At 34.8% G+C, this 72,089-nt stretch overlaps 1 protein-coding gene across 2 annotated transcripts; it reads right to left on the bottom strand.

Moving 5' to 3' along the window:
- Nucleotides 1-21,294: 21,294 nt before the first annotated feature.
- LOC100366761 (transcription factor Dp-1-like) lies at nt 21,295-70,725 on the bottom strand. Of its 2 annotated transcripts, none has more exons than XM_085502530.1 (10): nt 70,309-70,725; nt 52,068-52,192; nt 44,768-44,840; nt 41,701-41,819; nt 41,105-41,271; nt 34,998-35,163; nt 32,511-32,723; nt 32,200-32,351; nt 30,208-30,374; nt 21,295-22,982 (listed from the first exon to the last, which is right to left on the bottom strand). In XM_085502530.1, exons 1-10 carry the CDS (start codon nt 70,349-70,351, stop codon nt 22,648-22,650), a joined length of 1,560 nt encoding a protein of 519 aa, XP_085358656.1. In that variant the 5' UTR covers nt 70,352-70,725; the 3' UTR covers nt 21,295-22,647. The 2 variants fall into 2 exon arrangements, with proteins under 2 accessions (XP_085358656.1, XP_085358664.1); XM_085502538.1 differs by having other exon boundaries at nt 41,701-41,816.
- Nucleotides 70,726-72,089: the final 1,364 nt, after the last annotated feature.

The raw sequence follows: 72,089 nt of genomic DNA, 5'->3' as shown, positions 1-72,089 counted from the left end.
TTACAAAGAGTAGTGATAAATATATTGCCGGCACTTACCATAAATACTATTTTTTACAAAGAATAGTGATAAATATATTGCCGACACTTACCATAAATACTATTTTTACAAAGAGTAGTGATAAATATATTGCCGACACTGACCATAAACACTCTTTTTACAAAGAGTAGTGATAAATATATCGCCGACACTTACCATAAATAACATTTTTACAAAGAGTAGTGATAAATATATTGCCGACACTGACCATAAATACTCTTTTTACAAAGAGTAGTGATAAATATATCGCCGACACTTACCATAAATACTATTTTTACAAAGAGTAGTGATAAATATATTGCCGACACTTACCATAAATACCATTTTTACTAAGAGCAGTGATAAATATATCGCCGACACTTACCATAAATACTATTTTTTACAAAGAGTAGTGATAAATATATTGCCGACACTGACCATAAACACTCTTTTTACAAAGAGTAGTGATAAATATATTGCCGACACTTACCATAAATACTATTTTTACAAAGAGTAGTGATAAATATATTGCCGACACTTACCATAAATACTATTTTTTACAAAGAGTAGTGATAAATATATCGCCGACACTGACCATAAATACTATTTTTACTAAGAGCAGTGATAAATATATCGCCGACACTTACCATAAATATTATTTTTTACAAAGAGTAGTGATAAATATATTGCCGACACTTACCATAAATACTATTTTTACAAAGAGTAGTGATAAATATATCGCCGACACTTACCATAAATACTATTTTTTACAAAGAGTAGTGATAAATATATCGCCGACACTGACCATAAATACTATTTTTACAAAGAGTAGTGATAAATATATTGCCGGCACTTACCATAAATACTATTTTTTACTAAGAGTAGTGATAAATATATCGCCGACACTGACCATAAATACTATTTTTACAAAGAGTAATGATAAATATATTGCCGACACTTACCATAAATACTATTTTTACAAAGAGCAGTGATAAATATATCGCCGACACTGACCATAAATACTATTTTTACAAAGAGTAGTGATAAATATATCGCCGACACTTACCATAAATACTGTTTTTACGAAGAGTAGTGATAAATATATTGCCGACACTTACCATAAATACTATTTTTACAAGGAGTAGTGATAAATATATCGCCGACACTGACCATAAATACTATTTTTACAAAGAGTAGTGATAAATATATCGCCGACACTGACCATAAATACTATTTTTACAAAGAGTAGTGATAAATATATTGCCGACACTGACCATAAATACTCTTTTTACAAAGAGTAGTGATAAATATATTGCCGACACTGACCATAAATACCATTTTTACAAAGAGCAGTGATAAATATATTGCCGACACTTACCATAAATACTATTTTTACAAAGAGTAGTGATAAATATATCGCCGACACTTACCATAAATACTATTTTTACAAAGAGTAGTGATAAATATATTGCCGACACTGACCATAAATACTATTTTTACAAAGAGTAGTGATAAATATATCGCCGACACTTACCATAAATACTATTTTTACAAAGAGTAGTGATAAATATATTGCCGACACTGACCATAAATACTATTTTTACAAAGAGTGGTGATAAATATATTGCCGACACTTACCATAAATACTATTTTTACAAAGAGTAGTGATAAATATATCGCCGACACTGACCATAAATACTATTTTTACAAAGAGTAGTGATAAATATATCGCCGACACTGACCATAAATACTATTTTTACAAAGAGTAGTGATAAATATATTGCCGACACTGACCATAAATACTATTTTTACAAAGAGTAGTGATAAATATATCGCCGACACTTACCATAAATACCATTTTTACAAAGAGTAGTGATAAATATATCGCCGACACTTACCATAAATACCATTTTTACAAAGAGTAGTGATAAATATATCGCCGACACTTACCATAAATACCATTTTTACAAAGAGTAGTGATAAATATATCGCCGACACTTATCATAAATACTACTTTTACAAAGAGTAGTGATAAATATATCGCCGACACTTACCATAAATACTATTTTTACAAAGAGTAGTGATAAATATATTGCCGATACTTACCATAAATACTATTTTTACTAAGAGCAGTGATAAATATATCGCCGACACTTACCATAAATACTATTTTTTACAAAGAGTAGTGATAAATATATTGCCGACACTGACCATAAACACTCTTTTTACAAAGAGTAGTGATAAATATATTGCCGACACTTACCATAAATACTATTTTTACAAAGAGTAGTGATAAATATATTGCCAACACTTACCATAAATACTATTTTTTACAAAGAGTAGTGATAAATATATTGCCGACACTGACCATAAACACTCTTTTTACAAAGAGTAGTGATAAATATATTGCCGACACTTACCATAAATACTATTTTTACAAAGAGTAGTGATAAATATATTGCCAACACTTACCATAAATACTATTTTTTACAAAGAGTAGTGATAAATATATTGCCGACACTTACCATAAATACTATTTTTACAAAGAGTAGTGATAAATATATCGCCGACACTTACCATAAATACTATTTTTTACAAAGAGTAGTGATAAATATATCGCCGACACTTACCATAAATACTATTTTTACAAAGAGTAGTGATAAATATATCGCCGACACTAACCATAAATACTATTTTTACTAAGAGCAGTGATAAATATATCGCCGACACTGACCATAAATACTATTTTTACAAAGAGTAGTGATAAATATATTGCCGACACTTACCATAAATACTGTTTTTACGAAGAGTAGTGATAAATATATTGCCGACACTGACCATCAATACTATTTTTACAAAGAGTAGTGATAAATATATCGCCGACACTTACCATAAATACTATTTTTTACAAAGAGTAGTGATAAATATATTGCCGACACTTACCATAAATACTATTTTTTACTAAGAGTAGTGATAAATATATCGTCGACACTTACCATAAATACTATTTTTACAAAGAGTAGTGATAAATATATTGCCGGCACTTACCATAAATACTATTTTTTACAAAGAATAGTGATAAATATATTGCCGACACTTACCATAAATACTATTTTTACAAAGAGTAGTGATAAATATATTGCCGACACTGACCATAAACACTCTTTTTACAAAGAGTAGTGATAAATATATCGCCGACACTTACCATAAATAACATTTTTACAAAGAGTAGTGATAAATATATTGCCGACACTGACCATAAATACTCTTTTTACAAAGAGTAGTGATAAATATATCGCCGACACTTACCATAAATACTATTTTTACAAAGAGTAGTGATAAATATATTGCCGACACTTACCATAAATATCATTTTTACTAAGAGCAGTGATAAATATATCGCCGACACTTACCATAAATACTATTTTTTACAAAGAGTAGTGATAAATATATTGCCGACACTGACCATAAACACTCTTTTTACAAAGAGTAGTGATAAATATATTGCCGACACTTACCATAAATACTATTTTTACAAAGAGTAGTGATAAATATATTGCCAACACTTACCATAAATACTATTTTTTACAAAGAGTAGTGATAAATATATTGCCGACACTGACCATAAACACTCTTTTTACAAAGAGTAGTGATAAATATATTGCCGACACTTACCATAAATACTATTTTTACAAAGAGTAGTGATAAATATATTGCCAACACTTACCATAAATACTATTTTTTACAAAGAGTAGTGATAAATATATTGCCGACACTTACCATAAATACTATTTTTACAAAGAGTAGTGATAAATATATCGCCGACACTTACCATAAATACTATTTTTTACAAAGAGTAGTGATAAATATATCGCCGACACTGACCATAAATACTATTTTTACAAAGAGTAGTGATAAATATATTGCCGACACTTACCATAAATACTATTTTTACTAAGAGCAGTGATAAATATATCGCCGACACTTACCATAAATACCATTTTTTACAAAGAGTAGTGATAAATATATTGCCGACACTGACCATAAATACTATTTTTACAAAGAGTAGTGATAAATATATTGCCGACACTGACCATAAATACTATTTTTACAAAGAGTAGTGATAAATATATCGCCGACACTGACCATAAATACTATTTTTTTTACAAAGAGTAGTGATAAATATATCGCCGATACTTACCATAAATACTATTTTTACAGAGTAGTGATTAATATATTGCCGACACTTACCATAAATACTATTTTTACAAAGAGCAGTGATAAATATATCGCCGACACTTACCATAAATACTATTTTTACAAAGAGTAGTGATAAATATATCGCCGACACTAACCATAAATACCATTTTTACAAAGAGCAGTGATAAATATATCGCCGACACTGACCATAAATACTATTTTTACAAAGAGTAGTGATAAATATATTGCCGACACTTACCATAAATACTGTTTTTACGAAGAGTAGTGATAAATATATTGCCGACACTGACCATCAATACTATTTTTACAAAGAGTAGTGATAAATATATCGCCGACACTTACCATAAATACTATTTTTTACAAAGAGTAGTGATAAATATATTGCCGACACTTACCATAAATACTATTTTTTACTAAGAGTAGTGATAAATATATCGTCGACACTTACCATAAATACTATTTTTACAAAGAGTAGTGATAAATATATTGCCGGCACTTACCATAAATACTATTTTTTACAAAGAATAGTGATAAATATATTGCCGACACTTACCATAAATACTATTTTTACAAAGAGTAGTGATAAATATATTGCCGACACTGACCATAAACACTCTTTTTACAAAGAGTAGTGATAAATATATCGCCGACACTTACCATAAATAACATTTTTACAAAGAGTAGTGATAAATATATTGCCGACACTGACCATAAATACTCTTTTTACAAAGAGTAGTGATAAATATATCGCCGACACTTACCATAAATACTATTTTTACAAAGAGTAGTGATAAATATATTGCCGACACTTACCATAAATACCATTTTTACTAAGAGCAGTGATAAATATATCGCCGACACTTACCATAAATACTATTTTTTACAAAGAGTAGTGATAAATATATTGCCGACACTGACCATAAACACTCTTTTTACAAAGAGTAGTGATAAATATATTGCCGACACTTACCATAAATACTATTTTTACAAAGAGTAGTGATAAATATATTGCCGACACTTACCATAAATACTATTTTTTACAAAGAGTAGTGATAAATATATCGCCGACACTGACCATAAATACTATTTTTACTAAGAGCAGTGATAAATATATCGCCGACACTTACCATAAATATTATTTTTTACAAAGAGTAGTGATAAATATATTGCCGACACTTACCATAAATACTATTTTTACAAAGAGTAGTGATAAATATATCGCCGACACTTACCATAAATACTATTTTTTACAAAGAGTAGTGATAAATATATCGCCGACACTGACCATAAATACTATTTTTACAAAGAGTAGTGATAAATATATTGCCGGCACTTACCATAAATACTATTTTTTACTAAGAGTAGTGATAAATATATCGCCGACACTGACCATAAATACTATTTTTACAAAGAGTAATGATAAATATATTGCCGACACTTACCATAAATACTATTTTTACAAAGAGCAGTGATAAATATATCGCCGACACTGACCATAAATACTATTTTTACAAAGAGTAGTGATAAATATATCGCCGACACTTACCATAAATACTGTTTTTACGAAGAGTAGTGATAAATATATTGCCGACACTTACCATAAATACTATTTTTACAAGGAGTAGTGATAAATATATCGCCGACACTGACCATAAATACTATTTTTACAAAGAGTAGTGATAAATATATCGCCGACACTGACCATAAATACTATTTTTACAAAGAGTAGTGATAAATATATTGCCGACACTGACCATAAATACTCTTTTTACAAAGAGTAGTGATAAATATATTGCCGACACTGACCATAAATACCATTTTTACAAAGAGCAGTGATAAATATATTGCCGACACTTACCATAAATACTATTTTTACAAAGAGTAGTGATAAATATATCGCCGACACTTACCATAAATACTATTTTTACAAAGAGTAGTGATAAATATATTGCCGACACTGACCATAAATACTATTTTTACAAAGAGTAGTGATAAATATATCGCCGACACTTACCATAAATACTATTTTTACAAAGAGTAGTGATAAATATATTGCCGACACTGACCATAAATACTATTTTTACAAAGAGTGGTGATAAATATATTGCCGACACTTACCATAAATACTATTTTTACAAAGAGTAGTGATAAATATATCGCCGACACTGACCATAAATACTATTTTTACAAAGAGTAGTGATAAATATATCGCCGACACTGACCATAAATACTATTTTTACAAAGAGTAGTGATAAATATATTGCCGACACTGACCATAAATACTATTTTTACAAAGAGTAGTGATAAATATATCGCCGACACTTACCATAAATACCATTTTTACAAAGAGTAGTGATAAATATATCGCCGACACTTACCATAAATACCATTTTTACAAAGAGTAGTGATAAATATATCGCCGACACTTACCATAAATACCATTTTTACAAAGAGTAGTGATAAATATATCGCCGACACTTATCATAAATACTACTTTTACAAAGAGTAGTGATAAATATATCGCCGACACTTACCATAAATACTATTTTTACAAAGAGTAGTGATAAATATATCGCCGACACTTACCATAAATACTATTTTTTACAAAGAGTAGTGATAAATATATTGCCGACACTTACCATAAATACTATTTTTACAAAGAGTAGTGACAAATATATTGCCGACACTTACCATAAATACTATTTTTACAAAGAGTAGTGATAAATATATTGCCGACACTGACCATAAATACTATTTTTACAAAGAGTAGTGATAAATATATTGCCGACACTGACCATAAATACTATTTTTACAAAGAGTAGTGATAAATATATCGCCGACACTGACCATAAATACTATTTTTTTTACAAAGAGTAGTGATAAATATATCGCCGATACTTACCATAAATACTATTTTTACAGAGTAGTGATTAATATATTGCCGACACTTACCATAAATACTATTTTTACAAAGAGCAGTGATAAATATATCGCCGACACTTACCATAAATACTATTTTTACAAAGAGTAGTGATAAATATATCGCCGACACTAACCATAAATACCATTTTTACAAAGAGCAGTGATAAATATATCGCCGACACTGACCATAAATACTATTTTTACAAAGAGTAGTGATAAATATATTGCCGACACTTACCATAAATACTGTTTTTACGAAGAGTAGTGATAAATATATTGCCGACACTGACCATCAATACTATTTTTACAAAGAGTAGTGATAAATATATCGCCGACACTTACCATAAATACTATTTTTTACAAAGAGTAGTGATAAATATATTGCCGACACTTACCATAAATACTATTTTTTACTAAGAGTAGTGATAAATATATCGTCGACACTTACCATAAATACTATTTTTACAAAGAGTAGTGATAAATATATTGCCGGCACTTACCATAAATACTATTTTTTACAAAGAATAGTGATAAATATATTGCCGACACTTACCATAAATACTATTTTTACCAAGAGTAGTGATAAATATATTGCCGACACTGACCATAAACACTCTTTTTACAAAGAGTAGTGATAAATATATCGCCGACACTTACCATAAATAACATTTTTACAAAGAGTAGTGATAAATATATTGCCGACACTGACCATAAATACTCTTTTTACAAAGAGTAGTGATAAATATATCGCCGACACTTACCATAAATACTATTTTTACAAAGAGTAGTGATAAATATATTGCCGACACTTACCATAAATATCATTTTTACTAAGAGCAGTGATAAATATATCGCCGACACTTACCATAAATACTATTTTTTACAAAGAGTAGTGATAAATATATTGCCGACACTGACCATAAACACTCTTTTTACAAAGAGTAGTGATAAATATATTGCCGACACTTACCATAAATACTATTTTTACAAAGAGTAGTGATAAATATATTGCCAACACTTACCATAAATACTATTTTTTACAAAGAGTAGTGATAAATATATTGCCGACACTGACCATAAACACTCTTTTTACAAAGAGTAGTGATAAATATATTGCCGACACTTACCATAAATACTATTTTTACAAAGAGTAGTGATAAATATATTGCCAACACTTACCATAAATACTATTTTTTACAAAGAGTAGTGATAAATATATTGCCGACACTTACCATAAATACTATTTTTACAAAGAGTAGTGATAAATATATCGCCGACACTTACCATAAATACTATTTTTTACAAAGAGTAGTGATAAATATATCGCCGACACTGACCATAAATACTATTTTTACAAAGAGTAGTGATAAATATATTGCCGACACTTACCATAAATACTATTTTTACTAAGAGCAGTGATAAATATATCGCCGACACTTACCATAAATACCATTTTTTACAAAGAGTAGTGATAAATATATTGCCGACACTGACCATAAATACTATTTTTACAAAGAGTAGTGATAAATATATTGCCGACACTTACCATAAATACTATTTTTACAAAGAGTAGTGATAAATATATTGCCAACACTTACCATAAATACTATTTTTTACAAAGAGTAGTGATAAATATATTGCCGACACTTACCATAAATACTATTTTTACAAAGAGTAGTGATAAATATATCGCCGACACTTACCATAAATACTATTTTTTACAAAGAGTAGTGATAAATATATCGCCGACACTGACCATAAATACTATTTTTACAAAGAGTAGTGATAAATATATTGCCGACACTTACCATAAATACTATTTTTACTAAGAGCAGTGATAAATATATCGCCGACACTTACCATAAATACCATTTTTTACAAAGAGTAGTGATAAATATATTGCCGACACTGACCATAAATACTATTTTTACAAAGAGTAGTGATAAATATATTGCCGACACTGACCATAAATACTATTTTTACAAAGAGTAGTGATAAATATATCGCCGACACTGACCATAAATACTATTTTTTTTACAAAGAGTAGTGATAAATATATCGCCGATACTTACCATAAATACTATTTTTACAGAGTAGTGATTAATATATTGCCGACACTTACCATAAATACTATTTTTACAAAGAGCAGTGATAAATATATCGCCGACACTTACCATAAATACTATTTTTACAAAGAGTAGTGATAAATATATCGCCGACACTAACCATAAATACCATTTTTACAAAGAGCAGTGATAAATATATCGCCGACACTGACCATAAATACTATTTTTACAAAGAGTAGTGATAAATATATTGCCGACACTTACCATAAATACTGTTTTTACGAAGAGTAGTGATAAATATATTGCCGACACTGACCATCAATACTATTTTTACAAAGAGTAGTGATAAATATATCGCCGACACTTACCATAAATACTATTTTTTACAAAGAGTAGTGATAAATATATTGCCGACACTTACCATAAATACTATTTTTTACTAAGAGTAGTGATAAATATATCGTCGACACTTACCATAAATACTATTTTTACAAAGAGTAGTGATAAATATATTGCCGGCACTTACCATAAATACTATTTTTTACAAAGAGTAGTGATAAATATATTGCCGACACTGACCATAAACACTCTTTTTACAAAGAGTAGTGATAAATATATCGCCGACACTTACCATAAATAACATTTTTACAAAGAGTAGTGATAAATATATTGCCGACACTGACCATAAATACTCTTTTTACAAAGAGTAGTGATAAATATATCGCCGACACTTACCATAAATACTATTTTTACAAAGAGTAGTGATAAATATATTGCCGACACTTACCATAAATACCATTTTTACTAAGAGCAGTGATAAATATATCGCCGACACTTACCATAAATACTATTTTTTACAAAGAGTAGTGATAAATATATTGCCGACACTGACCATAAACACTCTTTTTACAAAGAGTAGTGATAAATATATTGCCGACACTTACCATAAATACTATTTTTACAAAGAGTAGTGATAAATATATTGCCGACACTTACCATAAATACTATTTTTTACAAAGAGTAGTGATAAATATATCGCCGACACTGACCATAAATACTATTTTTACTAAGAGCAGTGATAAATATATCGCCGACACTTACCATAAATACTATTTTTTACAAAGAGTAGTGATAAATATATTGCCGACACTTACCATAAATACTATTTTTACAAAGAGTAGTGATAAATATATCGCCGACACTTACCATAAATACTATTTTTTACAAAGAGTAGTGATAAATATATCGCCAACACTGACCATAAATACTATTTTTACAAAGAGTAGTGATAAATATATTGCCGACACTTACCATAAATACTATTTTTACTAAGAGCAGTGATAAATATATCGCCGACACTTACCATAAATACCATTTTTTACAAAGAGTAGTGATAAATACATGTATATTGCCGACACTTACCATAAATACTATTTTTACAAAGAGTAGTGATAAATATATCGCCGACACTTACCATAAACACTATTTTTACAAAGAGTAGTGATAAATATATCGCCGACACTGACCATAAATACTATTTTTACAAAGAGTAGTGATAAATATATCGCCGACACTTACCATAAATACTATTTTTACTAAGAGCAGTGATAAATATATCGCCGACACTTACCATAAATACTATTATTACTAAGAGCAGTGATAAATATATCGCCGACACTTACCATAAACACTATTTCTACAAAGAGTAGTGATAAATATATCGCCGACACTGACCATAAATACTATTTTTACAAAGAGTAGTGATAAATATATCGCCGACACTGACCATAAATACTATTTTTACAAAGAGTGGTGATAAATATATCGCCGACACTGACCATAAATACTATTTTTACAAAGAGTAGTGATAAATATATCGCCGACACTGACCATAAATACTATTTTTACAAAGAGTAGTGATAAATATATTGCCGACACTTACTATAAATACTATTTTTACTAAGAGCAGTGATAAATATATCGCCGACACTTACCATAAATACTATTTTTTACAAAGAGTAGTGATAAATATATTGCCGACACTTACCATAAATACTATTTTTACAAAGAGTAGTGATAAATATATTGCCGACACTGACCATAAACACTCTTTTTACAAAGAGTAGTGATAAATATATTGCCGACACTTACCATAAATACTATTTTTACAAAGAGCAGTGATAAATATATCGCCGACACTTACCATAAATACTATTTTTTACAAAGAGTAGTGATAAATATATTGCCGACACTGACCATAAACACTCTTTTTACAAAGAGTAGTGATAAATATATTGCCGACACTTACCATAAATACTATTTTTACAAAGAGTAGTGATAAATATATTGCCGACACTTACCATAAATACCATTTTTACAAAGAGTAGTGATAAATATATTGCCGACACTGACCATAAATACTCTTTTTACAAAGAGTAGTGATAAATATATCGCCGACACTTACCATAAATACCATTTTTACTAAGAGCAGTGATAAATATATCGCCGACACTTACCATAAATACTATTTTTTACAAAGAGTAGTGATAAATATATCGCCGACACTGACCATAAATACTATTTTTACAAAGAGTAGTGATAAATATATTGCCGACACTTACCATAAACACTCTTTTTACAAAGAGTAGTGATAAATATATCGCCGACACTTACCATAAATAACATTTTTACAAAGAGTAGTGATAAATATATTGCCGACACTGACCATAAATACTCTTTTTACAAAGAGTAGTGATAAATATATCGCCGACACTTACCATAAATACTATTTTTACAAAGAGTAGTGATAAATATATTGCCGACACTTACCATAAATACCATTTTTACAAAGAGTAGTGATAAATATATTGCCGACACTGACCATAAATACTCTTTTTACAAAGAGTAGTGATAAATATATCGCCGACACTTACCATAAATACCATTTTTACTAAGAGCAGTGATAAATATATCGCCGACACTTACCATAAATACTATTTTTTACAAAGAGTAGTGATAAATATATCGCCGACACTGACCATAAATACTATTTTTACAAAGAGTAGTGATAAATATATTGCCGACACTTACCATAAACACTCTTTTTACAAAGAGTAGTGATAAATATATTGCCGGCACTTACCATAAATACCATTTTTACAAAGAGTAGTGATAAATATATCGCCGACAATGACCATAAATACTATTTTTACAAAGAGTAGTGATAAATATATTGCCGACACTTACCAAAAATACCATTTTTACAAAGAGTAGTGATAAATATATTGCCGACACTTACCATAAATACTATTTTTACAAAGAGTAGTGATAAATATATTGCCGACACTGACCATAAATACTATTTTTACAAAGAGTAGTGATAAATATATCGCCGACACTTACCAAAAATACCATTTTTACAAAGAGTAGTGATAAATATATTGCCGACACTGACCATAAATACTATTTTTACAAAGAGTAGTGATAAATATATCGCCGACACTGACCATAAATACCATTTTTACAAAGAGCAGTGATAAATATATCGCCGACACTTACCAAAAATACCATTTTTACAAAGAGTAGTGATTCTCCCGCATATTAGTTATTGTTTAGAAGCATGGGGAAACGCCTATCATACACTATTAGAGCCTATCCTTCTTTTGCAAAAGAAAGTTGTACGGCTTATCTCATTTGCTGTTTACAATGCACATACTGCCCCTCTATTTAAAAAACTGGGCATACTTGATATTCACAAGTTGTGTAAATTTAAGATATGTCTGTTCATTTATGATCTGAAAAGCAACCGCTATGCCCATACTATCAATGACTATCTCTCCCCTCTACCTCATTTATATCCAACACGACTTGCGTCAGGTAATAACTACTATGTCCCCAGGATGAATCTTTCACTTTCCCAACATACTTTAAAATATACAGCCGTAATACATTGGAATTCTCTACCTGAGCCAATCAAACAAATTACTAATAGAATAACTTTCAAAAGTTCCCTAAAACAACATATACTGAACAACGTACTTTAATATTTAAATATTAGCTTTATCATGTGTATGATACAAATATTATTTGCAGCTAAACTTTATTTGTACTTGCCCACGATTGTTCCACTAATAATATGATGTGCAGAGTAGCGCATTAACAGCTCCATTTTTTTCTTTCTTTTTTCTTCTCATTTTTTTTTTATTATTATTATTTTACTTATTTATTTCTGGAGATTTAGTTTTTTGTTTGTATGTGTATATATGTATGTGTGTGCACGTATATATACATATACATATATATATATAGCCTGCATAGAAATGTATATTGGTTAGGACTAGATTAGTTCGGATGAACTACCTCTGTGGTCCACACCAAGAAATTTCACTAGAATTGTTATTATTATTGGTGAAATAAATCATATAGAAGTGATAAATATATTGCCAACACTGACCATAAATACTATTTTTTACAAAGAGTAGTGATAAATATATCGCCGACACTTACCATAAAAACTATTTCTAAGATAAGTACAGGCAAATATATCGTCGATACTCACCACAAACGCTATTTTTTATGAAGAGTAGTGACAAATATATCATCCACACTCACCGTAAACACTATTTTTACGAAGAGTAGTGACAAGTATGTCACGGACACTCACCGTACGTAAAATAATAATAACTTACTGACGTCTTATCCCCATTGGGATCTCCAAAGAAAATACACTATAAAGCGATACAACGTGGAATACGAGGATAGTGAAAATTATGCACGAAGTCTGCGCGGAGGTCGATGCGACGGCGTACACATTTTTTCCTCCCAATAATACATCATGGGAATGCCGAAATCCAAAAAGTTTAGAAAAGATTTAGCGAACAGATTTCTTTGTGTGGGGTCTGATACGAAACCCTTCGGCCGCCATGTTTGTTTGTTTTATTTGAGGACGCTTATGCGCATAATCGTTAATGGATTAATTTATATAAATAAAATTAACATAAAAAATAGTATGCATGTACAACCTAATGTGTGTAAAATATTCTGCAAACGTTTCATGACCACTATTGAAATATCTCGCAGTGTACCTCTATTTCACTACCCACTGACAATCATTAAATCAGTTTTATAATTTACTTTAATATTAACGCATTAATTGCACGATCATAGATGCCATAGATGCTGATATAATCAGGCTTGTGAAGACATTGCGAAGACCAACCATCCTAACAGATATTGCTGGAAACTGTACAACACATACAGAAAAAGCAACAACTCATCACCAAAAACAATTGATACATGGCTACAGGGAGAAGGGGACAGACAACTCTGACAAGTTCTTCTAGCAGTTTGTGGGCATCACCAAGCTACTATATGAAGGAAAAGCATAACAACCTGCAAAAGTTCTGTGAAGATTTGGGAGATAAAGTCCTGGTAGAGATTGTTAGATGTGACCATAGCCTCCTTTCCTCAGTAACGTTCAAAAGGTCTTTGTAGCATGGCCATAAGTGCGAAGCTGTGTCAGACATCAAGCAACAACATCAGCATCAATCTGATTAAAATCCGATGTTTTTTTTTTTAATATATTTTTTTTTATATATAACCCTTTATATTACATTTATTTGTATTTTAGTTTGAAGATGTCGTTTTTTTTGGTTTTTCTTGCCGTTAATCAGTTCTTAAAAAATTGTGTCCCACTCGCCTCTAACTACCGTCAGAGTGGCACTTTTTTCGGCACACCTGAATGGTGCCCACTTAGCTTCACCTTGGACTGGCCAACCACACCTTGGACTGGCCAACCACACCTTGGACTGGCCAACCACACCTTGAACTGGCCAACCACACCTTGAACTGGCCAACCACACCTTGGACTGGCCAACCACACCTTGGACTGGCCAACCACACCTTGAACTGGCCAACCACACCTTGGACTGGTCAACCACACTTTGGACTGGCCAACCACACCTTGAACTGGCCAACCACACCTTGGACTGGTCAACCACACCTTGGACTGGCCAACCACACTTTGGACTGGCCAACCACACCTTGGACTGGCCAAGCTTACTGCTGTATTTAGCAATATCTATCTCTCAGGTTGGACCAGTTACTGCTCTAAAACTGAATAATTCTCTATTTTCAACTGCTTTGTTGACATGTGACTCATCAAGACCATTCATTTTTATAGTATTGGACTTAAATCCAAAGACAGTATACAGTTAGTGATTCATTGGCTGCATGATGAGATAATGTCTACATGTTTTCTGAAGTCATTTCTACTATTGAAGCAACCCATCTGAAGTCAATAAGGTCATACCAGAACCTTCTCTCATTGCTATTATCATGGGGTACACAATGGACTTGTGACTTGTAGACGTCCTCTTGCATTACCTGTGATGATTGTTACCAGACTTGGTTCAGTGCATGATGCAATGATTGAAAGGTTTATAAATATTCAACCATTCAGAATCTAAATCAGAATTAGATTCATCTCGATAGTAAACTGATATTTTGCACACTTATACTTCACATAATTCATTCAGATTGTTTTATGATGGCATTGCTAGACAAGACAGCATTGAAGATGCCTTAAAGACACTAGTTTATACGTCACTTCAGGAATACCAATGAGAGGTTGTTGATGTATACACTTCTGTGAGTGTTAATTGGTTCATCAAACCATCGACTGTCTGATTTCAATTTCTTGACAGGCATGTGGCCAGCTATGAACATTCTTCTACGGTTATCCAATTTTTCTATCTTCATACAATGCAAATACATTCCTGAGTGTTTGGTGATACAACAGTTGTGAAGCTTGTTTTTGTCTGTGTGCTATTCACAACAATCTTGAAAGAATGTAAATTTATGTAAGTATGCACACTCTGCCCACCAAATCCTGTGATGTCATTGAAATGCTCATTAATATCAATAGCAAGGGAACCCTTGAAAGTCTCTTGTTTATTTTGTGGTAACCTGGCTTTCGCAATTTATACACTCCAATATTTTATTTTATTAAAACAAACAAAAGATTGTATGCAAGTCTATGGACAACTGTGCTGGTGTCAAGAGTATATGACCAACTTAAGCACAAGTATAATCCAAGACAAATGCTGTAAACCTCAATAAATGTTATGAGGAAGTTTATAACTGAGTAGGTCGTTCTGACCATGATTATACTAAACTTTAATTGTGTGCAGAATTATATTGTGCACATTGGAATCTCAAGTTTAATGTTGTTGGTTTCATGAATGCTTCCTAAGTCAAATCACACTCAAAGTATTTGTTTCATTCCACCAAACAATTGTATTTTGAAAATCATCTGAATACCCATATCAAAGATTTCTCTATCGCTACTTAGGCTCACAATTGATGTAAAACTCAGGAATTTTCAATGGTAACTTTCACACAATATTTGAACAAATGTTAAATTATATTAAAATGACTCCATCAAAAGCAGTTTACTAGTCATATGCAATTATGTAGAGTGGAAATAACATACCCAACCAAAGGGGAAATTTACAAGTCCTAGAACACAAAACTAATAATTGACGACAAACAATCCACAAGTTTCTGTTTGAAACACAAGGTCTACATCAAACAAGTAACATTGATGCTATCATAGATCACGTATGAACATTGTTATTGTATTTAACCACAAGCTCATTGTACTTCTTTGAATGTTAAGGCTAGTTGTTCTCTTGGTTTAATATTTTAGATGAAAGAAGACAATTTCTTTTTTGAAAAGCCTGCATATCTCTACAGGCTTGGGCATATAATTTTAGGAGGGAGTGGTATTTCATTATAAAGGTATCATAACTAATGATCATCCTACTTGTCATATAGTCTTGTAGAAAGCCGAACTTTAGAATCAAATTCAAGACATGAAAGTATGAAGTAGAAAAGCCGACCATGTAGTCTCCTTATCTCAAGTTCAACAGGATATATCATTGGAATATAATCCCTAAATTTAGAATTGTCGATGGAAAGTTGAAAAATGTATGCTCCAAACTTTATTGACAAATATGTTAGTGTTGTCAAAAAAAAAACAATTCCAGCATTTTGATAATGTTGAGTGTAGAAAAGATATATGTCAATATGTAAGACAATTCCTAGATTGAACATTTAAATAATCCTGCAATAAATCTATGGAGCTCTATCCAATATAAGCTAGGCACGCTCATTTCTTCTACAATCATGAATGACTTATGATTAACAAGACTATTTTTGCTAAAAGTTATTAGTTTCTATCCAGGAATTACTTATTCTATCCAGTAAGCCCAAACACATAATAATGACTTACAAAGAAATACTACATTGTTGCAAGCATTGACTGCAGGGACAACAACATATTGATTATAGACGGAATATTGTCCATCACGACATTTAAATACAGTCATCTGTTGATGCACAGTGGCTTGTCAAACGATACAAATCCCCTAGTGTCACTTCTCAACCCAATGATTTCACAGCTAAACATTGTCTGACATTTAGGCAGTGATACACCGCCGAACTAAAATCACATAAACTGAATAAATTATATTGTGAACATACTTAAACCACAACCACGAGCAAATCATGCAAATATTAATATTTCTGGGTCGGGCAAGTTTGTACATTAGCGGCCATCACAATCATTAACTTGATGCTGCACTAGGGGATTTTATTATACTCAGTCAGCTGGCATGTGTACCACAGACTGCGTACCTATTTTCCTTACGCGGTCTGTGATACACACGCCAGCTGACTGATTATACTCATCAACAGGCGGGCGCAATTACAGATGAGAAATGACTGACAGACAACACTCACACACAACACTCACACACAACACTCACACACAACACTCACACACAACACTCACACACAACATTTCTAAATCTGATTATATACAGTCATTGTGTTCTTTTGCGCTGGCAGCAAACAGGATTGGGACACAGGACCGACAGTTTGTGCCCCTCAGTCCGATAGGACGCCATTCTCCCAAGTAGATTTGCCACGAGCCTGGAAAGTGGACAGGCTGAGTAAATTGCCTGGTTCAATCATGACTCAAGAGTTCCTATGCGAGTTGTTCAGATTCCAGTGGCTTTCATAAACAAATTCTCACAACAAAATAAATGTACGTCAAAAAATAATTAAAATAAATAGTTATATAAAAAAAAAAAATTAAGCCAACCTGGATCTTATTTTAATCAGATTGGTGCGACACTTTCTTCGCGGCTCTCTGTAAGATTTGCTTGAATCGTTTCTGAGGAAGTCAACTGTTAATACAACAAAAAATATTTTTTTTTTAATTTTTTTTATTGCAAGTGTAGAAAAAGACCCCCTGGGCGTATGCCCGGACGTGACCTCAATCTCTTTATTGTATCAAAATTAGGGGTGGGTGTTTGCCCAGGCATGGGCGCTTACTCGGATAAATATGGTAGTGTACTTGTTTATGTTGTTTCTTACCATCATGAGTTATGTATCACCGATATTACTTACTTAAACTAAAGTCAGTTTATCTGTTCCTGAGTTAAACACAGCAAACAAAACCCACCCATTCTATACCAAACAAGAACAGAATTTCCCTTCGCAGGATACTTCCTCTCCTTCCACCACATACTTATGCCAGGCATTTTAATTTGCCTATATCCCTATCCACCGTAGAGGGCAGTCTACAACCCTATCCACCATCGAGAGCAAACTGTATAAAAGGTTAGGCAATTGAAACCACTCAATCCTGGAAATTGCACCAAGTGCTCATGAGTATTTAAAATTCAAAAATTCCTCCCACCAAGTAAACCAACAGTTGCTATACCCCCCCCCCCCCCCCGCCAACAGTTCATGATACATTCCTAGCTGTTAGGAGCTACAGTTTAGTATAACTGGCACATTTTCCATAGCACACAGCCATGACACAACTGACTTGAGTCAGGTTAGCAGAATAATTTTGGTTGCCATTTAACCTTAATTACACCCTTGGTGCCCATTTAATGTTAATAGCCTGGTCTAGTATTAATTTGGTGATGAAACCCAGTTATTATTAAAACATTGCTCATTAGTAACCAGTCAAGTCAAGGCTAACAACAAAATACTCCCAGATGAAAGAGCTCAGCAAATGTAAGATGTAATTTACAGTTTATTTATATCACTTTTCATTCTCTAGATAATCAACTTTTCACAAGTATTATGTAGTCCACCATCTTGGTTCTTCAGCAAAGGATTGTGGGTAAAGTATGACATCACATCCACTGTTGTCAGAAATTTAGAAATGATTTTATCTATAACTTCAAAAGTTGAACTTCAAATTGACTGAAAGTTTAGAACAGGGTAGCCTGCATGTACCGATGCCAAACATGCATATAAAATAGTTGTCATGGCAATAGTACTAAAAATATATATTTTTGTGTTTTTCTACCAAATGTTCAAATTTCCTAATAATGTATACAATTTATCGATGTGAGTAGGTTATATAGGTGATATATAATCTGTTGACCACAAAAAGGGAACTAAAAAGTATAACTAAAATAATGATTATTGTTTTACCTTTGTGGCAATATCTTCACTTTATGTGTATTTGTAACATTCTAATTTTCATTACTATAATGATATACATAAATTATATGCACCGAAAATTTAAACAAATTCGCATCAGTATTTCTCATTTTATAGATAAAAGCATTTTCTCAATTTTTTACAACAGAGGATATGATGTCACTTTACCCACAATCCTTCGCTGGAGAATCAAGATGGCGGACTACATATTATTGGTGAAAAATCGATATCTAGGGAAAGAAAAGTGATATACAAAAACTGTAAATTGCATTCTCCTACATTTGTGCAGCTCTTTCCTTGGGGAGCATTTCATTGTTTGGCTTGACTTCCCCTTTAAATAATAGTGTTACAAACCACAGTTTCTCTATCTTGAACACTACCAGGTTTCACAAGTCATTGTCAATGACACGTCCCCGTTCCGTTCATATTTGAGTGACATATACATTCAAAGCAGATCATGACCGAAATTGCAGACCACTTTCCGTGGTCTGATCCGAAATGCACCTGCATATGTACAACAGATTGTACTAAATCTGAACAAAATCCATTCATGCATGACTGAGATCCGGTTCCGGAATTGTGAAAATACGTGATTTTGATGCATTTTCGGCCTTAAAATGGCCATCATTCAGCAATTGTTAAGCGGATCATGAAACAAATGCACATATCTATTTGTGACATGATGTACCATGTATGTGTGAAGTTTGAACTCGATCAATCCAGGCATGTCTCACATATGGATCAAGAACTGATTTTTTAAAAACAAAATGGCCACCAGTCGGCCATTTCGAACTTGATCCGGAAAAAAAAATGAGGTGCATCAAGGTCCTATTATGTTTAATGTATGTACCAAATTTGAACAAAATCCGTCCATGCATAACTGAGATCCAGGTCCAGAATGGTGAAAATGTGCGATTTCAATGCATTTTCGGCCTTAAAGCGGCCGCCATTTGGTTATCGTTAATGAGATCATGAAACAAATGCACATACATATTTGTGACATGATGTACCTTGTGTGTGTGAAGTTTGAACTCGATCAATCCAGGCATGTCTAAGATACGGATCCAGAACTGAATTCTTTAAAACAAAATGGCCGCCAGTCGGCCATTTCAAACCCGATCCCCCCAAAAAAATGACGTGCATCAAGGTCCTATTATGTTTAATGTATGTACCAAGTTTGAACAAAATCCGTCCATGCATAACTGAGATCCGGGTCCGGAATGGTGAAAATGTGCGATTTTGATGCATTTTCGGCCTTAAAATGGCCGCTATTCGGCTATCGTTAATCGGATCATGAAAAAAATGCATGTGCATATGTCCCATATAATGTGTGATATATGAGTGAAGTTTGAACTTAATCGGTCCATGCATGTCCGAGATACAGGTGATCACGGACGGACGGACGCACACAGGGCAAACCGTAAGTCCCCGTTTTCGGACTACGTCCGAACGGGGACTAACAAGCAGTGCTTTTTATGGTATTCTGATTTTCACATTTGGCTGTACGATAGGTAGACTGAGAGACAATACAATATGATAGTAGACTGCAAAAAATTGGTATATTTACACTTCAAGACTGAATTCTGTTTTAATACTGTACATATACATGGGGTGAGTTCAAAACAAGTCTCTTATACATTATTTGAAAAAAAAAAATGGGAAAGAAAACTATAAAGCAGTCTTTTTAAGCAAGAACAATAGAGCATTGTTCAACTTACAATGGCTAAAAGATAAGTTTCCTGTAAATGGAAACAATACAGCTATGTATAGCAACTACACATCTATCCCATTTAAAAGAGACCTATCACCGCTATGTAATAATTAAGTGGTCCTAATCTCCTGTATCACCTGCCTTGAAATAAAATTATTCCATTCTTTGGGAAAGGGGATGAAACTTAGTGATAAAGATACATTTACGACAGAATGACTTCTTTTCTGCATCATACCAAGATGATAATTACCTTATACTTAACAAGCAATGGAGAATAAATTGCTTAAAACATGAATGTTGCACTATTGTATAATAATTGTATTCAATATGCAGACAGGTAATTATATAATGTAACCAGCATACAGCATTATACTGAATCATGACATAGATCCTGCACTATTGTATAATAATTGTATTCAATATGCAGACAGGTAGTTATATAATGTAACCAGCATACAGCATTATACTGAATCATGACATAGATCCTGCACTATTTTATTTAATATGCATAAGAACTGCAGTAAATGGATAAAATATATTCAAATGCGAGCTTCTGATTAGAAACTTTGAGGGTAATTTTGTAACACTGCAAAATATCACAACATAAAAGGTAACATGCATATCTGTCATGCATGTACTCACAAATAGCAAGTACATATTTGCCAGACTTACAAAACTTTGAACAATCTATTATTAAAATACAGGTGCTACGCAGTCTTTTCATGTTTTTTTTGTACAGATATTTTTCTTTCTGAGCTAATATAATTTGTTCTACCTCTAAAAAAAGATGGAATATATTTATTTTTTCTCATAAAAAACCCAGAACATCCTTGAAACATCAAATACTGTATAAACAGTACTGTCCTTCATTACCTTCTGCCAATCAGTCCATTTCACTCGTATTTTAAACATATATCTTTCTGGTTTGCTTTTTTAAACAGCTGCAGTAAACAATGTTTTCTTATTGGTTAATTTCTGTCCATTGCATTGATTAGCCAATTTATTATTGTAATAAACTGTATTTATAACAAATGTGTTCATAGGTCTTTTGTTACCATTTACAGGGTCTTTCAAATGGCAGTCCATACCTCAAAACTAGTTACTATAACAATAGCATTCTTTTTCAATTCTCCACAAATTCATCAACATGCAAACGAAATAACAAAATAAGACAAAGGTCATTCAATCACCATTGCCAAAAGAATCATCTGAATCCATGTACTCTGAAGATGGAGTGTCTGTAGCTCCCCGTGAAGGGGCCATGTCCGAGAATGATCCTAAACTTGATGCTCGAGAAGCCTGTGAATTTCCACCTGTAACCATAGCAACCTCTTGATCTGTGCTCATGGGCTGTGAAAGAGGTGTTGCCAATGGCGATGCTGATCCCTGACTACTGGCAATTCCTGAATCATGTAAGTGTCCTTGACTTGATGAGGAGGCTGTGGCAGTCACTCCCGTCTTAATACCACTAGGTCCAGCAACAATCGATGTACTAGTTGGAGTCCTGTTTGCAAGTTCTGAAAAGAGACACAATGTTTCCAACATTAAAATATTAACATATGATGCTGGTAATAAAATAGCCTACTGGTTCCCTTCTCACTGATGAATATGCCTGCAGGTACCTATCAACCCAATAAAAATAGCCTACTGGTTCCCTTCTCACTGATGAATGTGCCTGCAGGTACCTATCAACCCAATAAAATAGCCTACTGGTTCCCTTCTCACTGATGAATGTGCCTGCAAGTACCTATCAACCCAATAAAAATAGCCTACTGGTTCCCTTCTCACTGATGAATGTGCCTGCAGGTACCTATCAACCCAATAAAAATAGCCTACTGGTTCCCTTCTCACTGATGAATGTGCCTGCAGGTACCTATCAACCCAATAAAATAGCCTACTGGTTCCCTTCTCACTGATGAATGTGCCTGCAAGTACCTATCAACCCAATAAAAATAGCCTACTGGTTCCCTTCTCACTGATGAATGTGCCTGCAGGTACCTATCAACCCAATAAAAATAGCCTACTGGTTCCCTTCTCACTGATGAATGTGCCTGCAGGTACCTATCAACCCAATAAAAATAGCCTACTGGTTCCCTTCTCACTGATGAATGTGCCTGCAGGTACCTATCAACCCAATAAAATAGCCTACTGGTTCCCTTCTCACTGATGAATGTGCCTGCAGGTACCTATCAACCCAATAAAAATAGCCTACTGGTTCCCTTCTCACTGATGAATATGCCTGCAGGTCCCATTCAACCCAATAAAAATAGCCTACTGGTTCCCTTTCTCACTGATGAATGTGCCTGCAGGTACCATTCAACCCAATAAAATAGCCTACTGATTCCCTTCTCACTGATGAATGTGCCTGCAGGTACCATTCAACCCAATAAAAATAGGCTACTGGTTCCCTTCTCACTGATGAATGTGCCTGCAAGTACCTATCAACCCAATAACATAGTTGAACTCTGGTGGCCTTGCCCTTTGTTATATAATTCCCTTTATCATAGTTTGTTTCAATATAAATATGCATTGTCATAATTAATTTTGAATACAAACAAGTTTTGGGGTTGAACCAACAGTGGGGAATCAGTCTACCGAATGTCCTTAAAAGATGTAAATATCTTACAAAAACATTGATGCCTTATTTGTTTAATTATTTTAAGGAACATAATTTCCAGCTTTATTCAAAGTAATTCAGATATTTTAGAATAAAAACAAATGTCTCATTGCAAAAAAAAAGTGCTGCATTTAGATGTGAATAGATTCATAAAACATGCAAGATAACAGAAAAATTTAGCTGGCTTTAGTCCAAGTATTTTGTACAGGTGTCTGTCAAAAATGAATGATTCACTGAGACAAATATGAACTGCCTCATTGTGTGACTACTGTATTATATGAAAAGGAAAAAAACACCATTTATGAATAGCTATCATGTTGCAAGCTCTGCTTTGTATGCAAATCAACTTAAATAGTTGGTGTCCAGTGGAGGGAGAAGTCAACAGTACTGTTGCCTCCTGAGAATCTACATCTTCAAACACTGCAATCTTTGAAGTGCGTTTTTAAACTAGTATTATAAAAACTCTATCATTCTGTTCTAATAGCTGAAACATATTCCTGCGAGTTTTCATTTGTCGAATGAACTGTTTGTCAAATACAGAATACATATATTTTAGAATAATTTTCTTTTTAAAATGTGGATGAAATGTTTTGCTTTTAATGTATTTTTTATGTATTGTTTTTGATTTGATAACTTTGAACTAAACAGATTTTCTATTAGCTTCAGATCTTGATCAAAGTTAGGCACCCAGTTCATAGGAGTGCTTATATTGATTTTCTGACATCTTGTTTTCTGTAAAGATTTTATTGGTAGGTTTGCAAATGTGTATCAGACTGTGCAATCTCTCCATGAGTTGGTTTTGAAACCCAGTATGGGATTCTGAGATACATTACCAAGGATATTATTACAAGATAAATGATTTGCTTCATTGAACACATACAACAATGCATATTTCCACTGAGATCAGTGACCTTTGATGTGTATCACCAGTGATCAAGTAGAAACAGTCAAAATATTTTATCAGATTTTCTCAATTTTTGCATGATATTTTCATACAGGACATCTGTTGTTCAAACTCAGGGAAGACTTTATACTGATGAATAAGGTGACCAAGTTTGATAAAGTTTGGAATAGAATTAGTAAAGTTATTATGCACACAATAACAATTATTAACGACGACAACAACAACGACGACGACGACAACGCCGGACAAAATTTTTCCCTTAATATACCTTTCCCTTCCATCTTTGATGGTACGGGCAAGGTAAAAATAGCCTACTGGTTCCTTTCTCACCAATGAATGTGCCTGCAGGTATCATTCAACCCAATAAAATAGCCTACTGGTTCCCTTCTCACTGTTGAATGTGCCTGCAGGTACCTATCAACCCAATAAAATAGCCTACTGGTTCCCTTCTCACTGATGAATGTGCCTGCAAGTACCTATCAACCCAATAAAAATAGCCTACTGGTTCCTTTCTCACTAATGAATATGCCTGCAGGTACCTATCAACCCAATAAAATAGCCTACTGGTTCCCTTCTCACTGATGAATGTGCCTGCAAGTACCTATCAACCCAATAAAAATAGCCTACTGGTTCCCTTCTCACTGATGAATGTGCCTGCAGGTACCTATCAACCCAATAAAAATAGCCTACTGGTTCCCTTCTCACTGATGAATGTGCCTGCAGGTACCTATCAACCCAATAAAAATAGCCTACTGGTTTCCTTCTCACTAATGAATATGCCTGCAGGTACCTACCGTATTACCCCGGGCACGCGCCCCTCCCTGGGCAAGCGCCCACCCCCTGTTTTCACAAAAGTTACATGTTGGGGACATCCTCGGTTAAATGCCCAGGGTGATTTTTAGCCAAGAACAGGGTCAACAAAAAAGTTTTATTAGTCAAAAACGAACGCGTTCAATTTATTTAAATAGTGTGTTTGTTATGGTAGTTCTCTTTTTGGAGTGTGTGGTGGCCCTGAAAAGGGCCGTTTTGTTTGTGTTTTTACGTAAAAACTCATTGGAACTTAACGACGTAAGATGAACCACACAGCATGTGGCGCACACGTTCTGCTTTCTCTTCATTCACGATGAATCCAATATTGCAACGATCCATACCTTGGTGAGTGGTTTGAACCGGGGGTTTGAAGCACTTAGCTTTGGTTTCAAAATGTAGCATTTCACTGACTGTGAATCCATAACGAGAGCTAGCACTTTTGAGACATCACGTCGTAAACTTGCTAATTTCTTTCCATCCTTCATCACAGCATGTGGATTATTTTTCTGTCGTTGAAGAAAAAACATTTTGCCGACCTCAAGTCCATTACGATAACCATAATGAGGCATGCCGACGATGGGAACTTGTTGCATCATCGTTATTTTTGTAATTTTGTCACGTGTGTGGGTGCGTGAATAAATCATGTTAATGAGGTCGACCAGAGTTTATTTTCAGTCTGTTTTTTTATGTATCGCCATTTGGATATGTTTATGTATTCACAATAGTTTGTAAATATTTCACATCAGTAATAAAAGGTTTATTTGTTTCATAACCCTGTCTGCTATTCTTCAGTAATTACGATGCGATGTATCAATACGTGCACGAACAAAATTATGCTAATGAGGTCATCGCCATCTTGGATTACAAGCAGTAGTTTCTCCCGGCCGTTTCGACTTGCACTGATCACGGTTATCGGTACTAAAAAAGTAACCGTGCATTGATTACAATACTTACCATACTTTGTAGCCAATTTCAGTGAGTAATACAACTTCATTCGCTGACATAAAACAAGTTTTATTCATGAAATTCGACCCTATGTTCCCACAGTTCTTGACTGAGTGCTCACGTTTATTGAAACCTCGCATAAATCAAGAAATAAGTTCGTGTACAAAGTGTACGAAAGCATTCCTTTATTTGACCTTATCATACGATCACAAAAACAACTTTTTAAAATCTTTTTTGGGGTGGTGTCGGGTAAGCGCCCACCCCCAATTTTTCCCGATTTTGTATGTTCAGGCCCCTGGTCGCGTGCCCGGGGTAATACGATATCAACCGAATAAAAATAGCCTACTGGTTCCCTTCTCACTGATGAATGTGCCTGCAGGTACCTATCAACCCAATAAAAATAGCCTACTGGTTCCCTTCTCACTGATGAATGTGCCTGCAGGTACCTATCAACCCAATAAAAATAGCCTACTGGTTCCTTTCTCACCAATAAATGTGCCTGCAGGTACCTATCAACCCAATAAAAATAGCCTACTGGTTCCCTTCTCACTGATGAATATGCCTGCAGTTACCATTCAACCCAATAAAATAGCCTCCCGGTTCCCTTCTCACTGATGAATGTGCCTGCAGGTACCTATCAACCCAATAAAAATAGCCTACTGGTTCCCTTCTCACTGATGAATGTGCCTGCAGGTACCTATCAACCCAATAAAAATAGCCTACTGGTTCCCTTCTCACTGATGAATGTGCCTGCAGTTACCATTCAACCCAATAAAATAGCCTCCCGGTTCCCTTCTCACTGATGAATGTGCCTGCAGGTACCTATCAACCCAATAAAATAGCCTACTGGTTCCTTTCTCACCAATGAATGTGCCTGCAGGTACCTATCAACCCAATAAAAATAGCCTACTGGTTCCCTTTCTCACTGATGAATGTGCCTGCATGTACCATTCAACCCAATAAAAATAGCCTACTGGTTCCCTTCTCACTGATGAATATGCCTGCAGTTACCATTCAACCCAATAAAATAGCCTCCCGGTTCCCTTCTCACTGATGAATGTGCCTGCAGGTACCTATCAACCCAATAAAAATAGCCTACTGGTTCCCTTCTCACTGATGAATGTGCCTGCATGTACCTATCAACCCAATAACAAGCAGCCTCTCGGCTGAGATAGCTCCGCTGTTTGCAATGCACATTTCAATTATAGAACAGAAGATATCATTAGAAAATGAACAATATGCATAGTATCAATGCAATGGGACTTGCTGTTTTCAACAAAAATTCAAAAATATCATTTTTCACCATAAATGATTGTGGTTTTTAACAAGAAGAAAATATCACTTTTTAACAAAAATGACAAAAATATTCACCAAAATTACTGTAGATAATTAAAGATATCATTACAAAATGAACAAATCTGAGAGAGGTCCACATGTAGTACCTATATATGTAATAATATCAAAGCAATTGGACTTGTCGTTTTTAACAAGAAGTCGAAAATATCACTTTTTACCAAAAATGACAAAAATATTCACCAAAATTGGAGAATTAAAGATATCATTACAAAATGAACAAATCAGAGAGAGGTCCACATGTAGTACCTATATATGTAATATCAAAGCAATTGGACTTGCAGTTTTTAACAAGAAGTCGAAAATATAACTCTTTACCAAAAGTGACAAAAATATTCACCAAAATTAGAGAACTAAAGATATCATTACAAAATGAACAAATCTGAGAGAGGTCCACATGTAGTACCTATATATGTAATATCAAAGCAATTGGACTTGCGGTTTTTAACAAGAAGTCAAAAATATCACTTTTTACCAAAAATGACAAAAATATTCACCAAAATTAGAGAATTGAAGATATGATCATGAAATGAACAAATCTGAGAGAGGTCTACCCAAGGTACATATACACCAAGTATCAAAGCATTCAGGCTTGTAGTTTTCAAGAAGAAGTCGAAAAAGTAAAACATTGACACGGACGACGGACACAGACGGACAATCACTCATATGATAAGCTCCGCTTGACAAAGTCAACAGCGGAGCTAAAAATAGCCTACTGGTTCCCTTCTCACCAATGAATGCGCCTGCAGGTATCATTCAACCCAATAAAATAGCCTACTGGTTCCCTTCTCACTGATGAATATGCCTGCAGGTACCATTCAACCCAATAAAATAGCCTCCCGGTTCCCTTCTCACTGATGAATGTGCCTGCAGGTACCTATCAACCCAATAAAAATAGCCTACTGGTTCCCTTCTCACTGATGAATGTGCCTGCAGGTACCTATCAACCCAATAAAAATAGCCTACTGGTTCCCTTCTCACTGATGAATGTGCCTGCAGGTACCTATCAACCCAATAACAAGCAGCCTATCGGCTGAGATAGCTCCGCTGTTAGCAATGCACATTTCAATTAAAGAACTGAAGACATCATTAGAAAATGAACAATATGTATAGTATCAAAGCAATCGGACTTGCAGTTTTTAACAAGAAGTCGAAAATATCACTTTTTACCAAAAATGACAAAAATATTCACCAAAATTAGAGAATTGAAGATATCATCACAAAATGAACAAATCTGAGAGAAGTCCACATGTAGTACCTATATATGTAATATCAAAGCAATCAGACTATTGGTTTTTTACAAGAAGTCGAAAATATCACTTTTTACCAAAAATGACAAAAATATTCACCAAAATTATAGAATCGAAGATATCATCACGAAATGAACAAATCTGAGAGAGGTCCACATGTAGTACCTATAGATGTAATATCAAAGCAATCAGACTATTGGTTTTTTACAAGAAGTCGAAAATATCACTTTTTACCAAAAATGACAAAAATATTCACCAAAATTATAGAATCGAAGATATCATTACAAAATGAACAAATCTGAGAGAGGTCCACATGTAGTACCTATATATGTAATATCAAAGCAATTGCACTTGTGGTTTTTAACAAGAAGTCGAAAATATCACTTTTTACCAAAAATGACAAAAATATTCACCAAAATTAGAGAATTGAAGATATCAACATGAAATGAACAAACCTAAGAGAGGTCTACCCAAGGTACATATACACCAAGTATCAAAGCATTCAGGCTTGTAGTTTTGAAGAAGAAGTCAAAAAAGTAAAACATTGACACGGACGACGACGACGGACAATCACTCATATGATAAGCTCCGCTCGACAATGTGCCTGCAGGTATCATTCAACCCAATAAAAATAGCCTACTGGTTCCCTTCTCACTGATGAATGTGCCTGCAGGTACCTATCAACCCAATAAAAATAGCCTACTGGTTCCCTTCTCACTGATGAATGTGCCTACAGGTACCTATCAACCCAATAAAAATAGCCTACTGGTTCCCTTCTCACTGTTGAATGTGCCTGCAGGTACCTATCAACCCAATAAAATAGTCTACTGATTCCTTTCTCACTAATGAATACACCTACTCACCCAATACATATGGTTCCAGAGCTTTGGGTACCATAGTTCTGGCAGTTTTCAAATCATCTTCACTACATTTTCCAGCTTCCAAACCATAAGCCATACCCATACGTTTAAGAACCTCAATATCATCATGGATTTCAAAAGTATTATCAAAGTTAAATAAATATTCAAACCTGCAATGATACAGACAAGTCATCAGTTGTCATGTGTAATTCATGATGTACAGTCAAACCTTGATTATCTGAACACAGGGGGTGGTGACGTATTTGTTTGGTTAATTGATGGTGCATTAAACGATCTGAACGTTAAATTAACGTAAAATTAATGACACTGGATGATCGCCAACATCAAGTCCGTTGTACCAATACCCCACCACGATCGATGGATTGATAAGAATTCATGAATTGGTGATCATAAACAATGCGTCCGTAAATGTTTTGACTATTTCTTCAAATTCTTGTCTTTAATGTTGTCATAAACAATGGCACGTAGCATGTTTGGACAGTAATGATTTCCCATGATTGCGATGAATCCTTGATCTAGTGGTTGCAACTTAGATGTTGTGTTTGGTGGCAAAATGCAACACTGTTACCATCTGGTGATTCTAATTGGCTGCCCTTCATACTGTGTGAACTGGTATTGTCAACAAGCTGTGGGAGTCCCATCCTAAATGTGATCGCACCACCGGTACAAATTCGTTCAGAAACCATGATGAAAATAAATCATAAGTCATCCAAGCCTCGTTTTGTGATTTATATTTCACTGGAAATGTCTGGCAAAGCACGCCAAAACTCTCATCATTCAAGTTCATAATTTCCTTCTTGAAATATAACTTGCAGTTGCTGACGATATTCTTTGACATCACGGTCGTATACAGACACACTGAGTTTTCTAATGTCATGCTGATCTTTGAATCATTGTAATCATCCATTTAATACGGTGTGATCTGATGGTTTCATAGACTTTTTTTTTAGAGCGCTCGCTGTAGTACTGTGACTTATAAATTTCTCGATTGTTTGTCATGCTTTTTTAATATCTGAAACTGTTGTTCGCCTGTTGTTGTATTCTCTCACCAGCTTTGCAGTTTTTTCTCCCTTATCAGGTCATTTCTTCTGCTCGATGGTTAGTGGTGTACATTTTCTATTCATAGATGAACTGGTTAAAATAGCGTGGATATAAGCATAGATAAGTACTCCAGCAAATGTTAGAGTTTTAAATCATTTTGCACATCAATCATTTTTATCTGTGATTTTTTTATTCACGCAAAGCAAAGAACCCATGAGTGAATGAATGACTGTCCGACTCGGTTGTGCTAAACACGCGATGATCAAGTGTGTGTCTGTAACACCACGTTAATCATGGTAAACAAAAGACGTAACTTAGCAAGTTCGTCAAAACAAAGAGGTGACAAGAACACTTTTCTAGGAACGTGTATTTGCGGGATGCCCAAATATTTTGTTTACAAACAAGGGCACTTGAAAATACAGTCCAGTTCCATGAATGGTCGGCCAGTAAAATACACATGGGACTTCAATAATAGTTCAGATAATCCGTAATTCAGATAATCGGTGTTTGGATAATAGGTTTGACTGTACTTGTACCGTTAACATCTTATTATTAACCACAACCTGATTACAAATTGCCTCCTAGTTCCATTCTGACTTCCAGTGTTTTTGACAGCAAAAACTGTCTCAATTACAAAGAGGTCAAATTCTCTAGGTCAAGAAGAAGGCACCCTAGCTGGAGACAATATTTACCAAATGAGGCGCTGTAACAGAAGGATGTTGCCTGCATGTCATGTCAAAGAAAGATAATTCTAAGGTGGATTGGAAATGATTTTTGTTTCCGAAAATGAATTTATTGTTATGTAACTGTATTTAGATGATGAATGAATATACTCTTGTAGACTGAATACAGGTCCAGGTGGTCACTGGAGATAATAAGGGGATTAAAACTTGTGACATGTGACAGGGCAAAGAAGAGACATGAACAACTTACTTATCATTTGAGATGCTGCAGTCAATAACAGTCTTTTTACTGGTATTTACAATTATAAACGGTAGATGTATGGCTGAATTCTGTGTGGGAGGACCAGTACTTGTCTTCTCCATAACTTTATTCCTTTGTACAAGGTTCTTGAAGGCAATTTGCTGCAGACAATCATATGCAGTGGTGAGAAAACAAAAGTACAATATGCAATTGTTTATTTTCTATAAATATATATTTTATCTGGTCAACCATTTTATTGTGCAGAGCCGAATGCAATTCATTAAGAAACACAGTAATTTAACATTTACTCTCTTTGGTACCTGTAAAATGAGTTCTTGTAATTGTTGTGTCTTCTGTCTTATTCTGTCTTCTTTCTGTTTCTTTTCTAATTCCAAATTAGCACATTCCTGAGCTGAATTTGTTGGCAAGCCAATCCACCGAATTTCTTTTTTTTCTTTTGAAATAATGTTCATAGCCATCAGAACATTTAAAGCGTCGTAAACTCGTCTCCGGATGTTTTTCTGATCATATGCCTAGTATGACAAAAAAGCCAACATATAGATGTTACACTTAAGTGATCAGTGGGTGACATGCTAATTGTAGAGGGATCACCGGGTATGTTACCTCATATGAGGGTGACATGCTTGTTGTAGAGGGATCACTAGGTATGTTACCTGATCTGTGGGTGACATGCTAGTTGTAGAGGGATCACTGACTTTGTTACCTGATCTGTGGGTGACATGCTAATTGTAGAGGGATCACTGACTTTGTTACCTGATCTGTGGGTGACATGCTAATTGTAGAGGGATCACTGGGTATGTTACCTGATCTGTGGGCGACATGCTAATTGTAGGTGTCATGAGGTATGTTACCTGATCTGTGGGTGACATGCTAATTGTAGAGGGATCACTGGGTATGTTACCTGATCTGTGGGCGACATGCTAATTGTAGGTGTCATGAGGTATGTTACCTGATCTGTGGGTGACATGCTAATTGTAGAGGGATCACTGGGTATGTTACCTGATCTGTGGGCGACATGCTAATTGTAGGTGTCATGGTGTCATTAGGTATGTTACCTCATCTGAGGGTGACATGCTAGTTGTAGAGGGATCACTAAGTATGTTACCTGATCTGTGGGTGACATGCTAGTTGTAGGGGTCACTGGGTATGTTACCTGATCTGTGGGTGACATGCTAAATGTAGGTGTCATTAGGTATGTTACCTCATCTAAGGGTGACATGCTAGTTGTAGAGGGATCACTGGGTATGTGTTACCTGATCTGTGGGTGACATGCTAGTTGTAGAGGGATCACTGAGTATGTTACCTGATCTGTGGGTGACATGCTAATTGTAGAGGGATCACTGGGTATGTTACCTGATCTGTGGGTGACATGCTAATTGTAGAGGGATCACTGAGTATGTTACCTGATCTGTGGGTGACATGCTAATTGTAGTGGGATCACTGGGTATGTGTTACCTGATCTGTGGGTGACATGCTAATTGTAGAGGGATCACTGGGTATGTTACCTGATCTGTGGGCGACGTGCTAATTGTAGGTGTCATTAGGTATGTTACCTGATCTGTGGGTGACATGCTAATTGTAGAGGGATCACTGGGTATGTTACCTGATTTGTGGGCGACATGCTAGTTGTAGAGGGATCACTGAGTGTGTTACCTGATCTGTGGGTGACATGCTAGTTGTAGGGGTCACTGGGTATGTTACCTGATCTGTGGGTGACATGCTAAATGTAGAGGGATCACTGGGTATGTTACCTGATCTGTGGGCGACATGCTAGTTGTAGAGGGATCACTGAGTGTGTTACCTGATCTGTGGGTGACATGCTAGTTGTAGGGGTCACTGGGTATGTTACCTGATCTGTGGGTGACATGCTAATTGTAGAGGGATCACTGGGTATGTTACCTGATCTGTGGGCGACATGCTAGTTGTAGAGGGATCACTGAGTGTGTTACCTGATCTGTGGGTGACATGCTAGTTGTAGGGGTCACTGGGTATGTTACCTGATCTGTGGGTGACATGCTAAATGTAGGTGTCATGGTGTCATTAGGTATGTTACCTCATCTGAAGGTGACATGCTAGTTGTAGAGGGATCATTGGGTATGTGTTACCTGATCTGTGGGCGACATGCTAGTTGTAGAGGGATCACCGAGAATGTTACCTGATCTGTGGGTGACATGCTAGTGGTAGGTGTCACTGAGTATGTTTCCTGATCTGTGGGTGACATGCTAGTGGTAGATGTCACTGGGTATGTCACCTGTTCCGTGGGTGACATGCTAGTTGTATAGAGATCACTGAGAATGTTACCTGATCTGTGGGCGACATGCTAGTTGTAGAGGGATCACTGGGTATGTTACCTGATCTGTGGGTGACATGCTAATTTTAGAGGGATCACTGGGTATGTTACCAGATCGGTGAGTGACATGCTAGTGGTAGGTGTCACTGGGTATGTCACCTGTTCCGTGGGTGACATGATAGTTGTAGAGGGATCACTGAGTATGTTACCTGATCTGTGGGCGACATGCTAGTTGTAGAGGGATCACTGGGTATGTTACCTGATCTGTGGGTGACATGATAGTGGTGTCACTGGGTACGTTACCTAATATGTGGGTGATGTGCTAGTTGTAGAGAGATCACTGGGTATGTTACCAGATCTGTGAGTGACATGCTAGTGGTAGGTGTCACTGGGTATGTTATATCTGTGGGTGATGTGCTAGTTGTAAAGGGATCACTAGGTATCTTATCTGATCCGTTGATGACGTGCTAATGGTAGGTGTCATTGGGTACATTACCTGATCTGTGGGTGACATGATCCTTGTGGGGTCACTAAATTCTCCAACTAATTCATCGGCTACTTCATTATAAGATGTCACACCTTTCTTCTGAACTTTTTCACAAACTTTCATTGAAAAATGCCTAAGTCCTTTACCTCCCTTTTCACCCTTCTTCTTTTTTGCACTGAAAAATTTTTTTTTTATATTTTTAAGTGAATGATGCACATAAGTGAATGTATTTAGGAGTGGGGAGAGGGGTCTAAAATAAATTTAAACATAGTTGAACTCTGGTAACCTTGCCCTTTGTTGTATAATATTATTTCCTTTATCATAGTTTGTTTCAATATGAATTGTCATAATTTTAGGATTGAAACAGCAGTAGGAAAGTAGTCTACCATATGTCCTTGATAGATGTAAATATCTTACAAAAACACTGGTGTCTAATTTGTTTAATTATTTTAAGGGACATAATTTCCAGTATTATTCAAAGTAATTCAGATATTTTAGTATAAAAACAAATGTCTTATCTCAGAAAAAAAGTGCTGCATTTAGACATGAATAGATTTATAAAACATGCAAAACAACAGAAAATCTTAGCTGGCTTTTGCCAAAGTATTTTGTACAGGTGTCTTTCAAAAATTAATGATTCACTGAGACAAATATGAACTGCCTTATTATATTCATTGTGTGACTACTGTATTATTAGAGAGAAAAAAACAACACTCTCTATGAATAACATGTTGCAAGCTACCGATAGACCCAAGTTCAAATCCTACCTTAGGCAGAACATCAAAAGGGTCAACCCCTACCCTGGGTAAGTGTGCCACAGACTCAATGGGAAGGCCAATCCACTGGCTGAGATTCATTCACTAACGAATGCGACTTTGGGGGAACCTTGGTTAAGGTCTGCAGGTGCTTGTGTTTGACCGAGCTTGGTTGACGCTCTGTTTTGTATGCAAATCAACTTAAATAGTTAGTTGGTGTCCAGTGAGAGAGAAGTCAACAGTACTGTTGCCTCCTGAGAATCTACATCTTCAAACACTGCAATCTTTGTTTTTGAAGTGCTTTTTTAAATTAGTAAAACTCTATCATTCTGTTCTAATACCATATTTATCTGGGTATAAGCCCAGGATCCTGAACATGGAAAATTGCCAAAAAATAGGGGTGGGAGTTTTCCAGGAGATCCCCGGCAAAAAAACGAAAATTGACAACACGCAGATCGAACTGCGGCAGGGAATAGAACGGCAAACGAAAACATGCAACGGAAATAAATGAACATATGCAACATTAGAAGTAAAACAAAATGAATGTATTGCTTATAATGTGACAAATAAACCAGAAATAATATAAATCGACAGTGAGAAATCATTTGAATTAGGATTTCCCCGCCGTCAAACACGCATAATACGAACAAGCCATGCATGGCACAGTCCCTGTTAGTTATCAAATTTAAGATATATAGTTTTGTTTATAGTAATATAGCTGGAATATAACCATGTCAGGAATATGATTTTTTAACATTACAAGTCATTGTCAATGACACGTCCCCGTTCCGTTCATATTTGAGTGACATATACATTCAAAGCAGATCATGACCGAAATGCACCTGCATATGTACAACACATTGTACTAAATCTGAACAAAATCCATCCATGCATGACTGAGATCTGGTTCCGGAATTGTGAAAATACGTGATTTTAATGCATTTTCGGTCTTAAAATGGCCATCATTCAGCTATTGTTAAGCGGATCATGAAACAAATGCACATATCTATTTGTGACATGATGCACCATGTGTGTGTGAAGTTTGAACTTGATCAATCCAGACATGTCTTGGATACGGATCCAGAACTGAATTCTTTAAGAAAATGGCCGCCAGTCGGCCATTTCGAACTTGATCCAGGAAAAAAAATGACGTGCATCAAGGTCCTATTATGTTTAATGTAAGTACCAAATTTGAACGAAATCCGTCCATGCATAACTGAGATCCGGGTTCAGAATGGTGAAAATGTGCGATTTCAATGCATTTTCGGCCTTAAAGCGGCCGCCATTTGGCTATCGTTAATGGGATCATGAAACAAATGCACATACATATTTGTGACATGATGTACCTTGTGTGTGTGAAGTTTGAACTTGATCAATCCAGACATGTCTCGAATACGGATCCAGAATTGAATTCTTTAAAACAAAATGGCCGCCAGTCAGCCATTTCGAACTTGATCCGAAAAAAAAAAATGACGTGCATCAAGGTCCTATTATGTTTAATGTATGTACCAAATTTGAACGAAATCCGTCCATGCATAACTGAGATACGGGTCCGGAATGGTGAAAATGTGCGATTTCAATGCATTTTTGGCCTTAAAGCGGCCCCCATTTGGCTATCGTTAATGAGATCATGAAACAAATGCACATACGTATTTGTGACATGATGTACCTTGTGTGTGTGAAGTTTGAACTTGATCAATCCAGACATGTCTCGGATACGGATCCAGTACTGAATTCTTTAAAACAAAATGGCCGCCAGTCGGCTATTTCGAACTTGATCCAAAAAAAAAAAAGACGTGCATCAAGGTCCTATTATTTTTAATGTATGTACCAAATTTGAATGAAATCCGTCCATGCATAACTGAGATCCGGGTCCGGAATGGTGAAAATGTGCGATTTCAATGCATTTTCGGCCTTAAAGCGGCCGCCATTTGGCTATCGTTAATGAGATCACGAAACAAATGCACATACATATTTGTGACATGCTGTACCTTGTGTGTGTGAAGTTTGAACTCGATCAATCCAGACATGTCTCGGATACGGATCCAGAACTGAATTCTTTAAAACAAAATGGCCGCCAGTCGGCCATTTCGAACCCGATCCAAAAAAAAAATGACGTGCATCAAGGTCCTATTATGTTTAATGTATGTACCAAATTTGAACAAAATCCGTCCATGCATAACTGAGATCCGGGTCCGGAATGGTGAAAATGTGCGATTTTGATGCATTTTCGGCCTTAAAATGGCCGCTATTCGGCTATCGTTAATCGGATCATGAAAAAAATGCATGTGCATATGTCCCATATAATGTGTGATGTATGAGTGAAGTTTGAACTTAATCGGTCCATGCATGTTCGAGATACAGGTGATCACGGACGCACGGATACAGGGCAAAACATAAGTCCCCGTTTTCGGACTGCATCCGAACGGGGACTAATCAGTCAAAGCATTTAAGAGATATGGCTCTAGAAGCCCAATCATTAAAACAAAATGGTGCCAGTCAGCCATTTTGAATCCAATCTGAAAAATAAAATGACGTGCATCAGGAACCCGTAATGTCTAATGTATGTACCAAGTCTGAACTGAATCCACCCATAAATGCTTGATATTTGATGATTTTTTAGCACAAAAATGACCACCATTCGGCCATTTTGGATAGGATAGTCAAACCAATATAACTGTTTATCTATGACATGATGTATAATGAATATTTTAAATTTGAAAATATTATCAGTCAAAACAAGTCGGAGATATGGGTCTAGAAGCCCATTCATTAAAACAAAATGGCCGCCAGACAGCCATTTTGAATCCGATCTGAAAAATAAATGATGTGCATCAGGAACTTGTAATGTCTAATATATGTACGAAGTTTGAACGAAATCCATCCATAAATGCCAGAAATGCTTGATATTTGATGATTGTGGTGGCCATTTTGAATAGAATCGTCAAACCAATATACAAATGTATCTGTCTATCTATTACATGATGTATAATGAATATTTAAAATTTGAACATAATCAGCGAAAGCAAGTCAGAGATATGGCACCTTCATTAATACAAAATAGCCGCCAGTCGGCCATTTTGAATCTTATCTTAACAAAATTATTTGCATCAAGGTCCCATAATGTCTAATGTATATATACCAAGTTTGAACAAAATCCATCTGTAAACAGCTGAGAAATGCTTGATTTTTAGGATTTTTTGTGATTGGTCCAGGCATCTCTAAGATACAGGACGCGCGCACGGACACACGCACGCACGGATACACGGAGGTCAAAACATCAGTCCCCGTATTCAAACTGCGTTCGAACAGGGACTAATTAAAATGTCAGGGGTTAAACGGCGTAAAATGATTTCCGGTCTTGACAAACTTCAACTTTCATACAAGATCAATAATAATTTACAAATTTACACTGTAAAAATTATACAAATTCATAGCTGTTTGAAAAAACATCTCGGATCTTTATTTGTACGTTCATTGCCAACTTCGTCAAACTCAAAACCCTCAAAGTCCAAGTAGGCATCACTGTAGGCGTCGAACAAAATCCCTACAACTTCTTCCTGAAGTTCGTCGATATCGTCCCACACAATTTGGACTTAGCACTTTTAATCTACAGATTTCGCAGTCTGTCAGCTTGGCACTTTTCATTCATGTCTAATCACAATAAAGAGACAAGAAAATGGGGGCGCTCTGCTGCGATGGCACACGATGCTTTTGTTTACAGTCTAGCAATCATCTTTGACCTTTATGCATTTGCTTTACGGATTGGATAAGAATGACATCACTACTAGTATTTCATCATAAAGGTCAAATCGTGACATTGCTTTCTCGACTTGACGCTTATCAATCACGGTGAAAGTTATCATTCAGCAAGTTCCGGCGGTTGGAATGTCTCACTATATGGATATCGCGGTGGACTTGAAACAGGAAGTTTTTATTTATCCAACAACAGAAGAATAGTTTTCATGACAGAAATGCAATAGCGGTGATGAAAGATGGTAAAAAAGTTGGCAGTCTTCGGCATGACACTGCAAAATTGCTGGCTCGTTATGGATTCGCAAGCCGCTACCAAATATTTTATAAAGCCAAAATAACGTAATTTCAACCACTCTCCCAGGTACGGGTTGCTACAATATTGCAACATTGGTTTCATTGTCGACGACGCTAAAGCCAAACGAGTGCGACACTTGCTTAGCGGCTCTCCTTATACGATTTGCTTGAATCGTTTCTAAGGAAGCACAAACCAAAAGGCTGGCCCTTTTTAGGGCCACGACATATTTCAAAAAGAGAACTACCGTTTCTGCTTTAATATATATTTTTATAGACTTGCTGACTGTAATGATTCTGAAAAAAAACACAGCAGTGAACGTACTGCCCTGAAGGGAGAAAGCTGTCACAGCTATTTCGCGTTCACCCCTTGTTTTACGCAATTAACAATTATATTTAAAGAATTTTTATAAGCATCACGACAGACTTCAAGAAAGTAAACTGTTAATACAACCACAGTCAATGAATAGAAATTAGTTTTTTTCTTCTATTTTTTGTATAGAAAAAGACCCCTTGGGCGTGTGCCCGAATATGACCTCAACTTCTTTATTGTGTCAAAAGTGGAGGATGGGCTCTTACCCGGATAAGTATGGTAGTTGAAACAAATTCCTGTGAATTTTCATTTGTCGAATGAACTGTTTGTCAAATACAGAATACATATTTTTGAGTACAATTTTCTTTTCAAAATGTGGATGTAACATTTTGTTTTTTTGAGTATTTTTTATGTATTGTTTTTCATTTGATAACTTTGGACTAAACAGATTTTCTATTGGCTTCAAATCTTGATCAAAAGTTTAGCACCCAATTCATAGGAGTGCTTATATTGATTTTCTGACATCTTGTTTTCTGTAAAGATTTTATTGGTAGGTTTGCAAAGGTGTATCAGACTGTGCAACAACTCTCTCTATGAGTTGGTTTTGAAACCTAGTCAAGTATTCCCATGGGATCTGGGAGATACATTACCAACGAAAGTATTACAAGATAAATGATTTGCTTCATTGAACACATACAACAATGCATATTTCCACCGAGATCAGTGACCTTTGAATGTGTATCACCAGTGATCAGTCAAATAGAAACAGTCAGATTTTTCTCAATGTTTGCATATTTTCATACAGGACATCTGTTGTTCATACTAAGGGAAGACTTTATACTGATGAATAAGGTTTGGAATAAAGTTTGGAATAGAATTAGTAAAGTTACTGTGCACACAATAACAATTATTAGCGTCGATGACAACGCCGGACAGAAATATTTCCTTTAATATACCTTTCCCTTCCACCTTCCATCTACAGACAAGGTAAAAATACAAACCTGTCTGAAAAATCTGATTCAATGAATTCATGGGTTCTTTTTCTTGAACCTGACCATGTCGGTGACTCCACAAGACCTATCGGTACATGGAAAACTTGACGATGTGGTGTTTTGGGACTGTTTGTTAAGATTGGTGTAGACTGCGTCCTCTGTGGTGTACCTAATATCTGAAAAGTATACAAGTAATAAGAGTTAGTCACCGATATCACATATCATTCAGTTTAATTTTGTTACATGCATATCTTTGGGTAAAAAACAGCTGTCATTGATTAAACCCTCTACCCTCCCCCTTCCCTTAAAATATCATTGTATCAATCAAGTCAATTTTCCTCAATGCCATTGAACTGTGTTAGAAGCAATACACACTAAATTTTTCTTCAATTACACCCTAGTATTCTCAAAATCCTTCTTTACATGGCTTGCTCAATATGTGTTTAATAATATCAATGGTGAGTGTACATTTGACATTGGAAGATCAACCCTTAAATACTGCAGCAAGCAGGTCAATGGTCAATCTTTGAACTGTTATATACAGTAGTCATTCGCCAATACTTGTTGCAATTTTCAACAACGCTCAAAACTGTAATTAAACTTACCACAGGTGAAACAGGAGTGTTTGGTTGCTGGGCAACTTGTAGTGCTTTGATATGAGGTTCTGTTTTTATAGGCGATTTTGGTGATAATGAAATTCCAGCAACTGTCGGAACAAGCCCTACTAAGAATAGAAGTGAATACTTACAGGAAGCATAAGATATTTTTTTAAAATTAACATAAAAATTCAGACGACAACTGCAATGCCACAAAATAGTGATTACCTATGGAGTAACAATTTAGTAGTTAGTAGCAAACACATTTTGATATGACAACTGCAATTGCACGAACAGCCATCAGGACTTTTAAGGTAGAGATGCAGTTTATTTAGCTTGCTTTTTAATTGAGTAATTAGACAATGAAGATGGTATTATATATCCAACATGTTATATATTTTCTGAAAGCTTAATATACAAACTTTGTAAAACTTGTCTTTATTTTAAATATCCAGAATGCGTTTTTGATTTTGGGTCAAAAATATGCTTTTTTGGACAAAAGTGGTTTAAAAAAAATTAGCTTAAAAACTTCAAGTCCGTTTGTGGGTAAAATTACATCACTGGATAGCTTGGTATACTACTAATTCAAATGCGTCCACTCATCTCTCTAACGGCTTTCAAAGTCGCACAGCATGACCTCTAAGTTCACTCTTTTCTATTTTTGCATAATTTATATATTCATGTTAATTGCGGACTTGTTATTTTTGTTCCACTCGCCGTAATAAACTGTCCGGACGCATTTTGAAGGGGGAACACCTTGTCAATAATGTGTGAAAATATCGAGGCAAATGGCCAAAGCGTCTATCAGCTATTTTAATTTAAAACCCAAGAATTCACCAAAAATAGAAGACGAGAAAATGGCTAATTTGCATATTTGCACGTTAAACCGGGAATTACTGCTTTGTCATACTTTGTCATACTTTCTAGACTATTGAAATTGAAAGTTAACGTATAGACATAGACATTTTATGTAAAATCGTTGGACCAGAACAACTGCTCTTGAATATATAAATCAGAAACACGTCATTCATACCAGTGTTTTGATGGGGTCGGTAAAAACACGTGGCAATGCCCAGTAAATATGACGTCATCTCATGAATTATTAAACAGGGGGCGGTCCTAGGAAGGTGACCTTCACGATCAAAACATCATGGCTTCTCTTCGATGTATTTTCAATTAAAAATCTACGAGAATTTCAGAGCCGTGAAGAGTACAAAGTGGGATATTAAATTATTTATCCATGATGATGTTTATGTAGTATTGAGAACCAACTCCAGGAAGCGAACGCACAATAATGAATAATCGGGTAATCCTAGAATCGAAACGCGAGGCACAGAAGTTTTGTTCATCGTTTCCAATCCCATTTTTCCCACTGCAACATATTTGTTAAAAGAAATATTTGAATTCTGTTCGTTTTTTAAGGAGGCATTTTTTTATTTTTTTATTTTTTCCGATTTTGGCAACGCCTTATTCAGGGATTTTCTAAGACAGTCGCAGACAATCAGCGCACGGATGTACGTACAAAACATGCTGTTGTACTACCGGCGACGGTCGCCTGCAAGAAGATAGCTCCAGCTCCTAACGTAAAAGTTTTAAAATTTCGACCGGTTTTAAATAATTTGTGTTGGAAATCTGACATGTTTTAAGAGTGCAAAATTAAGGTGCATTTTCGAGCGGTCGAATTTTTCTGAATAGAAATCGGCAAATGAAAAAAATGGGAGTGCTAAACAGTGTGCTTCGTTAGTTTAAAAAAATGGAATGTCCGTCAAATTGATGTAAACTTCCCCATTTTTCACGGAAAAAGCAAAAAACTCAAAAATCAAAACAAAATCATCAATCAGTAAGTATTATGACAAGGAAAACAAAACATCAGACGTGGAGAAGCGGTCAGCGCGTCAAAAGAGTTGTTACCGTAATGCGTAATGTATCAAGTTACCTCTCTCTGTGATTTATTTTTCATTGAAATTATTTTGTTGTTTTCAATTAATTTTAGCGTACCTTTGCAATTTATTTTAGCATTGTCAGTTGTTTGCTTCGTTGAATTAAACGGAGTTCGTCCGGTTGCAAACAAAGCTGTCTCGCACCATCGAGCAAAACTCGCGAATGATCGAAATACAGGTACCCATTGGACAAAAGATACACAAAAGTTTGTATCTCCCCGACCCAGTGCAATATATCCGGTTAGAATCAAAGCTCACGTGTCCCTTATTTGAGGGACCAGATTCTGCCGTAAATTCGGGATGGGATTTAGAAAAAAAATAAAATGGGACTTTTAAGGTGTATTTTGGCGTCATTTTCGGACATTTCAATCATTCCTGATGCCTAAAATAGAGTCTTACGTTTTACCGTAGTCATTGACGCCTATTCAAGAGTATGATGTTTATTGTGACTAGCGTGAATGGGTAAGCTTCGTTTCGACTATGAGCAGTTATCACTGTAAACAATGTTAAATTATTCTTCACATGCTCAGTTTATTTTTTGAGAACAATTATTTAAAAATAAAATCTCTCAGTCAATCAGAAACTCGGATTCATGCCTTCAGGGAAAGTCATGTTTGGACGCTCACATCGATTTGTTTTTCGTTCGGTGGGCTGATGCCTTCAGTGTAGCTTTTGCCTCTTCCGACATAGAAATCATCTGAATCTTCTTTCTACCTCTCTTTCTTTTCACACTACGCATAATGTAATGATAAAAATTTAGAAAAAACGCTGAGGAAATATAATGTTTGGTTTGCTAGCGAGCGAGAACTGATTTGAGAATAATTGCACATGCGCGTGAATTGAATGAACTATGACCCGTACAATCTCGATTTGCATATTGTCAATCAAAGGTCTTGTTATTTGGTTACTCATGCAAATTAGGCAATTGGACATAAACATTGCCACGTGTGAGTGTTTTTTATTTTTAACCAGAAAATAAACAGCAATTTTAACAGTGTTCCAATAAGAATTCATTGGTCAAATTTTCACAGAATGTTCTTTAGATAAAAATCTATATAAAAAACGAAAAAAACTATTTTTGATTGAAATTCACAAATAAAGTGCATCTCTACCTTAAGCCAACACTCTATGCTTACCTCTCACAGTCTGTGGATTTGTTTGTTCTTTATTGTAATCTGCTAATGTACCATTTGTATCAATCAGACCAACCTATGAACAAGACAGATTAGGGATATACAGTACAGTTACGTCATAACTTAACTTTCAAGCTTACTTTGCCCATTGAGAATCTAGATTAAATAATAAATTATTTCTCTGCATGGCAAAATTCCTGAAACAATGCAATAAATATCTAAAAATAGGTGTGAACCATTCTGACCAAAAATTGCACTACATAGTCACTGTGAGTTCTCAAGCTTAAGAAATATATAAATTTTGAACAGTTAGAGAATGTCAGAGATGTGGCTAAAACAATATGGCTACCAGTTGGCCATTTTGAGTACGATCTGTCAAACAAAGTGATGACTTTAGAAGCCAATCATGAAAGAAATGAACATGTATCTCAAGTTGTATGATGCATGTGTGAGGTTTGAATATGATTGGTCGAAGCATGTCAGAGACACAGGTGGTAACTTACACATGGCAATCAATTCACTTTGTCCAAACTAATAATGCTCTACATGTATAAACAATATTGGGGTTGAATACGACTGCCAGTTGACTATTTTAAATGGGATCCACAAACAAATTTGGAGCATATGTATAACATTATAAAAACAAGCAGCCTATCGGCTGAGATAGCTCCGCTGTTAGCAATGCACATTTCAATTAAAGAACTGAAGACATCATTAGAAAATGAACAATATGAATAGTATCAAAGCAATCGGACTTACAGTTTTTAACAAGAAGTCGAAAATATCACTTTTTACCAAAAATTACAAAAATATTCACCAAAATAAATTAATTAGAGAATTGAAGATATCATCACAAAACGAACAAATTTGAGAGAGGTCCACATGTAGTACCTATATATGTAATATCAAAGCAATCGGACTTACAGTTTTCAACAAGAAGTCGAAAATATCACTTTTTACCAAAAATGACAAAAATATTCACCAAAATTAGAGAATTGAAGATATCATCACAAAATGAACAAATCTGAGAGAGGTCCACATGTAGTACCTATATATGTAATATCAAAGCAATCGGACTTGCGGTTTTTAACAAGAAGTCAAAAATATCACTTTTTACCAAAAATGACAAAAATATTCACCAAAATTAGAGAATTGAAGATATCATCACGAAATAAACAAATCTGAGAGAGGTCCACATGTAGTACATATATATGTAGTATCAAAGCAATTGGACTTGCGATTTTTAACAAGAAGTCGAAAATATCAGTTTTTACCAAAAATGACAAAAATATTCACCAAAATTAGAGAATTAAAGATATCATTACAAAATGAACAAATCTGAGAGAGGTCCACATGTAGTACCTATATATGTAATATCAAAGCATTTGCACTTGCGGTTTTTAACAAGAAGTCGAAAATATCAGTTTTTACCAAAAATTACAAAAATATTCACCAAAATTAGAGAATTAAAGATATCACGAAATGAACAAATCTGAGAGAGATCCACATGTAGTACCTATATATGTAGTATCAAAGCAATTGCACTTGCGGTTTTTAACAAGAAGTCGAAAATATCAGTTTTTACCAAAAATGACAAAAATATTCACCAAAATTAGAGAATTAAAGATATCAACATGAAATGAACAAACCTAAGAGAGGTCTACCCAAGGTACATATACACCAAGTATCAAAGCATTTAGGCTTGTAGTTTTCAAGAAGAAGTCGAAAAAGTAAAACATTGACACGGACGACGGACGAACGACGACGGACAATCACTCATATGATAAGCTCCGCTCGACAAAGTCGACAGCGGAGCTAATAAGCACATAGCTGTTAATAGATGTACACAAACAACAACCATGCAGCAAGTTTCAAAGTATTTGTTTAAACAGATGCAATGACACACAATGAACATGGTAAACCTGATTAATTATGAGGCAAATGACTTAATTAACATGCACAGATTTGTACCAGGGCTTAAAATTTGTGGAGGATATGAAGGTAATTGCTGCAATGTCCCACCTGAATCCCTTCATTTCTTTCAGTATTTTCTCAATCATTTTGAGGCATTTTTTTGATATTTTGGGCTTAAAATTAGGTGCCTTCAGATTACCAAAGTACCAATCAGATCCGGTGTTCATGACATAGTATCATATAGCCAAGTCCAGGTATGTTTAATAGTTCATGACATTGAAGTCATATCTTGGTAGAATAAAGATGGCTGGCACTATATATAAACTTTATAATGGCCATATCAATGTAACCCCCTCCCCTCCCAAAACGACATTGGATAGACAGACAAGCAGCCTATCGGCTGAGATAGCTCCGCTGTTAGAAATGCACATTTCAATTAAAGAACTGAAGACATCATCAGAAAATGAACAATATGTATAGTATCAAAGCAGTCGGACTTGCTGTTTTCAACAAGAATTCAAAAATATCATTTTTCACCATAAATGACTGTGGTTTTTAACAAGAAGTCGAAAATATCACTTTTTACCAAATATGACAAAAATATTCACCAAAATTATAGAATCCAAGATATCATCACGAAATGAACAAATCTGAGAAAGGTCTACATGTAGTATCTAAATATATAATATCAAAGCAATTGAATTATTGGTTTTTAACAAGAAGTCGAAAATATCACTTTTTACCAAAAATTACAAAAATATTCACGAAAATTAGAGAATTGAAGACAACATCACAAAATGAACAAATCTGAGAGAGGTCCACATGTAGTACCTATATATGTAATATCAAAGCAATCGGACTTGTGGTTTTTAACAAGAAGTCGAAAATATCACTTTTTACCAAAAATGATAAAAATATTCACCAAAATTAGAGAATTAAAGATATCATTACAAAATGAACACATCTGAGAGAGGTCCACATGTAGTACCTATATATGTAATATCAAAGCAATTGCACTTGCGGTTTTTAACAAGAAGTTGAAAATATCACTTTTTACCAAAAATGACAAAAATATTCACCAAAATTAGAGAATTAAAGATATCATTACAAAATGAACAAATCTGAGAGAGGTCCACATGTAGTACCTATATATGTAATATCAACGCAATTGCACTTGCGGTTTTTAACAAGAAGTCGAAAATATCACTTTTTACCAAAAATTACAAAAATATTCACCAAAATTAGAGAATTAAAGATATCATTACAAAATGAACAAATCTGAGAGAGGTCCACATGTAGTACCTATATATGTAATATCAAAGCAATTGCACTTGCGGTTTTTAACAAGAAGTTGAAAATATCACTTTTTACCAAAAATGACAAAAATATTCACCAAAACAAGTCATTGTCAATGACACGTCCCCGTTCCGTTCATATTTGAGTGACATATACATTCAAAGCAGATCATGACCGAAATGCACCTGCATATGTACAACACATTGTGCTAAATCTGAACAAAATCCATCCATGCATGACTGAGATCCGGTTCTGGAATTGTGAAAATACGTGATTTTGATGCATTTTCGGCCTTAAAATGGCCATCATTCCGCTATTGTTAAGCAGATCATGAAACAAATGCACATATCTATTTGTGACATGATGTACCATGTGTGTGTGAAGTTTGAACTTGATCAATCCAGACATGTCTTGGATACGAATCCAGAACTGAATTCTTTAACAAAATGGCCGCCAGTCGGCCATTTCGAACTTGATCCGAAAAAAAAAAAGACGTGCATCAAGGTCCTATTATGTTTAATGTATGTACCAAATTTGAACAAAATCCATCGATGCATAACTGAGATACGGGTCCGGAATGGTGAAAATGTGCGATTTCAATGCATTTTCGGCCTTAAAGCGGCCCCCATTTGGCTATCGTTAATGAGATCATGAAACAAATGCACATACATATTTGTGACATGATGTACCTTGTGTGTGTGAAGTTTGAACTTGATCAATCCAGACATGTCTCGGATACGGATCCAGAACTGAATTCTTTAAAACAAAATGGCCGCCAGTCGGCTATTTCGAACTTGATTCGAAAAAAAAAATGACGTGCATCAAGGTCCTATTATGTTTAATGTATGTACCAAATTTGAATGAAATCCGTCCATGCATAACTGAGATCCGGGTCTGGAATGGTGAAAATGTGCGATTTCAATGCATTTTCGGCCTTAAAGCGGCCGCCATTTGGCTATCGTTAATGAGATCATGAAACAAATGCACATACATATTTGTGACATGATGTACCTTGTGTGTGTGAAGTTTGAACTCGATCAATCCAAGCATGTCTCAGATACGGATCCAGAACTGAATTCTTTAAAACAAAATGGCCGCCAGTCGGCCATTTCGAACCCGATCCAAAAAAAAAAATGACATGCATCAAGGTCCTATTATGTTTAATGTATGTACCAAATTTGAACAAAATCCGTCCATGCATAACTGAGATCCGGGTCCGGAATGGTGAAAATGTGCGATTTTGATGCATTTTCGGCCTTAAAATGGCCGCTATTCGGCTATCGTTAATGAGATCATGAAACAAATGCACATACATATTTGTGACATGATGTACCTTGTGTGTGTGAAGTTTGAACTTGATCAATCCAGACATGTCTCGGATACGGATCCAGAACTGAATTCTTTAAAACAAAATGGCCGCCAGTCGGCTATTTCGAACTTGATCTGAAAAAAAAAATGACGTGCATCAAGGTCCTATTATGTTTAATGTATGTACCAAATTTGAATGAAATCCGTCCATGCATAACTGAGATCCGGGTCCGGAATGGTGAAAATGTGCGATTTCAATGCATTTTCGGCCTTAAAGCGGCCGCCATTTGGCTATCGTTAATGAGATCATGAAACAAATGCACATACATATTTGTGACATGATGTACCTTGTGTGTGTGAAGTTTGAACTCGATCAATCCAAGCATGTCTCAGATACGGATCCAGAACTGAATTCTTTAAAACAAAATGGCCGCCAGTCGGCCATTTCGAACCCGATCCAAAAAAAAAAAAGACGTGCATCAAGGTCCTATTATGTTTAATGTATGTACCAAATTTGAACAAAATCCGTCCATGCATAACTGAGATCCGGGTCCGGAATGGTGAAAATGTGCGATTTTGATGCATTTTCGGCCTTAAAATGGCCGCTATTCGGCTATCGTTAATCGGATCATGAAAAAAATGCATGTGCATATGTCCCATATAATGTGTGATGTATGAGTGAAGTTTGAACTTAATCGGTCCATGCATGTTCGAGATACAGGTGATCACGGACGCACGGACGCACGGACGCACACAGGGCAAAACATAAGTCCCCGTTTTCGGACTGCGTCCGAACGGGGACTAATTAGAGAATTGAAGATATCAACATGAAATGAACAAACCTAAGAGAGGTCTACCCAAGGTACATATACACCAAGTATCAAAGCATTCAGGCTTGTAGTTTTCAAGAAGAAGTCGAAAAAGTAAAACATTGACACGGACGACGACGACGGACAATCACTCATATGATAAGCTCCGCTCGACAAAGTCGACAGCGGAGCTAAAAACAGAATTAGAAAACACAACTCCTCAGTTAAAAACAGCAGGCAGCATGGGTGCAAGTGTTAAGTACAGCCATTGATGTATCTTTCAGACCATGAGGTGTTGCTAGGATACTGCAATGGGTCTTGATCTCGGCTGAGATAGCTCTGCTGTTAGCAATGCACATTTCAATTAAAGAACAGAAGATATTAGAAAATGAACAATATGGATAGTATCAATGCAATGGGACTTGCTGTTTTCAACAAGAATTCAAAAATATCATTTTTCACCATAAATGATTGTGGTTTTTAACAAGAAGAAAATATCACTTTTTACCAAAAATGACAAAAATATTCACCAAAATTAGAGAATTAAAGATATCATTACAAAATGAACAAATTTGAGAGTGGTCCACATGTAGTACCTATATATGTAATATCAAAGCAATTGCACTTGCGGTTTTTAACAAGAAGTTGAAAATATCACTTTTTACCAAAAATGACAAAAATATTCACCAAAATTAGAGAATTGAAGATATCAACATGAAATGAACAAACCTAAGAGAGGTCTACCCAAGGTACATATACACCAAGTATCAAAGCATTCAGGCTTGTAGTTTTCAAGAAGAAGTCGAAAAAGTAAAACATTGACACGGACGACGACGACGGACAATCACTCATATGATAAGCTCCGCTCGACAAAGTCGACAGCGGAGCTAAAAACAGAATTAGAAAACACAACTCCTCAGTTAAAAACAGCAGGCAGCATGGGTGCAAGTGTTAAGTACAGCCATTGATGTATCTTTCAGACCATGAGGTGTTGCTAGGATACTGCAATGGGTCTTGATCTCGGCTGAGATAGCTCTGCTGTTAGCAATGCACATTTCAATTAAAGAACAGAAGATATTAGAAAATGAACAATATGGATAGTATCAATGCAATGGGACTTGCTGTTTTCTACAAGAATTCAAAAATATCATTTTTCACCATAAATGATTGTGGTTTTTAACAAGAAGAAAATATCACTTTTTACCAAAAATGACAAAAATATTCACCAAAATTAGAGAATTAAAGATATCATTACAAAATGAACAAATTTGAGAGTGGTCCACATGTAGTACCTATATATGTAATATCAAAGCAATTGGACTTATGGTTTTTAACAAGAAGTTGAAAATATCACTTTTTACCAAAAATGACAAAAATATTCATTAAAATTAGAGAACTAAAGATATCATTACAAAATGAACAAATCTGAGAGAGATCCACATGTAGTACCTATATATGTAATATCAAAGCAATTGGACTTGCAGTTTTAACAAGAAGTCGAAAATATCACTTTTTACCAAAAATTACAAAAATATTCACCAAAATTAGAGAATTGAAGATATGATCATGAAATGAACAAATCTGAGAGAGGTCTGCCCAAGGTACATATACACCAAGTATCAAAGCATTCAGGCTTGTAGTTTTCAAGAAGAAGTCGAAAAAGTAAAACATTGACACGGACGACGACGACGGACAATCACTCATATGATAAGCTCCGCTTGACAAAGTCGACAGCAGAGCTAAAAAGCCAAGCTGATTTGCCTCAATAAATGACAGCTATACATTTTTGTAGGACTTGGTTCATACTGTGGGTGAAACAAATCTACTTATATCTCCTAATGATGCAATTATTATTTAATGTCAATAACTTTCCACCAGATGAAACACACACACACACCCACCCCTACTTTGTCACAGACGGAAGTAAAAACGCCGCCAATGAACACATTCATGTTATATCAAATATCTATTCTTACATCTTTTGCAAAACCTTCCAAACCATTGTCTTTATAATATTTAATGAAATCTTCTTGTAGATCTTTGCCATTCGTACTTGTTTTGGACGGAGTGCCGGGATTACTTTTCATCGGACTACCTTGACCTAAAACAAAGCAAACAGACAATAATTAATTATAGTCGTTGTAGAAACTCCATCAAGTCTGTCCAATTTTCCAGAGCATGTATGTATCAAGTTCTATTGAAATCTGTTGAATGGTTCTTTAAAAAACAATGCATGCATGACACAGTCCCTGTTAGTTATCAAATTTAAGATATATAGTTTAGTTTATAGTAATATAGCTGGAATATAACCATGTCAGGAATATGATTTTCAAACAATAAAATGATTGACATTTGTATCTGATCGTGAAACAAGTACTTGTCCATATTGAGAGATATTGCGCTGGAACAGCATTCAAAATCAGCCATTTTGAATACATGTATATATATAACATGATGTGTAAGGAATATATAAAATTTGGAACATAATCAGTCAAAGCATTTACGGGATATGGCTTTAGAAGCCCAATCATTAAAACAAAATGGCTGCCAGTCAGCCATTTTGAATCCAATCTGAAACATAAAATGACGTGCATCAGGAACCGATAATGTCTAATGTATGTACCAAGTTTGAACAAAATCCATCCATAAACGCCAGAAATGCTTGATATTTGATGTATTTTTAGCACAAGAATGGCCACCATTTGGCCATTATGAATAGGATCGTCAAACCAATATATCTGTTTATCTATGACATGATGTATAATGAATATTAAAATTTTGAACATAATCAGTGAAAGCAAGTCAGAGATATGTCACGAGAACCACATTCATTAAAACAAAATGACCGCCAGTCGGCCATTTTGAATCTTATCTGAAAAACAAAATTATTTGCATCAAGGTCCCAGAATGTCTAATGTATATACCAAGTTTGAACAAAATCCATCTGTAAATAGTCGAGAAATGCTTGATTTTTAGGATTTTTTATCACAAAAATGGCTGCCATTCGGTCATCTTGAATCAGATCGTAAAATGAAATGATGTGCATCAAGGTCCTATAATGGCTAACGTACATATCAATTTTGAACAAAATCCATCAGTAAACAGCCGAAAAATGTTTGATTTTGATGATTTTTTGCACAAAAATGACCGCCATTCGGCCATCTTGAATCAGATCGTGAAACAAATTGATGTGCAAATGTATAAAATCATGTATAATGTATGTGTGAAGTTTGATTGTGATTGGTCCAGGCACGTACGTACGCACACACAGAGATAAAAAAGTTAACAAGTCATTGAAAATTACACAGTCCCCGTTAAATTTTTGAGTTCCAAGCGTCGTATACAACAGATTGTTTATTTACATCAAAACACGTGTTCCGTGTAGTAGTAATATGGCCAAAAATAATAACAGCCGTTATTCGGCCATCTTTGATCTGATTATGAAACACACTGATATGTATGATGTATGATATGTATGTGCCAAATACGAATGAAAATGGTACATAAATTGTGGAAATATAGTAGTAAGACCAAAAAGTCAGATGGCTGTCAATCGGCCATCCTTGACCAGATTTTGAAACAGATTGTCATGGACATGCATCCTAACATGTATAAAGTACATGTACATGTATGTGCCAAATTTGAATGAAAACTGACAGAGCATGTCCAAGATACCGCATAAAAAAAGAAGATGCCTGCCAGTCGACCATCTTTGATCCAATTGCGAAATAAATTGTCATGGACATGTATCCTAACATGTATTATCTATGTACCAAGTTTGAATGACAACTGACAAAGCATGTCCAAAACACAACATTTTTATAAAACAAGATGGCTGCCAGTCGGCCATTTTGAATCGAATCGCTAAACGACTGCATGTGCATTTATCCCACATAAGGTACTAGGCACATGCAAAGAATGAACGGAATCTGTCCACAGGATTCTGAAATATGACTACGGACAAACGCACGAACGCACAGACGGAGACCGAATTATAAGTCCCCATTTTCGGACTTCGTCCGAACGGGGACTAAAAAGTCTTTTAAAAGTATTTTAATGTTAAAGACCATAAGCATATAGAATTCTGTTTGTTATAAAAGTGGGTAATATAAAATATACAATTATCAGTGTTTAAATTACATACAACATAATTGTTTTTTTGACATCTGCACATATAGGATGTGACTGTTGTATAGAATAAACAAGCAGTCTGTCGGCTGCGATACCTTAAAGCATGTCCTTTTAGCTAACCTGTAATTTGGCTAATTCAAGATGTCGCTAACTTATAATAAAGTATATTCTCACAATGAGATTATTGGCATTTAGCTAAATTAAGATTTATTAAGATTTATTAATAAATCAAACTCTGAAATAGTTTATGGTGGTTGTAACTGTGTTGCGTAAGATTTCATTTTCTATTTTATTCACCAGGCGACCGGCAGACGCAGTTATAGAAATGGACACATTTCCATAGTTAGATAACTTGTTAGCCATTGGTCAGTCAGTTCTATTCATGTTGGATAATGAAGTGTGAATGTTTCATTGTTATTTTCTATTTCGGCAAAAACAGACAAGTAAAATTAACAGTTGCATTATTATCGCTATTCAAACTAAGGAAAGTCCTTTTCTTTATTTTTGTTATACCATGTCAATAACATTTTATTTTTAAGTGAACATGGAAAATGCAAGAATTGCACAGCATTATTATTCATTAACATCAGACAAAATGAATCACAGCCAGACATTGCTAGGCCAATGTTATCGTCCTACAATCCTGGTACAAAAAGTCAAAAAAAAAGATAATAGGGAACTGATAAAAGCTATTTACAATATTGCGCAAAAAAACTCGCTATAACCACATGTTGGATCAGAATCGCGACGAAGCATTTGAATCCACTGGCGTTGAAGAAAATGAAACGTTACATCTTTCATCTGGGGATATTTCGCCGTTTTTTTCTCTTTAGTAACACTCGAAGAACAGCCTGGGGCATTACAATACCAGTTAACCATTTTGACATCCAATTCTTGCAAAACGATTGTAAAAGATAAGACTTTGGCAACAATAGCAACTCTATTGCTTACAGCAGACACCGCTCAAATTTCGGGAACGCCCTCTATCGGATTTCAGGAGAAAAAAGTAACTCGGAAATTAGAAATTGCTTTGCATAAAGAGTTTGCGTATGATCGAACAAACACATACAACAAAGATAGACAGTTATGCATATTAATGAGCTCACATGACCATATATGGTCATCTGTTATTTTAATCAAATCTCTTGTTCACTGTTGTCATAACATAGGATTCATCTTTCTAACTGCAACAGTGTTTGAGATATAACTGTTAAGCATATTAATGAGGTTAGAAGCCCGCACCCTATGGGTGGCCCAGTCACATGACCTAGCTATGTAAAATAATCCATCTCAAGAGCAGAAGGCACATATAAAATCTGACCCCAAAATAACACATGTAATTGCACAATTTACGTACCATTGGCCCGATTTCTAATTCTCATAGTCACCAAGGTGCGTGATCAAACCGACTTAGCAATCAAATAACAGCCATGACCTAAGTGAATTTGTGGTGAAATAGAACCACACTTTATCGCGACTCTGATTGGTTGAGGGCTGTTGGCCATGTGCTAAGGCTATTTATGTTACATGCAAAATCAGTAGCTGATTGGTTGAATCACCAAAAAGAAACAAATGCGCAAACTTTGATCATTTTTGTCAATAATACAAGATGGCGGCCAAACCATGTGACTTATCGATTTTTTTTTTCTTGTATGAAGTTATGGTTAAGCATGTTATATGCAAAATATCAAACCATGTGATCAATCACAATTATATTATGACCAGGCACGGCTAAATATCCAGTTGATCAATTGAACCATGTGACTGATCTGAAATCTTTTTTAGCTTTCAGAAAGAGTTCGATATAGAGGTGCAGTGCAGCAAATTTGAAGATAATCACATAAGTTTGACACGAGTAAAAATACTACTTCCTGCCAAACCATGTGATCAATCATAACAAATTTTCCAAACTTAAATGTACTTTATATATAGAAGCTAAATATATGAGAGCTTTTTGCCGTTTTTTTGGGAGAAAAAACATGGTGAAAATAGTCATGTGATCGCTAAACTTATTATTGCTGATACATGTATCTATTGCTCATGAGTTGTACTACGGTACATCTCATAAAAAAAATCTGATCGCCTAGACCCTTAGAAAGTGGTCATATAGCCACTTCCGGTTTAATTTCAATTTAAAATGGCTGCCAAACCAATTGACCCAACAAAATTCTGAAAGTTAGGTGCACCAGTTCACATTAGGGACTAAAGTATGGAGAATTTCAGACCATTCCTTTCAGTGGTTTTCTCAAAACGCTTGAAGAAAAAAAGTTATGGAAGAAAGAAGAAAATAAGACATGAATGTCACAGTCCCCACCATATAATTATAAAATTTAATTGTTAAAATAATACAATAATGGAACATCTGCAAACAGTTAATATCTACTCTATGTTGGTACAACTCATCATAAAGTGATTTCTCTTAATTTAGTCCAACAGCATTTCCTGATCAACACTGTATAAGGTCAATGCAATGACAATTCATCTCCAGTATGCGTTAGCTTATTTCAACAAGACTGGCAGGTGTTGTATTTAATACGAAATAATACTTTTAAAATATGCAATCGACCAGATGGTTTGAAATAGCTCGGCTGTTTCAGCAGAGCAGTCCAGCAATAACAATAACAAGTGCACGCAACATTCAGCTTGCCTAAGGCCAAACCAAACTTTTTATTTTTTTGTTAAATTTCGTTCACTTTCCTGTGAAATTTGCATATCATTTGCGTACAATGTTCTTGCACAAATATTGGCAAAAATGTTTAATGTCACAAATACATAAACACACTCAGTTATTTCAATTATTTGAAACGTGTTAAAGTACAGACAAATGAATATTATTCTTTGCATGCATGGAAATCAATATTTTACGCAGTGTTCTGTTAAAAGTTCGCAATTTATATGTTCTCAAAATACTCCATGATCATGATCATGAAATGCAATGTGTTCAATTAATACACAAAATGAGTATTTGATGAGATAACTTGGAAACCGGAGCATTCTCCAGAACCGTGTCACAGACCCACTACCATGTCTACTTCATGCAGCAATGTTCCCCTGGTGACATCACTAAAAAAATACTTGTATACAAATGAGGAGCTTTGTTGTTCTAGGGCACACATGTACCAAGTTTTATTATGTGATGATTAATCATAAAAAAAAATGGTGGAAAGCTGAAAAGTAAATTATTATAATTCAAATTACGTAATATGATAGATGTTAAAAAACAAAAAAAAAAACGATTTATGTACCAAAAGTATTTATTTACCAAGATTCAATGAAATAATATAAGTAATTGAGATACTGATGGAAAAGCTGAAAACTGACAAATTATTATGCAAATCAGGTAATTAATATGTACAGATTTTATTGTAAAACTAATAAAGTTTACAATGTCATAGACCATCCACGTACCAAGTTTCATTGAAATGTGACTAGAACTAAACAATTATGAATCAGGTTATTAAGATGAGTAGATTTTAACCTAAAACTGAGCAGGTTTATATTTTTCCTAGAGCATCTATGTACCAAGTTTCAGTGAAATGGAAGAACTAATACCGTAAAATCTCTAATGCCTAAATTAAAGTCTAATTTGGGTTTTCCGTAGTCATTGATGCCTATTCAAGTGTACGATGCTTATTGGGGCCGTCGGGAATAAAAAAGTGTTAATTACTTCTTCAATGCTCAGTTTTCCCATCAAAATCAAAGCCAAAAGATCATACTACAACATTGGTAAATCTTTTGTGTAGTGTTTGCCATGAATCGCTAACTCACTTTAACATATTCAAGTGACCATTTTGATTGGTTATCAGGTCAAAAAACATCACCAAAAAAAAAATATATATATACATGTACTACTAAGCATTTTTTGTCATGTGAATTTTTCTTTTATTGTAATTTTCAACATTTAGTGACGCCCATTTTAGAACCAAATTAAGCCTCTCACTCTTCTTGATGATTTTTTAGCACAAAAATGACCACCATTTGACCATTTTGAATCAGATAGTCAAACCAATATATCAGTATATCTATGGCATGATGTATAATGAATATATAAAATTTGAACATAATCAGTCAAAGCGTGGAAGAGATATGGCACTAGAACTGCATTTATTAAAACAAATGGCCACCAGTTGGCCATTTTTAATTTGATCTCAAAAATGAAACGACGTTCATCAATGTATGAACCAAGTTTGAACAAAATCCATATACTAGTATGCTTGACTTTGATGAATTTTCAGCACAAAAACGGCCGCCATTCAGCCATCTTGAATCAGATCGTGAAACAAATTGATGAGCATATGTATAATATTAATGTATGATGTATGTGTGAAGTTTGAATGTAAACGGTCAAGCAGTGTTCTTCCCAGACTCCATGCCAGGCATCATGGGTAATTTGCATAAGAATACACCTGATTTGCATAATTTATTTGCATAATAATTAGTTTCTTCAACAAACATTGTGATACAGTAACTACAACAAAGAAGAGATATTTTTATAGCTCATATATTTTATATCATTTTTATATCACTTCATTGTATTTTATGTGTGCATCAAGTCGAATAAAGTTTGAAATAGAACAGCAAAAAATGTACTGTTATGAATATATTGTTATCCATGGAGGTAACTGGTTCATCACTATTTTGTGTGCAACAAGTACAACTACATTTTAATGCCCATGTCACTGTCAGTTCATATGATGTGGGGAAAAACATTTTTTGGTTAAATTTGTTAAGTCTGCCAGATTGCGGGTTATCAAAATATGACTTGAAAATTAGTTATCAAATTTAAGATATATAGTTTCGTTTATAGTAATAAGGTGGAATATAAACATGTCAGGAATATGATTATGATGATCGTTTAACATTTAAATGATTGACATTTGTATCTGATCGTCAAACGAGTATTGAGAGATATTACTCAAGAACAGCATTAATTAAAACAAAATCAGCCATTTTGAATACATATATAATGAATATATAAAATTTGAACATAATCAGTCACAGCAAGTCAAAGATATAGCACTAGAACTACATTCATTAAAACAAAATGGCCACCAGTCGGCCATTTTGAATCTTATCTGAAAAAACAAAATGATGTGCATCAAGGTCCTATAATGTCCAACATAGAAATTCTTCATTTTGATGATTTTTAAGCACGAAAATGGCCACCATTCAGCCATTTTTAATAGGATCATCAAACCAATACATCTGTATATCTATGACATGATGTATAATATATATATAATTTGAACATAATCAGTCAAAGCATGGCAGAGATATGGCACTAGAACCACATTCATTAAAACAAAATGGCCACTAGTCGACCATTTTGAATCTTATCTGAAAAACAAAATGATGTGCATCAAGGTCCTATAATGTCTAACGTATATACCAATTTTAGCACAAAAATGGCCGCCATTCGGCCATCTTGAATCAGATCGTGTAACAAATTGACGTGAATATGTATAATATGATGTATGATGTATGTGTGAAGTTTGATTGTGATTGGTCTTATCCAAGCATGTCTAAGATACAGGTCCGTACGGACACACGCGCACGCACACACACACACGAACGGACACACGGAGGTCAAAACATATTCCCAGTTTTCGGACTGCGTCCGAACGGGGACTAATAATGACATTTTTTTTTCTACAACAGCGTTTCAAAATTCATGTCAGCGATTTTTCATTGATCTATCTATACCTTATGCGTAACGCTACGATCACCACGGATATTCTCCGCTGCTGTTGCGATCATCGGTCCCTGACTTTTTTGTTTAAAAATACACAAATTTAGAATGTTTTGTTAATTAAAATGATTCATTGATGATTATCTTAGAAAATACATCGAAATCGCCAACGAGATGTTATTAAACATCGCGAAAAGCATGCACTCTTTGTTACCTCGATTGGAATCCCCCTTGTAACCCAGCATGCACTGGTCGCGATGTCACACCATGCGTTACGTCCCTTCAGTGGCGTTCCTCGGTAATAAGGCACTCTACGAATGATTTCTAGAGGTCAGGGTTCGTTTTTTCTTCGGCACTCTTGTCTGCAGTTGAATAATTTTTGCTTCAATATATTTATGGTTTTTTCCAATGCGACTTAGTTTCACTTGTTTTTTTTTAATTTTTGGTAATTAGTGTCATCGACGATGGAGTAGCAAAAACCAAAATTAACTGCAGTGCAGCAAATCGGGATAGATATTCCCGACGCAATGGGCAAATTATAACTTTGCAGGCCCCAATCCCCTTGACAGACTTCCTGTAGACTTCCGTTTTATCACTGTTTTTGTAAGGCTAACAAAGGCAGGATTACCTTTCGATCAACACATGTTATTGTTTTAAAGATGTGCAAGACAAGGTTGACACTTGTAAACAATACAACAACTTAAGCATCGCGGACACGATTTCAAGAATCGCGGGCGAAACGAATGCGACACAGCTATTTGTCTAAGCGACATGGGCCCGTGGTGCTTGAAAGGTCTGGGGAGAACACTGGGTCAAGGCATGTCTAAGATATAGGTTCGAACACACGCACGGATACACAGAGGTCAATCCATAAGTCCCCGTCTTCGAACTGCATTCCAATGAGGACTAATAAAAAGTAAAAACATTGGCACATCGTGACTTCGATAGCAAAATCAGACATCGTACCAATACACAAGGCGTGCAACGTACATCCAGCTGAAATTATTTGTAAAAAGCTTGAACTGTTCTTCCCAAGCCTAAACAAAAGAGTAGTTACCCAACCCTTTATTTTGCTATTGTTTCAAGAGTCCAAACATAAACAATGACCACTGGAAGTCTGCAAGCAGTTATCAAGTGTATTCATGGCAATGTGTCAATCGCCTGAATTCATTGTCGTCCGACATTGTTCCCACTTATTGCTCACGATACGCAACTACAGTGGTTTCAATTTACAGCTGTATTTTTAATAATCGTCTTCCGATCACGAAAGAAAGAAGTAAATACGAAGGAATGTATATGCACAGAAAATAAACAAATATATTAGCAGATTGCAAGTAAACTCAAACAAAAATTAAAATTCTAGCCGCATTTACAACGTTCGCTCGATTTTCACCGTGAAAACAGCATGGAGAAGGCAAACTGGTGACCTTTTGGCCTACCCCATTCAACGACTGACGGCCACCCACCGGTGTTGGCGCTGTAACGATTTAGTATCTAAGCTGCATAGAGGAGCAGCGCATTCTGGGTGTTCGTGTACTTAATTTGGAAAGCGGTAATAAACATCAAACAAGGCTGCCGGATTAGTTTACCGCGAGTATTTGTAATTGAATAATATTTTAGTTATCTTTTCCACGTACTTTTTTCATTTATCCATTTTTTATGTCTAATCTTTCGAGAACATAGCAGATTCTTTTATTTTGCCGATTGCTAGCATTTTTCTTGAATCCCAAAACAACGTGTGAAAACGCAACGTATCGTGACCGTACATGCGTAAATGCATCTTACCGTCCGTTGGCACGGGTGAGTACTGATGCCACAAATAAAAAATGTTATGAGTTTTATTTTTACAAATCGTCTGTTTTGGCGTCGGGAACAAATCACCTCGTATATTTTCTACATTATAACTCGTACTTGCTCTTGTGGTTACTCGAATTGCATTTCTTGAATGCAGAATAATTTGCGAACGTATAAATCACCGATTTCAAACTTTTTGCATTTCGTAAATATTAATAGTGACCAATCTGTTCGTATTTCAAAAAATTGTAACATGTTTCAATTAAATTAAAAAGAGAATAGTAAATAACTTAGTGTGTATTGCATTTCATGACATAAATGCTAGAAAGATGTATGTAAATGACATGCAAATTAATATGCAAATTTATGCTAATTAGGCCGCCCACCAGCTATTTTGGATTGTGGAGAACACTGTGTTGATAAGTGTATAACAATTGTTAGTATTGATTCTAAGGTCAGAGTCTATTGTCTACCATGTGTTGATAAGTGTATAACAATTGTTAGTATTGATTCTAAGGTCAGAGACTTGTCTACCATGTGTTGATAAGTGTATAACTATTGTCAGTATTGATTCTAAGGTCAGAGACTATTGTCTACCATGTGTTGATAAGTGTATAACAATTGTTAGTATTGATTCTAAGGTCAGTGTCTAATGTCTACCATGTGTTGATAAGTGTATAATTATTGTTAGTATTGATTCTAAGGTCAGTGTCTAATGTCTACCATGTGTTGATAAGTGTATAATAATTGTTAGTATTGATTCTAAGGTCAGAGTCTATTGTCTACCATGTGTTGATAAGTGTATAACAATTGTTAGTATTGATTCTAAGGTCAGAGTCTGTTGTCTACCATGTGTTGATAAGTGTATAACAATTGTTAGTATTGATTCTAAGGTCAGAGTCTATTGTCTACCATGTGTTGATAAGTGTATAACAATTGTTAGTATTGATTCTAAGGTCAGTGTCTAATGTCTACCATGTGTTGATAAGTGTATAACAATTGTTAGTATTGATTCTAAGGTCAGTGTCTATTGTCTACCATGTGTTGATAAGTGTATAACTATTGTCAGTATTGATTCTAAGGTCAGTGTCTATTGTCTACCATGTGTTGATAAGTGTATAACTATTGTCAGTATTGATTCTAAGGTCAGTGTCTAATGTCTACCATGTGTTGATAAGTGTATAATTATTGTTAGTATTGATTCTAAGGTCAGTGTCTAATGTCTACCATGTGTTGATAAGTGTATAATAATTGTTAGTATTGATTCTAAGGTCAGAGTCTATTGTCTACCATGTGTTGATAAGTGTATAACAATTGTTAGTATTGATTCTAAGGTCAGAGTCTGTTGTCTACCATGTGTTGATAAGTGTATAACAATTGTTAGTATTGATTCTAAGGTCAGAGTCTATTGTCTACCATGTGTTGATAAGTGTATAACAATTGTTAGTATTGATTCTAAGGTCAGTGTCTAATGTCTACCATGTGTTGATAAGTGTATAACAATTGTTAGTATTGATTCTAAGGTCAGAGTCTGTTGTCTACCATGTGTTGATAAGTGTATAACAATTGTTAGTATTGATTCTAAGGTCAGAGTCTATTGTCTACCATGTGTTGATAAGTGTATAACAATTGTTAGTATTGATTCTAAGGTCAGTGTCTATTGTCTACCATGTGTTGATAAGTGTATAATTATTGTCAGTATTGATTCTAAGGTCAGTGTCTATTGTCTACCATGTGTTGATTAGTATATTAGATTTTTGAAAAAAAAATAAACAAAATGTAAAAATAAATGCAATTGTGTTGAATAAAATTGAATAAAAATCAACATTTTTTTTTGTATTAAAGTGTTTGGATACTGTGTACAGTAGTGTGATAGTGTGTGTGAAATGGGTTGTGAGATATGTCTTTAATATATTGATTCAATGCCAAATTAATATTCATAAATAAATTAACAAACCTGTTTATAAAAGCCACTGTCTGTAAAAGCCAAAATCTCAAAAAACCCTGGGTGGCCACTATAGACAGGTTTGACTGAATTAATTTCAAATGATGTTTACAATAGTTATTGTATTTAGGGATTAATTAGGATTAATGGGAGAGGGTTTATTTAGTGAATGGAGGCCAAGTTTTGGAATTGAAATTACCCATGAGTATTTAGTGCAATCCCTGGGAAAGAGCAGTTCCCCTTCAAGATACCAGTAAAAATGAATGTAATAATGTTTAATTTGCATCCCATTAGAAACACCTTTCACTTTTTCTGAGATCTGTCTGACTACTATAACTAGGGTATGTACTTTTGCGGCCAAGAAATAACAAGTTTTTACATGTTTGGCAGGGCAGGGTAATGACCCTGTCTCATTTAATAACATTTCATTTACTTTCATTACACTGAAATTGTTCCTCACTATTGTTTTTATTTGGGATAATGTAAATAAATCAGATAATCTTACATCAACACACTACAAGCTCCATAGACATACCATAGTCAGTTAGCAGGTAATTCAGTATTACAGTACAGGCCTGCAGTTCATGTGTATTATATTTCAAACTACCATACTCGTCCGGCTTAGCGCCCATGCTCAGTAAAGCTCCCACCAACCACTTGCAGGGCATTCCTCTTTTCGGGTCACATTTGGCTAAGCGCCCACCCCCTCCATAATATCCCAAATTTTATATCCCGATTACTGGTAACTGTATTAATATAATACAGCCTGGATATCGACCACCGTCAATAAGTTATGAATGCATAGACTATGGTAATCAGGTGTAAACTACACTTCGACAATGACGTGTTAACAAAAGTGAAAGGCGGTAATACTTCATTTCATATTAATTTTACTTTTCAAAAACTGCCAGTTTTTAAAAAACTGATCATACTCGACATTGACAAATCATTTCCGTATTGTGTTACCAAAATACCTTTGAGAATTCCCTGAAAATTGTGTAGGTACAACACAGCTTTCTGATTGGTTAATAACAGACTTTACCTATCAGGTCAAAAAACATTGTTGCAGGTCAAATTGTGCAAGAATATATCATGACAGAAAATGCTTTGCATTGAGAGTTTGTGTACAATCGAACACATGAACAATAAAGATAATGAAGATTTTGACTTTGTGTTCTAAGATTAATAATTTTAATCTTGTAAATTCTGGTGGCACATAACTTGTATTGTAATAAAAGGTGCATATTTCTTTTATGACCAATTTTATTTCTTTATTGTAAAAGTGTTGTTAAAATCAACTAATTTCACAATTTTGTTTTTTACCAAAATATTCGTTTTTACTCTTTTTCGTTTGAGGTGCCCGGGTAAGCACCCGCCACCTCAAAAACATGATTTTTGGAGCAGTTCATGTGAAAAATATTTCAAACAATAGGTATAATTGTAGTCTAAAATATTATATATACTTAATACAAAGGACTATAGTTCATGTACACAAAAGTTAGCAGAGAATCTATGGCGATAGTAAAATAACTAAAATTACATTATTAAGAACCGACCACTGACCCAATACTGTTGAAAAGAGGTCAACTGAAACTGGAGTGAAAACAACTGATACTTCTCGCCTTGTGACCCCAAGTCACAAATCATATAATTTTACCCACAAAGAAAAAATCCTTGCATATTAAATCATGCACAAGTTTATTATATTAGTGTTTCAGAAATATATTAATATATTATAATGTTTTGCTTTGATGAAATTCAAATTAGGGGCCTTCTGGGGAGTGTGAATGAGTATACTGGCCTAGTTATGACCCCCTACAACATGGATTACATCTGTTTCTAATAGTACAAATTATAACAATCAACAAATAGTTATAGAAAAGAAGGTCAAGATTAACCATTGAGTGAGGTGAAAGCAGAGGACAGTTATCATTACAGGTAAACAGCATTCAATATTGGCCCAAACCACAGTCCCTCTATCACTGTGAAAAGATACACATTACATGGTTTATGTCATTCAAGTACTTGCATAGTATCTTCACAGCAATACTGGAGAGGTGAAAACTTGAACTTTGAGAATAACCAATTCTACAAAAAACCTGATAATTATATAAAAATACCTGCAACTGATTTAACTTATGAGAGTCATATCGGTCAATTCTGAAGGGACCAAAATATTTAGTTGCGGCATCAAGTCAACAGGCCTGAAACCAAAGCATCAACAGTTTTCTTTGTCACAGTAAATTTTTAGCATACCTGCTTTAGCTGATAAGTCTTTGTGATTTTCAACATAAAAATATAAATGCAATGAGGTTTCGTCCAAGGTCTGTCTGAATCGTCCCAAGATAATTTGTTAATTCATTATGGTGTAATAAAGCACATAATTAGAATTATATCTGTCACCGTAACGCCATAAGTTACAGCGTGCAGTAATTTTGCGGTATTTTAAAGGGTATTTTCATCCTACCATATAAGGAAATGCGAATTCCAAATATGCAGTATTCTCCCCAGGCCAAAACAGCGTCGCGGGCCGCGACACGATCGGACTTGCCCGCGACGCTATGTGTTTCCTCCGCGATGCTATTATTTATCCCGTGATCTGATTTCTTCAGTCTCTCACAGACTGTAAAGTTTCCTGGCTAAATAGTTAAATCTACAAATGCATTGTATTAACGCCAATTTCCCGGGATAATCCCCTGTTGTTTCTCATTGGTTGGATATCGTTTTAAAAAAACAAAGCAGTTCTATAAAGACAAAGCCGTAAGCCCCGGTGTCAAACGCTCTTTGCCAAACGTATATTCATATGCAAATGTATAGTCACACTTGGGGTCAAAAGACACATGTTTCCGGTGTGTACGAAACGAATTTTCATTATTATTTTTAGAAATGTAGTCGTACTATTATTCTAAGTTTTGATTTTTGTCATTTTTTTTGATATTGTATTTGTTTTTTGAGATCAAAATGTGAAAAAATATATATTTATGATGTAAACAATTTTGACCTCGTGATTGTGAATTCAAGATGGCGTCACCCACGCAAGATCCAGCGAGCGTGAACTTCCCACTCGGATCGCATATCGTGCTCAGATTCGGATGAATTAAGTGAAGCATAATTGAAAATAATATATTTACCAAGAAATCGGGAATTCTAATCAAGAAACGTGTGGAAATTGGAGTGACACTTGTGTTATTTCTTGGAAGAAAAGCCTCCATTTTACGTGGTATAACAATGACGACAATTCGTAATTCAGACCTCCGTTGTCTCGAATTGTTCACAATTGTGTTGAACAAACAACATCGATGATTAAAAAAAATACATAAAGATGGATAATTTCAGCCCAAAAAACTATTATTGCTCGAACATAGTAGCGTAAGTATCGTGACTCGTAACAGTTGTTGTACTTAACTGGAAAACAACAGAAACGGAAGACAAGCAATGAGAATAATCAACCCAATGTTTAATTTACCGGGACTGAACAGGGTTTTATAAAGTTGCTGATTGCTGGGCCAAGCAAAGAAACAGAAAACTCAGTATTTCTGCAGGACATTTGCAATACTAAACATGCAGTGCAATAATTGTATACAGATTGTACATAAAATAAATAAAAAAAAAAGGAAAAAAACTGGTTTTGTTTTATTTCCCCATATGACAAACAATATGTTAATTTATGCTAATTACATGCTAATTATTATGCAAATTAGCAGCGACTCTATGAAAAATTTCTGGGGAGAACACTGATATGGAATGATTATGCGCATAATAATAATAAAAACAAACATGGCTGCCACCAGATTTTGACGAGTCCACACAAAGAAGTTCGCTGATTCTGTTCTAAACTTTTGGATTTCGGCATTCCCATGGTGTATCCTTGGAAGGAAAAGATGTATAATAATAAGGTTATAACGAGGATACCTCAAAGCATGCACTTAGACAGTATGGCGTTGCATGGACCTCCGCTGTGCTTCAGCCGATACTCCCGCTGTTCTGTCTCTGTGCATACTTTGAGGTTTCCTCATAATAACCTCAAATTATTATAATAACAAGATAATATTACAAGTGCTCTTTTTCATGACAGGTGACTGCATTGTAACCAATCACAAATGTGGAATGATAAAGCTGTTCTGCAGCTGCCACCCAGTAATAGTTCAGATTGGCGTGTAGAACTATTCCCAAATTATTCACCACATAGCCAACAAATAAAGACATGGTATCACTCAGAAACTCAAAACTCTGAGGCAATTAGCAATTCAAAATTACCAATAACAAATCAATGAAATGTATCAATGCAGGAATTGACCAAAGACTATATTGCACCATAAAAATCAAACAAAACATTTGTCATGTAGGTACAAGTTTCTCAACTATTGCCGAGAATGCAATACTATGAGATAATCACAATAATAGCGCATAAAAGCAATACAGTGATAGTATTGACCAACGCACTGTGATCTTATAAGTTATACTGCACAAATGCATATTTTGTGTGCGGTATTTTCAGGATAATCTTATTATTATACATCATTTTCCTGCTTGTATTAATAGTTTAATGAGAGAACAGAACATTTTGCACTGGGTGACATTATATTTTAGTGATTCTATATGCATTAGATGCAATTATTTACTTTACTCTAAATAGACAAAATGAGTACAGATAGATTCTTTAGCAAATACATTGTATACAACAATACTATTTGTAAGTATCAGGAATGTACTGCATCAATATAATATTAAAGAATCCATGACCAACAAATATCACAAATGTAAAATATTTTTCAGTAACAGGTATGTAGTATGTCTGATGATTATGACTACAAATTGAACTTCACCATCAAAGAAATCAGTATTGGGTGTGATTTTAGGTTTCTCAAACAAAATAAATCAGTATTGTGTGTGATTTTAGGTTTCTCAAACAAAATAAATCAGTATTGTGTGTGATTTTAGGTTTCTCAAACAAAATAAATCAGTATTGTGTGTGATTTTAGGTTTCTCAAACAAAATAAATCAGTATTGTGTGTGATTTTAGGTTTCTCAAACAAAATAAATCAGACTATTTATGTATACCACACCTTGACTTTAAAATGTTGCAATATTCTAACAATAAACTAAGATTAATGATAATGAAATGATAACTGACAATAAATCAGGATTTACATGCTTGACCTCCATGTGTTCAACATTTGCAGATTGGTTGTCATGGTAACAGTTTTACTATCAATTACATATATTTATAGATGAACTATAAATAACTGGAAAGAAATATTACACAATTAATGTTCCAACTGCTATGAATTGTGGGTAACATACAAGTAATTTCCAGTAACAGAAACTGTTGCTTTCGTCAATGCAAAATTCACTGATCCTAATCAAACTTTTGTGACCGGATGTGCATGCAGTTTGCTGTTCTTAATAAATTTTAAACAGTGCCAAATGATTTAAAATGATACCCAGCTTTTTCTCATAGTACTGTTAAACAATTTTATTTTAGTAGAATTAATTTTTTTCTTTTCGCTGAGATGTTTTGTATGGAATTTATTTTCATTGATTATTGACAAGTTTAATGTAAAATATAGAAAAAAAGGTATATTCGCTGGATTTTATTTTCACTGAATTATTCCTACAGTGCAAAATTAATTCCAAGCAAAAATAAAATATTTTATACATATAGAATCAAAGCAATTCTCTGTTTATTAGCAGTTGGTAACATGTTGCTTGTGCAGCAGTCTTTAGATGAACTACTGTGTCACACTAATGGTCAGATCATGCTGTTTGAATGATGCATACAAGGGACCAAAGGGACAAGGTGAATTATTGGTAACCGAGGACTGGGTCCTCTGGGTCTTAACTGAATAGCTGGTAATAAAACCAAAATGCTTTTTAAATTTATCAGTAGCTTCTCAAACCAAAAACCTTGCCCACTTGGACAAAGCCTTTTGTTGAGGTCTCATGCTTGTACACAACAAAGCTTCAGAAACACTGAAAAACTTTTATTTTCTGATAATGAAGATTATCAAGTTTCATTAATTTTATGAGAATGATTAAAACATCCTACAACTACAAATGTTAAATTAGTTTTTTTTTCTAATAACATTTGTATAACTACTTTTTTTCAATATTTTCACTGTTGAAAGCCATTCATTGAAGAATGAATTTCATGACACTATAGGAATGCAGCTGGTCGCGAAGCTTTGTTCCTGACCATTCCTTCGGTCAGTACTACAAACGAGCACCGGGCATGTAGTATTAACGATCATGACCGATTTTTCCATGAAGAAATAGGTTATCTATAATACAAATATACTAAACACGGTTACAAGTCGTAGGTCCCGTACAATGTGACAAAGGCAGCTTAATATGTTGAGTCGTATTCATTGTCAATCAAGCAATGAATGGTGCTATATAAACCGGAAGGGGTGTTTAAATTTCAGGAAAAATGTTAAATCATGGCAAACGGTGTAACGAAGGCTATGTAACAGAAACAAGTTTGAGGTACAATAGCTCCTTGGAGATACTTTGAAGTGTCGACTTTATTTAGATGGGTTTTGGGGGAAGGTCATGGTAACATGCACGTGGTTCGATGTAAAGCGATACACGGCAGTCACACCAATCAAGGACTGCTACATGATATAACATACACTGCGATCGTTCACAATTTTCTTACCGTCATCCCAAAGACTGGCCAGAGTAGCCATGGAGTTTGCCATGCTCCACCGCTGTAAGGTGATGAAGTCACACCCCAGATAACGGGTTTGTATATCACTTGCAGTGTCCACAATCTTTCCAAGCTCGGTGACTAGACGTTGCAACTTTCAAACAACAACTTCCCAGCGTTCGACTAGCAATGGCGTTCCATTCATACGAAGAGTTCGTCTTTTACGAAGCCCGATCTCTGCTTGATCGTTGTCTGTGACCCTAGAATTCCACGATCATATACAATTTAATTTCAGAACATCCACATAAGCCCGGTTTCGACGGCAAACACTGGCAATAAACAAAGATCCAGACGTTTAAATTTCCCTTAACTTCGACAATTGCAGTGTTTTCATCAAAACGAGCTTGGCGGTGGCAGACTAACGGAGCAACTGATTGGTCAATCAGAAGTCACGTGAACAGAATATTGTGGCGCATGCGCTCAAACATGGAATGCGTTTTTAGTTGTTTTCCTCTTCATATTATTTATTTATGCAAATAGTAAACAAGTCGGAAACGTTATACTCGATAACAACAGTTGCAAATTGCTTGCAGATTTTACAAAAACTGCTAAAAGAATAGCTGTATAGAAGAATCACAACCATTCGAGTCAGACAAACGCAAACAAGTGCATGTATTTTTCACGAACATGCCTGTACTTGTCTTTTACGGGTCAATTGCTTGACCTCCGATTTGCCAGGTGTAAAACAACATACCAAACTATATTTATTTGTAAAGATGTTGCAACTGTTTGAATCTACCATAAGTGGAAAGATATGGTAAAAGAGTAAGACAAAAACAAGCATTTATCATCGACAAGGTATCAGTGATCTAACCACCAAGACACATTATTTTTACTGGCAAACTAAAATTATAATAATTTATAACAAATAACCGAAATAGCATGTATGTCTAAATAAAACCTAAATATATTAACTGGAATTCAGTTCTGTGAAATTGTTGAATGTCGTATTACTAATTGCAATGTCCCCAGCTTTGCCTGCCACATGGGCTCGAATACTTGGTTAGGGATAGTTTCGCAGATTTGTGATTCACAAATAACGATTAATTCCATAAGTTGAAGTTTCATGTGTTCAAGATATGTACATATTTTATTTGGAAAATTGTTGTACCACACACAATCCCTTTTTACCATATAAAATAGAAGAAATGTGTACCACATACTAGTAATGTTACGCCACGTGTTGTGTTATGGCGGTCACTATTGTATGTAACGCTATGTCCGCCTCTGTTATTTTTATCCCAGTAGCCATATATAAGTCGTTGTCACTATCACTTTTTCGATATGGCACTACTAGTAACGTAAGCAACACATGCCCTTTAATTTTGTGAATGATCCTTATTGGACAACCGTCAATGGGCAACCTGAAACGCATGTAGCATCATGACTATTTTGTCACAGAGCGGTTCAATTATTCATTTTTAGACATTTCGTTCCAGATAGCAGGGACATTGTAGTGACGGGTTAAAGAAGCTGTCTGGTGCAATTCTAAACCAATGACATCCATCCGCTAAGGCAATGCCACTGACTAAGTTTTGTTTTATCGTCGACATTTAAAATTCATAATAAGTTTTGAAATATTGAATAAAAAACAACATTTATAAGTTTTAAGAAACGCTGTTTATCGAAACCAAAAAAGGGATAACAACACTACCGCTAACAAAATAACAATTCAGCCAAAATATTGTTTTCATTGTGTTGTTAGAAATGGGATCCAGACTAACTTTATT

Source organism: Saccoglossus kowalevskii, chromosome 1 (genome assembly GCF_978046115.1).
Source record: "Saccoglossus kowalevskii chromosome 1, keSacKowa6.1, whole genome shotgun sequence".
Taxonomy (NCBI): Eukaryota; Metazoa; Hemichordata; class Enteropneusta; family Harrimaniidae; genus Saccoglossus; species Saccoglossus kowalevskii.
This window is presented reverse-complemented; position numbering and strand designations above follow the sequence as displayed.

Excerpts from the sequence above, each read along its gene's own strand:
- LOC100366761 (XM_085502530.1), bottom strand. The coding sequence starts at position 70,351 with ATGGCAAACTCCATGGCTACTCTGGCCAGTCTTTGGGATGACG. Across the intron at positions 41,272-41,700 it reads ACACTCCTGTTTCACCTGTG|ATATTAGGTACACCACAGAG; the intron begins GTAAGTTTAATT and ends TATACTTTTCAG. Across the intron at positions 30,375-32,199 it reads TGCAGCATCTCAAATGATAA|GTTTGAATATTTATTTAACT; the intron begins GTAAGTTGTTCA and ends GTATCATTGCAG.